At 48.7% G+C, this 72,089-nt stretch overlaps 1 protein-coding gene across 1 annotated transcript; it reads left to right on the top strand.

The window, feature by feature from the left end:
• Positions 1 to 35,298: 35,298 nt before the first annotated feature.
• On the top strand, positions 35,299 to 64,551 carry LOC105277747 (protein embryonic gonad). The gene is made up of 3 exons (XM_026974331.1): positions 35,299 to 35,352; positions 47,090 to 47,182; positions 63,117 to 64,551. The coding sequence occupies exons 1-3, from the start codon at positions 35,299 to 35,301 to the stop codon at positions 63,360 to 63,362; spliced, it is 393 nt and encodes a 130-aa protein (XP_026830132.1). The 3' UTR covers positions 63,363 to 64,551.
• Positions 64,552 to 72,089: the final 7,538 nt, after the last annotated feature.

The following is a 72,089-nucleotide window of genomic DNA, read 5'->3' as shown; positions in this document are numbered from 1 at the left end:
GCCTCGCTCGCGAGACGTCGCGCCGGTAATGGCAGAAAATTCCATCCGTCTATCCTCGCGGAAACACGCAGCGGGTTCCGAGAAGAATGATTCTTCCGGGAAACAGATTCCACGGGAGATCTAGGAATCGGCGAGCGGTCGCGCGGCCCGCGTGTCTAATTGTTCCTCCGCACGCGAGTGCGGAGTTTGCCAAGTTTGCGCAAGCCTTGTTCGCGCGCAATCGTGGAGCGGGCGCGGGTATGCGCAGAATTCGCGGCGCGGGTTCAGAAATCGCGACTCCCGGTGATCCCTCGGCGCAAACGAGGAAATGCTTAATTGGCGCGTAACGCGGATTACCCGAAGCTTTACGGGGATATCGATCGCGAGGGATGTCAATAAACCAGGAACGGAAGAGCGGGCTTCTCCAATGCTCTCGTTCCGGGACGATGACGTCGCCGTACAATCGGCATATCGCACCGGGTCACTGCCTGCCGGTGAACCCCTCGGCCCGCGGAATCGTGCGGGGAATGCCAATTACGGATGTTCCCTCTTGACCCCCGCGCGCGGAAGGCACATGCCTGGCATGTCGTCGGGCTGAAAAAAACGTTAATACGCTCGCGTCGCTGAGCGTCATGCCTTAAATCTCCGGGACTTGTGCCGCGCCGCGCGCGAGAGCGGAGGTCTAGCGGAAACGAATAAAGTCTGCTAGTTATGAGATATGTATCGCGATGTAGTGTTAATTTCAGGGGTATCGGATACTTGTATCATACATCAACGTCCGCGCGCGCGCGCGCGAGACATCGGCCAACGTTGCGTTACGAGTTTTAATTTCATTACGAGTATTGGATATCGACTATTCTGTCGCACATGTTGCGCAACCACATTCTACCCTATTCCTCTCCGCACGACTCACGTGATCTTGTCATCTTCGCTCTGAAAATTAATTAAAAGTCGTGCCGTACTCGCGAGCAGGACGGTCATCCGTCTCGCCACGTCGTAAACGTTTGTCGCACGAAATGTGCGCTCCCGGCGCCACGCGACCGGACATTCTCGCCGGAAATCGTGCGGCAAGGTAATTATTTCACGTGCAATTTTATTTAAACGAGATAATTCGATGAATCCCCCTTCGCGAGGAAAGTATAAGAGAATAATAGGCTCTAGGAGATCTCGTGCGTGATCTCAGCGCTCAGCAGTCGTATTGTACGGTCCAAAGCTGTGAATCCAGCCAATTACGCGTTTCTCTCTCCTGTGGGCGCGCCACGCTGCCGTGTACCGTCCGTTTTCGACGCGCCGCGCATCGACTTCCGCATCGATGGAAACGTAGTCATATCGATGCGCGGCCGCAGATACAGCCGGTGCCCCGTGTGTGGAGCGTTGTTCGCGATCAATAGATCGCTGTACCGGCGATCTGGTGGGATCTAGCAGCGGGAGATCGTGTAGCGATCGTTCGTTCCGCGATCGCGCACAATACGAATCGTACGTTCCGGGGTCGTACCGGGGCCGACCGTCTACGTACACACCACGTTGGATCCGTGAGAAGTGCTCGCTCACGGTACCGCGTGCACGGTACACCGGTATTGCGCCGCGTTGTAAAGGATACCTCTCCGTGATCGGCGCCATCGAAAATCCAGCTGCCCGGTATCGCCAAAGTACGATAATCTGTGTTTAATTCTTCTCTTTTTTTGTGTTTTTTTTAAGTAGTTCTTTGGACGCCAAGTCTCGGTTGACTTTGGTCGAATCAGCCGACAAACACTCGTTAGTTATAGTAATTGTTGTCGTTTTTGCCGAAAATTCTACAGATTATTCCTTCTCAGTACGTCAGAGTCGGGTGCGTTGTCATTTATTACTCTCAATTTTTACATTTTACATTTGGCACAGGAGATAGTCAAGGTCCATATTTTTCAATTTTTACGACTGGCAATATAATCTGTTTGATTTATGATCTTTATATAGAATCCGGGAATGTGGATGAAATAATTATTGATTTTGTGCGTAAAAATCATTGTTTATATAACAAACACGATGTGGATTTTAAAAATAGTATATAATAGTACATGTAACTGCGACTTGCAACTGATTGTAGAACAAGTCGGATCCTACATTCAACATACTAACGATTCGCGACATCCGACTTCGACATACGATTTGGTTGAACTGGCCTTATGTCATAAATTACAATGCGAAATACACATGGTACACATGGTTATTGTTGAGATAGCCCAGATTTTTGAAAAAAAATGGAAAAATGGCCTTTTGCTCTTTTGCCTTGAACAAATGTGATACAGAAAACACTACCTGTTTTTGCTTTTTTATGTAATACAATTGAGGAGTAATAAATCGAATAAATCGAATAGTTCCGTTACTTTTACAATTTCCGTTGGAACACAAATACATTCGAACATAAATGTGACTAGCGTTGGATCGGACGTATATCATATTATATTTTCTGCGGAAATGTTCTCTCATCACTATACCGTGGAAGAAACGCGCGGCGCATTGGTCGCACGCGAGAAGCGTAAAGTATCTCGCGGACGTTACATTACGCCAGACGTATCTGATGCTGGGTACGTGTATACAGGGTGTCTGACAACTCGCGCCTCGCCGGCGTTTTCCTGCATGGTGGTGGTCTTTCCATGGTAATTCAAGCGATGCGCAACCCCACGCTTCCGTGGCCCTCACCTCACCGCTTTTCCGAGACGAGCTTTCCTCGTCTCATGTCTCGAGCGATCGTAATGACGATAAATCGCGCGGGGACTGAAAGCCGATCTCGATTTTTATTTTCGCTGTACTGCATTCGTAACGGCGAATCAAATCGTCGCAGGCCGTGCGCGTAGTCGGACACCTCGTATACCTGCGTCAAGTACGAAATAATGTAAAGATCGGACAAACGGACGGACGGGCGGACGCCGGCAGCTGCCGCCGGTGTGTGTGACGTATCAAAGGATTTGCTGATTCAGACCCGTGGAACGAAAGGAAGTCTCGTTCCTCGACTGAGAATCGGAACATCGATCGATCATCGAGGGCGTAACGTCTTGCGCCGCGTGTATCTGGCGCAGACAGCCGGTCTTCGGAGACCGACGCCGGGAATTATATCGAGGATTTATTCCGCGCGACGGTGTTGCGTGGGAGCAAGCACGGATCTTTCCCATAAAACGCGTCTTGGAACGGCGTACGAGATCCGCGTAACGCTTCCAGCGTGAACGATCTTAATCCGAGAACGTAGCTCACAGATAACTCGATCCTTCGAGAAATCAGATTCTGCTGGTATCGCATGTTTCATCTCGCTCGGCTCTCGCGATCTCGCGAAATAATTTCCCGTACGCAGCGAAGGAGATGGATAGCGCTTTTACGTGCGTTTGCTCGCATCTCAAACGCGCATAATGGCAGTTTCCGTTCGGATCAATCGCAAACGAGACCATTAACAGCACAATGTGGCTCGACACCGACGATTATTCGTCAAACACGATTTTCTCTCGACTATCTCAAAGGAGAAATGCGACTATCTGCGCGTACCGATCGCGATCGCTATCCCGCAGTCTCGTTTTTCATGAAATCAGTTTTCCCTCGATCGCGCGGTATGACAATCCGTTTCCTGGCGGCGATGCGTGTCCTGAATGCGCTTGTTTCGCTCGATGCGATCTGCGGGGTGTCCCGTGCACGGTCGGGGACGTTTCGCAACGCGATTTATCGGTTGTTTAGTTATTTCGGTCGGTTCCCGTCAGACCCCGAGGTGGCGATACCGTGTGGTGCGATCGCTATCTTAATTTCGTATTGTGATCGGTCAAACAGGCCCGGTGTTGCGCGCCTCGTGTGTATATTATAATACCTACGCGCGATGTTTGGCCTCTGTACTCTTTGTACAATTCGGATTGTAAAGGGAGAGCCCTTTGAGCGAGGAGACATAATGCCGACGTGCCTCGACGTGGTTCACGTTCACGAAACGTCCCGTGAAACCGCGCGTACGTATCGCACCGTGCCGAGAATCGAGTAATCAGCGTGCCACAGGATACAAAACGATTCCGAGGATCACGACGCGCCGTCCCGCAGCATCGCGTTTCTTTCCTCCCGTGTCAGCCCCGAAGACGCTGCCAAGGTATCCGGGTTGCAACATGACCGGAATAGAAACTGGTACGAATACCGAAGTGTAAGAATACTCTTATACAAAATTATGGAGACGTTATTTTCATCAGTGCACGGACGTGAACGAGACAAATACGTGACGAATACGGCACGGGTATGTCTGAATCGACCTTAAACCCGAAAATAGAAGGAGAGCACGGCGTACCCATAAAGCTGATAATTTATGCATTCGGGGATATCTCGGCCGAGAGAGATCCGCGGTGCCTGCCCTGCCCGAAAATTCCCGAGATGACAGGCCCAGGTAGAGAGAAGACGGGGTGTGGGTCGCGGTGAGTGTCCACCGGTTCAGATGCGTCACGATTAAGGTCGTGTGGGCGGGTCCTGCGATCAGATTAATGACGTCATAAACCTAATAAAATATCACCGTGGACGGCAACAATGCGGGCGAATCCCCCGGGGAATCGGGAGCGTAGGTACCTCTCGACGTTCTGCTCTTATTTTACGCTTCTCGCCCGTCGTCTCCTCCTCTCTCTCGCTTTCCCTCCCTCATGACCTCCTTTTTTCATCTGATGGATGATGCAAATAACTACGCGAGCGAGCCGGTCACAGGACACTTTTCTCAGCAGGTGATTTCGGTGGCAGGTTCTCCAGGAGGGAAGAAACGTGGTCCGATGTAATAGGAGTCAGGATAAAGGAGGGAGAGAAAAATGCCTACCACATCTAAAAAGAAAATTTCAACCAGAATGCGCCGATCATTTCTTCACTCTCTTTCTCTTCTGCCACTCTTCTCTTCTCTTTATTTTTATCTTTCTTCCTTCTGTTCTTTGAGGCTAAAACCAGAGCGACAAAGATCAAAAATGTGTATCGCTCAAGGTATACCCTGCGAAATTCTTTTTTCTGGCATCCTTTTTTCCCCACCCATATCCAGAAATCATTTTGGCTCTCTCTGGTACCCGATAACCTGGTTTCTTCGTTCTTTTTTGTTGGAACTGTCTTCGGGAGACAATGTTTCACATGTTCTATAGATGCGTTCTATAGATTGAAGTCTATTCAAGATCAGACTTGCTCTTATTATCGGTGATATTTGTCGCGGTAATGTGTTTCTGGATTGGAAGAACTGTAAAGGGTCGAAATTTTAAATTTTCTGAACGTTCTATACATTATATTTTAAATTGGGAAACGAGAGAGCGAGTATATCCAATACACCATCACGAGTGTTATATTAACTTTGCGCAAATATCTAAAAGTAGTGTACACCAAGTTACAGCACTTCTCAGAACGATTTTTAAAATAAGCCACTCAAGGACGATAGAAACTCGGACATGAGGCCGATGAGTATAATGATCATTTTAATCAGACAAGATTTTTCGAAATATTACCTACCCTCGATAACCTAAGAGGCAAAACGAGCGCACATGAGTCCGGCGTTAATCACGATCTACGCGAGGTGAAATCAGATAGTGAATCCGATAATGAGCGAAAAAAAGCTAGTCGCGAGCAGCCCAAATAATACTGTGCCAGAGATTTGTTGATCACTTGCCATTTCGGCAACCGTTAACGTTAAAAACTATGCGCGATATGGTCGCGCCGTTAAACTTATGCACTGCAAACCGAAGAGAATTATTTCTGCATACTCTACAAGTGCGTTTCGGCCGAGCCACGTACGCGAAATTTCAGACACATACTCGAGATTCATTGGAATGCGTTTATTTGATATATCTACAACAAATGACGATCGCGCTTTGCGCAATCCTCGTGACGCGCGCCCGCAGAAATCGCGTACGTACGAAAGGCGCAAGAGCAAGGCGTTCCGAAAGCGTTCGCGATCGCGTCGTGTATGATCTTTATCCCAGCATGTCGCTTACACCCGTACGTACCGGATTCTGCGATCGAGCACGGTATTCAATCGCATCGACGTTTATCGCACGAGCGAGCAAACGATGCGGTCGTCGAGAGAACGAGAATCGATCGACATCCGACGTGGTGGTACCGCAACGCGGTACCGCGGGGCATGCAGGGCAGGGCGGGTGCAATCTCCTAGCTGCTCTGCACGAGGGGGTACACCGACAAATTCGTGTCCCGTGGCGAAGGGGGCGGATCTGTCACATCCGTGGAGGGCAATCAGAACTCGTAGCCTCGCCGTGCGTACGTTTCCCCCTCCTCGTGTGCTCCGTGCAAGAAGCACGACAGCCACGGCGAGCCGGGGTCATGTGGGGTCGAAGGATATCGATACCTCGAATCGATGGACGATGTCTCTCGTCGTGCTCATCAAGAAGCGACAGGATAGCGCGCAGGTTGCTGCGTCATTCGAGCCGGGGTACAGGATGCACGTCTGCCGTTCGGCTCGTAAATCGCCTTCGTCGTCATGCCCCTTTGTTTCCGGACCCCGCGCGCGGTATGGATATGAATGATGTTGGTAGACGCAATTTGTGTCATGTCGACGCTAATCTGATAACGGAAAAGCCATGAGCATCATCGCGTACGACGGACGATACTTTGGGGTCAATTGACGCAAACACGCTTCGTGGAAGTGAGAAAATGAATATGGATAGCCACGAAAATAGTCGTGTATTAACTGGCCTGGGTATACACAGGTCTGCGTTATGCGAAAAGTGTTATTTTTCGGTATTTCGACGCAAAGGAACATTCCGTGGGGGACAATGCTTTTCGGCGCCGTTTTAGAGATATTGTAAACTCGAGAAAAAGAAACTCTCAATCAACTTTCATTTTCATTTAATGTTATTACTGAAGATAGGATGTAATAAAGGGCTATGAGATACCCAAACACAACTGAATCTCTTTTAGCTCTTTTTAACAAGTGAAAGGAACTGTGTATATACAAAAAGCATTTAGAATAGAATAACAATGTTAGCATTCAACATTTTATAAGTTCTTGCGATTATTACCCCGGCGAACTAAGCAGCATATAAGATAATAAAAAAGAAAGCTCGGAATGGTTTTACAAGGGCGTTTTTACAAGGTTGTAACCGACACCGATGACATTATTATCCTTGAACCTAAGGCTGCATTCCTACGAGGCGTGAACCACGAGCGTGAATCTTGCTGTCTTGCACATTCTAATTATTGGAGTACAACATGATTCATGCTCGTGATTTACGCCCCGTGGGAACGACGGCCTAACGTTTAGGAAAGAAAAGAAAGATCGTAAAAGTAAAACATCATGTTTGATTATTGACGAAATTTGAGATATTTCAATCATACATTTATCCAAGTCCTGTATGAATGTATAATATAATTTTTCCAAACAATTGAACACCTCGCGCTACCCTATCCAGATGTTTCAGCGTACAGTTTCAGGATGATGACGACGAGCCGCGAAGAAATCTGCGGAGAAATCATTGCTTCGGACTGCAACTCGTGCAGTTCGTGCCACAAAAGTGGAATTATAAAGTGCATTCACGTTAACAGGAAACTTCTTCTGCGGTCCATGTATAATATATTGCTATATTATCATAATTATAATCATATTATAATGTATTCTTTTTCTTGGCATGTCTCTTGAACGTGTAAGATGTGTACATTGTCTTAAATATTGGTTTGTAGTCATCCTTCCCTTAATTCCGAACCTGGTCGAAACTTGTTTGCCAGCAATTCTTACCATTTGGTACGGTATCGTGCGAATTTATCTCTTTCTTCTATCTTTATCTGCTGTAAAAATAGAATCCTGAAGGTTGTTCAGCTTATTCAGGTTATTCGGTTCGGATATTTCAAAGGGACCTCATAAAGTTCTTTTTCCCAAAACATTCTGCTAGGAAATGTATATTGCTATAGTGAATAGTGAAATGTTTGACAAACTTTTGTATTTTTCGTCGGATCTGTTTTTTTTATGTATAGCAATGGCTAATATCCGTAAAAATCCCTTTTTCCTGTTCCTTTTTCAAGAAATGACGTCATGTTGCAGAGCGTTCAGCGGTTAAGAAAATTGTCACTACATTCTAACTAATGTATAATATATCAGGAATGTCATAAAAAAGAAGAACAGTTTTTCCTCTCAGTTTAGGACAGTAGTACGTTAATTCTCTTACTATTTCACGATCGCAGTTTTTCATGCTGCGATAAAATCCGAACTTTATGTCAAAGCTAAAGGCTTAAGCAGATTCCTGCCATTTTTCTGCATTTCCACTTAATTTCCATAATTTTCCGATCAAGGTAACGGAAGAGTTATCATCTTTGTTTATTCTCACTTTTCTGTTCGTCCATTTCTGCTCACAATCAGCTAAGAATAAGAATCATACAAGGATCGATCTATTGTCGCAGCAGAGAGTCATCGTTAATGTAAGGATTACCGCGTGTAATAAATGGCCAGATACACGAGAGATGGACTCGCGCTGGCGTCGCGCGTGTAAATTCGCCCGAATCACGACGGAAGAGAGGCCCCCTCGGAATTGGGGGCTAAAGTGGAGCGGCCGCTCTTCGTGGTAGTTCTCGGGGCGTATCGTTGCGTGAAACCCGACATCATCGTAGCACAACGAGGCCCTAACGACGGGCATTCACGATGCGCGCCCGTTTGCCCACGTGACATGCAAAAATCACCCTCTCGGCACGGTTGAGGGTCCCTGCGGCCGTGGATGACTTAGTCCGTGATTGGCTTCAAGGGTGGCAGAAAGGACAGAACGGCGGGAAGGAAGGGAGAAGGGCGAGAAAGAAAGAAAGAGACATCCTCCCTCTCTTCGCAGTCTCGTTCCCTGTCTGTTCGAGGGCCGAGGAACTTACGCCGGGCTAATTCAACCAACAAAACGGACGTTTACGCGCGTTTTGCATAAGCGCCGAGTCATGTCGGGTGTCCTTTCCCTTCCTCGCTCTCGTCCAGTTCCTTGCACCGTCTGCCTTACTCACGCCACGGGGAAAGAGAAGAGCCTCGACGAAAGGGGACCATGATCGTCAATGAGATCGGGGAGCGTCTTCCTCGAGGGTTCCCTGAGGAGGAACAGACACCATGCGTACGATAATATTATCCTTTTCCCGCCATAAAATACCTCGCGCCTAATGAGTTGTTTTCGGAGAGCTAATCGATAAGGAGAAATGTCCTCCGCATCGTGACGAGACGGAACGGGACTTTTAATCGAACGAGAAGGCGACGATCCTCCTCGCATTTCCGTCATCGACCGACGAATATGTGCGCGTGCACCACGATCGGGGGATCGACGTAATAGCGGCGAAGGGTAAAACCTGATCAGTTTCTCGCGTCCGCTATACGTAGCGGCAACGTCCAAAAGGAACACCGGCGCAGCCGGACGCAGATCGCAACGCAGAAACAGGAGTATGCAGAAGAAGAAGAAGAAGAAGAAGCGAGGCACGCGGGCTTGGGACGGGCTTCCCCGCGCTCGTCCCGCTTCGTTCTCGTCGGCAATCGCTCATTCGGGATCACGGTATATCACGCTTCATATAGAAACCCCGGGACCGATGAATTATTGACCAGACAGCACCGTCCCGGGCCGCGTGCCGGCTCGCACGAGCAATCGACCATACCAATCCCGTTCGCGGCAATGATGAATCCAATCATAATTTAGTTACATCTTATTAGACTCCTACCGCGCCGGCTCGCCGTGAGACCGCCAGGTATATAGCGTTCTTAATCCACGAAATGCATCTCGCTTGCTACCCCTTCGCCCGTCCGTCCGTCCGTCCGACCAGTCTCTGCATTGCCTGCCTCCCTCAATAATGCACGAACGGCAGCAAGAACAGCGGCTCGTATTCTGCCCCGTTCACTCCCAGAGACAGAGAGAGAGAGAGATAGTTGGTATTCGTGACTATACGAGGCCCGATCGCTTTTTGTCTCGTTCGCCGACTCGCTCATGAGCCCGCTCGACTTCATCGAGGAGTCGATTACGGTCGAAATCCGTGCCTCATCCACGTCGTACAAGGGGGAGGACGGAGGATGCAGTCGGTAGAGACCACCCGCTGCTTGTCCACGGAAAATGTCAGATCCCCGTGGACCATTTGCTTTGTTCCACCCGGGGGGAGGGGGATCTAATTGGACGCGGATGCGCGCTGATCCGAGTCGTTCCGAGCGACGTTTGCTGGCGTCCTCCTTGTGGACGCGATCGCGATCACTCAGATCACTGTTTGCGAGCGCACGCTAATCAGATGTCGATGCCCTTTCGGTAGATTTCTGAACGGTACACGCGTTGCAACAGCCTTCCACGTCGAAAGTTTCGATGTTGGTTGATGATTGCGAGACCAAAACATCTCGTTCTCCAGCGATTTCAGCTTCCGGCAGTCTCAACCATGAGTGGAAACGAAAACGGAATGGCTCGAATATTTCTGCAATAAAACCGATAATTAACTTTGAATATTCACGACGACAGGTATACGTCTCGAGCGTGTTATCACGAAATGGAAAGGTGCTCGGCGTAAAATGTGGTATTACAAGCCGCGCAAAGTTGCATCCGATTACGTAACATTTTCGCTGGCGCGTTGCCGCGTGTGTCGCCGGCCAATTAAACGCAATATTAATATTAACGAGGAGGTAATGGTTCGCCAATGTTGTGGCGCCAAGTCTCCTTCACGAGACTACAGAACGCTGTGCTTGTTGGCGAATGTCGCGAGATGTCTACACCGACAACTCGATTCCCTGCGAGCGCCGTGGTCGACCTGACCCGACGACCCCGCGTGGTTGCATTCTAATTTGCGGGATTTCGAAAACGGGTGAGGATCAAACGAGCCTACCATTGACGTGCGCCGCCGCCGACATCGCGGCGGAAAATATACACCCGCGCGCGCCTTCGTCTTCGAGCGGCGATAAACGCGGCGGGCGTTAAGGCCCGCTTTAAACCGCGCTCGATTACCGTGTGCTCGTATCCGACGGGTTTTCTCCCCCCCCCCCAGTATCGCACGCGGTAACAATCTGTGCGCCAAACTGCGCGCGCCGCCTGACTCACGGATTTTATGGGGCGCGACCCCACATTTCGCGGTTCTCACGCTGCCTCGCCGGCGTAGGAATGCTAAAAAGCCGTTCCTCATTAAACGAACTGGAACGGAATTCCGGAACGGTACTGCGAATACCGAACCCCAAACGAGCGTTAACTAGAAACGGGTACGGATCGTGTATCGCGTGCTCGCCTCCGTGCCTTTCTTCTCGCGTGTTGCTTCTCGGATGTTCGATGGTTCGACGAGGAGGAGTCGCCGTCGAGGAAGCCGGCTTGCTTCGCCTCCTCCTCGCGAATTCGCACTCGCGACTACGGGGATCCACTTCCGCGAGGGAGTCTGCGAGCAGAGCGAGAAACACGCGCGTCGCTTGTACTCGCGACGAAAAGCCTTTTGCAGAATGCATGTCGGAAAGGCTAAACAATGGGGACCACACTTATGCACGAGCACGTTTCCCTAATCTGCCGTGACTAACGATCTTGAGATCTTGAGAGACTAAAGATCCAACGAATGAAGACTACGCCGCAGAAAGTTCGAGGGAAATATTTTGACGCGGTTCATCGTTTGCATGTCGATGTGTTTCTCTCCCTCGATGTGCACCAATACATTATTGGCAAAAGCACGGCGCCACGATGTTATTATAATATCTGTAGATTTATCGACAACAGCCGATCATTTTGCAGACTCTTTTTCGTACGCGTGGCCCAAACTTGATGAAATATTCATGAACCTGAAACAATTATCTACAATGTAATATAAAGTAGCATGCAATCCGCGTAATGTAAAGATTGTTATTACAACAAGATCAACCTCGATAAAAAGAGATTAAAATGCTTGTTTTAAGCAATAAATTGTAAATTACCGACTTTCATTCTGTGACGTTCATCTTCGAGCTTTAGTCTTTCCAACATTTCACCCCACTTTTAGCTTGACGCCTGCTGGTTAATGGTTGTCCTTTCGGGCGGAGCAACCAGGAAACACGCCAGTGGTTGCCATTTAGTGTATCGGTCGGTGCTGCTCTGACATTTAAGAGAAACACGCCCTGGCCGTTGTCCAATCCGCCTGCGAAAAGGATCGGAATGGTCGGTGATTCAATTTCGAAGCCATCATGTGTGACGCGTGACGTTTGCTGTGTTTTGACGTCCTTGTACACGCAGGTATACCGCAATCGTAAAAGGACACTCGTTAAATCATAAATTGAAACGAAATGACAGATAATAATAGATATAGGGCACTCTTAAGCATTTTATTGTTGTGAGATGAAACATTGAGGCAGGCACACGCCTGTCGTTAGGGTAGTTAATAATGTCGTAAATGTTTTATTGAAGGAGCTACTTCTCCAACGTGTGATTCTTGAAAACTCTAAAGATCTGTCAGTCCTCGCTTGTACGTCCAATAACTTATAAACTGTCTGAACTGCGCAGTGACATTCTCCAATGCCTTTCCCTTCCGCTTTTGTCTCGCCAGAAAGAAGAAGACGCACGGTCGTCTATCGACCTATCCACCAGTCAATACTGTCAATAGACAACCTGCGAAGGAAAAGATGACCAGGGTTGTGTTTCGTACGTCAATGGTCATCTTTTCCTTTGACAAAATATTACGTTTTTCTAGAGGTGCAAGATCGGCGACGCTGCAATTTCGCAAACACCCATTAAATCGCTCGCGAGTACACATCAGTCGGTGGTAATGACAAGTTCATCCGGGAATCTCTTAGTGCACCAACGTTGACTAACGTGCAACACCTGTATTATCGAAGCAACCGCGTCTCGGTTAACCGGGGGGGCGTCGTGCTCGCGACGCGAAGGCAGGGAGGAGCAGGCCGCTCCAATTTCGTGACCTGCGACCCGGCCTTGCCGTTGATTTACGGTTTCAGCAATTCAGCTCGTCGATAGCGGTAAGACGGAGGAGGGGGGATGGCTCTTGCCCTGCGGGGCACGGGGGATGTCGAACGATGTCGAAACCGAAGCCGCTCCAGAATCGTGGTAGTCGTGCATCCGATAATGAGGCTCGCACGGCATTTTCGATCCCGTGCCGCAAATAATCCCTTTTCCACATGGGAGGCTCTCATTATCGTGTGGAGGCAGAAGAAACGTTGGAAGAAGAAGACAGAGAAGAGGAGGAGGATACGGAAGAGAAAGATGCAGAGAGTAGATGAGACGAGGGAGAGAACCGAAGGGAACAAGCCGTGGCGGGGAAGGGACGCTCGACGATGCCGTTTAATTTTTTTCGGAAGCTGATTGAGATCGCTCGGGATCATTTACCGGTCGACCTGTGCCGAGGCTTGGACTAATCAGATCAATCAGAGAGAATCGCGAAATGAGTTCGGGATCATTATCCGGTCGAGATCGCGAAGGGTCCGCCGCCGCTTGATGGGTCAGGTCTCCGCGGCCGCAAATCGAATCGCGGAATCGATTTCATACGCGCTATAATTCACTTAGATATCGGCGGCGGTCTGATAATCCTTTATTGTCTCGTATGTTATATATATGTATATAGAACGCCATTTTGCGCAATTAGACGTTGCTTTCCGCGATTACAAACCTGTTTCTTCATCTCGATGTTTGCAGAATTTTCCGAACGCTGATGTAGTCACTTTTGCTAATTTGTTTAACGCATTCGAGGTATTTAATGGTGTAATTTAACTGACTGTTTGTTCGCGTTAATTGAATTATTAAGATTCACTGTAATATGTATGTTCGTTATACCTTTCTATCATTATTAAAAATTATCGTCTCACAAATGAAAATAATTGTATATTATCACGTGTCTTAACACATTTATTGTCTGCCGGTCACCGGCGCTGAATATGTTAAATAAAAATACAGAAATTTACATGATGAAAAATTCTGACCCCTAACAAAAATTTTCATCTCTGGAGAATAAATGATTGCAAAATCACATGTGTTGTCTTCAATGCGCTTTGAATACAACGCGTGTTCTTTCGGCAAGAACTAATTTATTAGTTCCGTGATTTCAACGTATCGTGAACGAACGCCGTGACAGGATTCGCCGATACGTTCAATTACGTCCATCTGTTCAGGCGTTTTCTGCTTCCGTGACGTCGTCGCTCGCCTACCCATTATCGGAATCGCGTGATTTCACGCGCACGCCCCTGACACTTCAGCGTGTCTTGTCCCGTGACGAAGACGCGAACACGCCTACGAACCGTTCTACTCTATCCTGTCCAATCATTCGCTCATTACCACAACGGCTGCGGTAATGATTCGAGAAGGCCCTGCGCCGTTAATGTCTTTTTTAACGGACTTTCTGTCGGCTGCGCGATGTAACTTGCTCGTTATCTGTTGTTAATAAAACGTTGTACCGAGGATGTCACGTTCGGGCAGATGGATGAATATTATTAATTAAATTACGTGTTTGGTAGCTGAATGTTTTTCACTTGCTTCCCTTTGCGCGTAGAATAAGAAATATAATAAGAAAAGGCAAAGTGAGTAAAATTAAGTAGTTAAAGAAAAGATAAAATGAAAAATGAGAAACCATTTTCCTCAGTTTTAATGTTTTCTTTCTCACCTATTGTAGTATCAGTGACGTTTACACCCTGCAGTTAGGCCGCGGCCTATACCTCAAATTCGACCTAAATTATTTTGGCCACCTGTTGTGAAACTTGGTGGCAACCTGCCCTAGCTGCGGATGCCTTAGCTTTTGGATTCTGTACGCAGAGACTTTTGCCTTAGACTTTTGCGAAGCCTAAAGTTGCCATTCTACAATGGCAGTAAGCAGTAAGAAGTGACCAATCGAAATCGATTTCAAAAACTGACTAATGGGAACTCTTACTTCTTACTGCTTACTATCATTGTAGAATGAGCTATAAATTCTCTACGTGGAGCCTTAAATTCGAGCAAAAAATTAATAATAATTTTTCCGAAAATAACAGTTATCGGCGCTTTTTTTCCGCTATTCTAGTGTTAAGTCATCGATCTAATTTCAACAAAATGTCTTGCGCAATGTATATTTTGAGACAATTCGATGAACCTTGTAATTCGGTTTACGCGTGATCGCCCGATCCTGTTTCCAATCTGACATTCGACAATCTTTATCGACGAGCCCTGTCTCTTTTTTTTATAACGCGTGTGATTTTGTGAAGCGTATTTCGTTTGTCGGTCTGAATCCGCCTCATTCATATAATCTGCGGAAGCCTTCAATTTTCCCCGCGCTAACAGCAGTATCTGGTATAAAGCCAGAAACTGAAGACGGAATCGTCACATGAGAGCGTCTGTTGGAAAGCCGCGTTTAGGGTTGGAGAACCCTACATTATAAGCGAGAATTCAGGCCTGGTATCGCTCTTACGGGAGCGTCCAAAATTAGAAAGGCAATATTGGCTCTGGAATCCAGCGCAGGTTTGAACAGAGCCTACAATTATCCAGTGTCACGTGGCAAGGGTCCCTTTGATGAATGTTAAACCTGCACGGAATCTTTCGTGTAAAACCATTCCAAGAAAGTAAGGGAGAATGGATTGTTTATTACAAGTTCTGTGGCGTGTAAATGCTATGTATAGAATATAATCTAAATAATAATAAATAATACTTTGAAAAAGGTAGACAAGCTCTGTTGGTGACCGCTTTTGACATTTTTTAACTATGACTAATTGAAATTGAGGAAACATTCATTTATTTCCACGCTTCTTCAAGCTTCGTCTATCACTTTTTATTTTAACATGAGAATAATTCTCTTTTCAACAATTCTTTCTTATCCCACCCTTTGTCCATGTACATGTATGATACATGACTTCTGTGGATTTGTCACAAAGGAATCCAGCATAAGAATGAATCGTCGAATCTACACAATATGCCAAGCATCAATTAAAATGCCTTTTTGGGGAGACTTTCGCCTAACAATCCTGTTTCCACAGATGTGGTATTATAGATAAGTCTTCGATGCGTTAAAGATATCCAGTCAAACTTTAAGACGGATAATCTCCGCGCAAACTCTTTTGTGGAACTCTTTCGTCTTTTAACGATATAGTTCGAGTTCCCGGAACGATGCTTGGTCGTTTCTTCGCAAGTGAGGTAATTACGTGACGAGGTCGGGAAAGTCAAACGAAGTCAAAAGCGAGGGTAGGATAATTACTGCGTAACTGGCCGGTCGGGACTTTCTCCTCTAGCATTAACGCTCTGCCCGGCCGTTTACGCGCGCATAAACGCAAATGCGCACGAGCGATGCGCCGCGCCGCGCCGCGAAATTAATGTCATGCTAATAATACGCGCGGGATTTGCATCATGCGCATGATTCGCAATGCGCCGAGGCGCGATGACCAAGCTCATGCTTCCCGCGTTTTTCCGTCTTTGCCGCTGATAAACTACTCGTCATGCTTCAGTTCCTGGATGAGCAGAGAAATCGCTAAAGCTAATCATGTCCTTTTAGGAAAAGGAAAAGCACTGTTAATTCCTCAAAGAACCTAAAATTTGCATACATTAATTTTAACAGTTTTGAGGTATATTATAATCTTCGATTACGCTTTTTCTCGAGTTACTTTGATATCCAGAGATCGCGTCCGATCGCTCGCGATTTCCGCGTCGAAATCGCAGCCGGTAATCGAAAAATACATCGAGTTACGCGCGGACGAGCACTTGTCCTGAAGCAAGAAAGTCAGTAAACGATAAAAGTCACGGTGAAGTATCAGCCAGTGCAAGTGCGGCATAACGATTCGTTCGTGTTAAACGGCATCATGGAGCTTTTTCTCCCTTTCGTGGCGTCCTTGATTCCCGAAGGACGTAGTCGAGGATTTTCAGGCGGGCTTCCACCCGTTCGCTGGGAAAAGGCTTTCGGATCGGAACGCCGCCGAGAGCGCGGCAGTTGCCATACCGGGCTCATTTTGATTGATCGGGCAATATAGCTTGCTCGCCCCCCGCGGTTCGTGCATTACCCGGCGCGACGTGGAAAAATTGCCGGATTGAGATGCACTCATTAATAATCCCCGCGTGTTGTGTGCGCGCGAGCTGAGGGTCCCGCTCGAAGATGAGAGGCGAAGTTCTAAATGCCGTGACGTGCGCGAGTAGTTCTGTAAGAGACTGCTGAACGTGCCCTCTTCCCTCCCGCGTCCACCCGCGCTGACGCGTGTAATTGTTACGGAGCGCCGAAGGGCGTTTTCTTAGGAAGGCGAGGAAACCCGTGGAAAAGAGCACGCACGGACGCTCCCTTCGGATTCCTCCCCGCGGCGAGATCCGGACGTCTAACGGATAAGAAGGCTGCGGAATGCAAGATATGTAGCTTGAATGTTCGATCGCGATTTGCGACGATAACCAAGATATGGCGACCGTGTGATCGATGAAATTCACACGCGCGTTTACTTTGTCCGGTTTAATCGATCTTGCGATAAATTGCGAAGTGGGGAAGACTTCGCCAAGGTAGAAGGAGGCTTCCGATATCGCTGGTAGCAGTCTTCAGCACTTGCTGAGATATCGAGGCTCGACTTAAGCGGACTCCAAGTCTTACAATTCGCACACATTCGCTAGAGTGGGTAGACGACACGAATCGCATCTTAAATCCATGACTAAGAGCGGCGTGCGGTGTAAAGCAACGGTTTTCTGGCATCGAGTCGTCGGGACTAGAAATGACGATGGTGCGCGGATTCCCGCGAAACTCAATATTCGTTTATCAAGGATCCGCTCGGCTCCCCCGGATCCGGTGAATCGCTCGCTCCCGGTCTCTTGTCGCCGATCGGGACGTAAAGTAGGCAGGTACACGCGGCCTGCCCTCAGAACCACCAGATAGTTTTATGGCGGCCCTCTGCCTCTCCGGTAATGCATTCGGCTAAGAACTCGCCCCCTTCGAGTGCAAGCAGGAGGACCACGCGAGCGAAGGGGGAGGAACGATCTTAATATCCTTTGATTTATCTCGGCTGGGTCACGGGCGTCCTCCCTCTGCCTCCCTCGGTTCGCCACCAGCGCTGCCAACCTTCCCCCTTTCCTCCCCGCGTCCCGTTCCCCGCGTTGGCCTGCATTGGCGCATGGGCGGGCCAATAAGTTTTTAAATAACCATAACTCCTGGTTTTATGGCCGAAACGGCGCGCGATGGCCCACGGCCACTCTCCCTTCTTTTCTCTTTCTCTCTCTTTCGCTCTCTTCTGCTGCTCCTCTCTGTTCCGCGTAAAGTGTAGCGAAACAACTTGTTTGCTTTGTCCGCGAGCCGTCCGATCGGTTACGCGCGGATAATCGCCGAGCGATCCGGCCGGGGCTGTTTTGCGAGCGGAGATCCTCGCCGCGCGATTTCTCCCGCGCGAAGCTCCCTTGACCGGACCTCGGGGGCCCCATCGGGACGACACCAGAGGCATAAATAGCAGCGTGATAATATCTATCTGCCCATTTGCGTGTCACCCTCGCGACTCCACGCCGAAAACTCCCGGTGCACTCGCAGAAATAAGAGGGGTCTCGCCGTTTCTTGAGATAAAACCGATAAGCGGTTTTCTATAAGGAACTAGAAATGGCGGTGGTGCGCGGATTCCCGTGAAACTCAATATCTTGCGCTAGTTTAGCTTCAATTTTATATAATTTTATCTATTTATTAATATTTTATATCAATAATAATTTATCAATCAATTATTTTATCAATGTACAAACCTTTCTGCCTCACGTCAGGCTTACGAGACTCGAAAAAATGTGATCGACGAGCCCGAAATCGCGCTCGTGCATCAGGAGTCGTGTAGGGCATCACGGAATGGAAGCTAGAACAGCGAGGTGTTCGTTTATCTCATTTGCTAGACTTATCGGTCTGGCGTTGCAGTGTGCGAGTGGAGTACCGTGTACCGGACGTGCTCCTGCCACGCCGTCGTTCTGGTCGCCGTTTTGTGATGGACGACGCTCGTTTGTCGTACGATCGCTCGAGAGCACACGTCACGAGGATATCGGGGCTCTCCTCGCGAGCTCTCCCTCGCATCGCCCCGTCCCTCATTCTTTCCGTCGAAGAAATATCGGAGCGTTCCCGGTTCACGAGTAACGTCGTGAACGAGCGATACATTAATCTGTCCGGGACGAAGAACCGAGTCCTCGAGCTGCGGCGGATTAATCCCGATGTCCCGATTAAATGGATGGACTCGTTCCTAAAAGAATTATAAAATTCTTAATAGTGGAACATTAGTATCATAGTTGGTGAAGTCTTTCGTTTCTAACACCGATTATATCATCTATAAAATAGCCTCTGGACTAAATGCAAGTTTAAATAGATATTGGAATTATATCTTTGGAAAGTCGTTATATCTTTAACGCTTAGACTGATTGAAATTAATTATATTGAAATTAATTTCCCACTTAATTTCGAGCGATCCTATACATTGTCGTACTCCATGATCTGTTCGGCTGTTCGGCCGATGCTAAAAGAGTAAGGGCGTAAGGAAGGAGCTAATGCTGTCGATGGGCGATTACATATTCCACGTTACGCGATATGATCGTCAGTGCGTATACAGTGCTACTTTACACCGAACGATTGGGAGTGGAGTGGAAATAATCGCGCGCGAATTTTTGCTGATGCGACTCGCTGCTGGCAGGTTCAAGGTGGTCCCGGCGAGAGCGAGTGGGTGGTTGCAGCACTAGTCGTGAAGCAGGTTGCACGGCGATCGAGGGCGACCACCAACTACCACAAACGCTTTTCAGGCCGCGCGTATGCGTGGAGGTTGGAGCTAAATGTCGGAGCTAAACGCGCGCGACTGGACGTGACACCCAATGAGTTTAAATCACGCTGACTGCCGACGAGGCGCGTTACCGGAGCGGAACAGTCGAAGCGAGGCGCAAAGGCTGAGGCTGAGAAGAAGCACGAAGACAGCAGCGCGAAGGCAGCGAGCTGTGAATCTGATTTCTTGACGTTTCGGCAGGAGCGACTTTTGCTGGACTGTTTTGCTGGACAAGTGGACGCGTCGCAAAAGTCACGGAAGTTCCAAGTCGCGAAAGAAGAGAATGCTAAGGAGATACGAGCGGGCGAAGAATGCGAGCGTGGAGTTCAAAGGTGAAAGCTCGAGCTCTTTTTGATGCAGCCTTCGAACCGCGCTCATTTCTCTAATCTTCCGGCTTTCAATGAACGCCCGGTGACTCGCGCGCGACACTTCCGCACCGACGTCGCCCTTAATCCTAACAAATCGAATTTAACCGTCGCAACGACCGCCGCGCACAAGAGAGCCAAAGAGAGCCGAGCTAGACGGAAGAACGAGGAGGAGATTGATCGCGCGAGCGTTACCAAGATAGAAACGGAACAAGGCAGAGCGAGAGAGTTGCCGAGCGGCGGCAGGGGGTCAGGCGGGGAAGTAGGAGAAGAGAATAATAAGGCGAGTCAGTGCCAGGTGCCCCGTTGGCATAAGAAGGAGGCGTCCAAAAGCAGTGCGTGTCATTAGAGACCATGAAAAACGTGACAAATGACAGTCTGTCCGATCTTGAATGCGCATTGGCGCCCCCTATCGCTGCCATTCGTTTATTTGCGGTCGCATATTGTCGCGCTCCGAAGAAGAGGGCACGTCGGACCACGTCTTCCTCGTTCATCGTGGAACCTCCGCCGCTGGCCCTCGGCCCGAATGCGACGCGACTGCGTGTGAGAATATGATTCGCCATGGATCTTGATTCGCCATAGATCCTTGGGGATGTTTTGACGGCCGCTTGACGAGCGATTGTCCTTTCGATTTCTGCGGCCCTTCGAGTGCCCTCGCCGTGCCCTTTTCCTCCTTTTTTTATTTCTCTCCCATTTTTTGCCCCCGTTAGTCTTGCCAACCTTCCCTCGTGCGTGCGCGTCTCACTTCCGGAATAACGATAATTGGCGACGTCCCGTGCGCTCTCTCCCACCGATTCACCGTGCCTGCATTTCTGAGGGATACAAATCGTTCCACGTGATCGCGGCTTCTGCCAGTGTCAAAACTCTTCAAAATGTCTCCGTTATGCTTGGAATAAAGTATGAGAATACCGCGCTGACGAAACGGCAGTTGCTCTTTCAAAGAAAGCGTGCATCACCAAACAGGATTGTCTGACACGACCATAATCGTTACACCGACCCCTCCGAGACATTTCTCAAGACTCAAGACAAGTCGCTTTGGGTCCGATTTTCTCTAATTACCGGGATATCCGCGGATCATTCGGCCACGACGTACTCGAGATGCACATCGCTGGGCGTCGTTGGTGGCCGGCGATAATCGCGCGATACGCGCTCGTCCATGATCGGCGAAATTGATCGCGACCACCGCGGAGAGGAAGCGATTTTTACTGGAAACGCGCGGACATGCGTTCTTCGGGAGCCGATTGCAGCCTAGCCGATGGCGTGGTTCGAAACGATCCGTGTCGCGCACGGATCCGCGTGTTAACACAGATCGCCACTAATCGTTCACGTTTTCGCCATAACGCTTGATTCACTACTGGCCGTGCTTCTTTACGGCATTGTTCGACGCCGCGCTCGGATCGCTATCTTAACTAGCCGGGCCCCGCGGGCCCCCGTGGCAGCATCCGGTAGCTCTCGAGCGAGCTTCTCTAAGCTCATAGACACGACCGTTCTTTCTCTCATCCGTGTTCCGCGTCCCATGTGCGGGGCCTATACGTGACGGCAGTAAAGCAAACGGTTCAGTGCGGACCTCTATGGCCCAACAGTATCGCGACAGCGACAACGGGGACTCGGAAAACGTTCGAGATCGAGGCAAGATATGGTGCCGAGCTTGGCCGCCTTCCCGCCTTTCTTCGCAATCGACGATAGGAAACGCTATGAGAAATGGAGGAGCCTCCTGGAGAATCTCGCCGATCATTGTTTCGCTAGCTTTACGATTCGTGGTTATACAGCCTTGAATTTTTTAGACTTTGGTAACTCTTGGCGGGATGATTGCAGTTATTATAAATAAAAACTAGAATAAAATAAATAAAAATTATTTATCGATCGCTTTATTCAGTACTAATAAATACTGCAAATGTACATTCCATCCGTGCGATAGAATAGGTTTTGATTCTAGCCTTGGAGATTATGTTTCAAAATAGGAGAAAGAGAAGAGAAACAAGTTTTTACATACATATATATAATGTAGGTAGAAAAATAAATCTATTTCTCGATTTGGTGTTGTACCGGTGCTGAAAGAAGGGATCGCGCATCTTTCCTCTTTTTCGACGCAGCTATTGTTGCGACCCTCAAAGGTGCGAAGGGAAGCAAACTGATTGAGCGAACTCGGCGGCATCGCCATGAAATGAGCAATCCCTTGCGAGTAAAGTCCAAATTACGTCAAGAGCCTTCAGCATAGCCTGTGATGGAGGGTATCAAGGTCTTTTCTCGTCACGTCCTTCCTATGCGCGACGATTGGCAGCGGAGACTCGCGGCGGCCGAGCAGATACGAGCAGTTTCGTATTTTGTCCGTTACTCCGAGCAGTATTGCTCATGACTTTAAATGTATTAACGATCGTGGAAGTCTCTCTCATCCTTTACGACAGTTTCGGATCGTAAAGAGCACTCGGGGCTCGATTAGCAATCTAAATGATTGATTACTTAATCACATCACGTCCTGCGCTCCTAATTCCGTGGGAGATAACGAGTTTACGATATTTATTCCACCGATAAATCTGTAAAGTTCTCCGACAATCCCAGATTACGCCGTAAGCGACTTAAAACAACCTTTGAGAGGCCGCTTAAGGTCCCCGCGTGCTCGATCACTCGGAAATCGATCGGCGTGAGGCAAACATGCCGGCGACATGAGCGACGAATGGGCGACAGTTATCGATCTTAATAAATTGTCCATCGAGCGTCATCAGTCTTCGGCCGCTCTCAGTGTACGCAGCGGCCAGCGGGTATCGCTTGATTTTCAGCTAAAAGAGCGTCGTATAGAATCGTGCGGACTAACTGCAACGTACGACCACAGACAGGTAGACCCGCGACAATCTACGTTTGCAGAGAAGCAGACACAGACGGCCATTCGTCTCTTTCAGCGTCGCTGGGAGTGACACGCGAGTGACGTCGTATTAATGGCTACTTAGCGTCGAGATACACCGCTCAAGATCACGGCCGGTCATCACCACCGGTCGAGGCGTTTTGTCGTCGCGATCCGCTCCGCTCGATCTCGATCTCTCTCGTTCTGTGACCAAGAGATTCATCTCACACACGTCCTGTCCTGTCGCGATTATCGTCATAGGAATATAGGAACGAGTATCGGTTTTTCCGTGGCGGAAATTGCGCGCGTGTCATCAATAACGCACGCCACCGGATGAAGCCGCGACTCCAAGCGGTATTTCCAAACTCACTCTGCCCTTATATAATATCAGCAGCGGACAAAAAAGCGGCCGCGCCAAATATGGCACGAAAGGGCATATTGCCATGCACTCTGTATCTGCCACCATATGGCGTGGCAAGCAACGCGTGTGTCTATAGCCGCCATCAATCTCCCGCAACGGCGCAACCCCGCGAAACTCGCGGATCGCGTCGTCCTTTCTTACATCATATCCGCTCGCGATCTCCCCGGTACCGTTCCGCCTTGGAACGGTACAAGAAGAGACGCAGGATGGCTAAGTCAAGCCCGATTAGATCGAGGGACAATTACGCGGCCGAAGCTCTCGAGTTGCTGCTCGCTCAAAAACGCCGCGCTTGGTGATTAGCAGCCGGTTCACTTGAGAGAGCGAAATCAATTTGTGAGTGCGAGGTGGTGCGCCTAATGGAACGCGCGGATCGATTATTATTCATTAGAGTGAAATTCCCGACGGTCGCCTCTAATTGTCGAACGCGGAACTCCGCGCGCGCCGGGGAAAGTCGCTTCGACGAGATCCGCCGCCACAAAAACGTTAATGTTAAGAACGTGGCGGCAAGTGTGCGATACGACTAGCAAGCAGCTCCATTCTCGAAATGAGTGAGCCGTTTCTTAGTGGAAGAGAACTTGCCACTAGGTGGATCAAGCGAGGAATTAAGCTGTAATTAGCGTCCGTGTATCGTAATGAACGCTGCATCAGCTGTGATTGAAGACAACGCGCACTTACGAATTTTCAGCGATCGAGATTTCCTAGTTCGAGTTGCGGAGAATCAGAAAAGAGCCTTCCTCATAATAATAATAATTTTTGTAAATTTGTAAACCATTATGGAACACAATTTATTTAACAAATGCGTCAAACTTATCAGAAATTCAGTGGACCAGGAATTCAAATCAGCAACTGCACGCATTATGCGCGTTTACTCGTCGCGACGATTTCAGACGGAAGTATTCAAACGATATCAAAGCTAGCGGAAAGTCGTAATCACTAGACAAGAGGTCGCTGGTCAAGTAAAGAATCATGTAATTCCCGATATCGCAATCACCGCGCAGGAAACTAACGCGTCTGTAGACTAGACTGACTGCGGAAAAAGGTTTTTCCCAAATTGTTCCCACCAAATTGGACCTTTTTTAACAAGAGTGTAATGCTCTGCTTGCCATCTTTAGGATTCGACCATGATACCGTAACACCGTCAAGTTACGCTCTCTCTAAGAGATAATTGCTTTGTTATTCCGGCGTTCGTAACAGCTGTCAACTGAATGTTCTTTCTTAAATCTTAATACATAATATATTGTATAACATATATCGTGCAAGTGATTTATTCTAATTTCATTCAACATCTCCATGTTAATAAAATCGATCCTGCTTGAATTATTAAGATCGTCACCCATATATGGATGACGCAGCAGTTTAATTGTGAGTGCTAAACCGTCGTCGTCGAGATACGATCTCTCGAGGCCAGTTTGGATCTCGCTAGGGAATCCCGCGGTTCCATCGGTCGAAAATACGACGGCGGCGGATCGTGAACGGGATCATCATCACACGGCGAGATCCGACTCTCGCACACAAGCGCGCCCCATTAAAAGAGTCGCTTCCCCTTCCGACACCCCGAGAACTCCTCTTTTCTCCCGCGTCTTTTCTACCTCCCGGCGACGAGGAGACGTTCCGCTCTTCCTCGGTCTGTCGTAAGCTGGCCCAATTTCTATGGTGGCGCGCCTTATAAATCGCCGTGCCTTTTTTACGACCTTCGCATAAAGCGCCGGGACGAGTCCTCCTCCTCTCACGGGAGAGGTAACGAGTACCTCTTTTTTTCTTTTCTTCTCTCCTCTCCCCTCTCTCTCTCTCTCTCTCTCCTTCGTCTTTTACTCTCGTACTCTCGCGCGAACCCGTCGCGGAATTCGTTCGCTCCATGTCCGAGAATCAGACGCGTTCGCGGGTTTACAGTGCGGCCTTGCGAGGGAACCGTCATTAAAAACCGCGCACCGGTTCTTGTCACCGGCGAAAGACCAGAAAATAGAAAGAGAAAGAGCGAGGACACTCTCGTCCGTTTTATTATTTTCGACAGGCAGCGTCCGCGTCGCGGAGACCTCGCCCGAGAACGGAGACGGACGGGTTCGTGGCATCAGCTGACCCCGAGTTGGCCATAAAGCGCAAGCAAGTGGTCTCGGCTCGGTCTTCTTAATTGATGCAGCACGCTGGCGATTGACACGTTGGAAATCCGGCTCGCGAGGTGCGCGACCCGGTATTACCGGGGGATTGAAAAAGGGTAGAGTCGCGCGGATCAACCGCGATTATTTGACCGCGTGGAATCCCCAGCAGGTCGGCCGGCGCGCATTGTAAAAGGCGACGAGCTAATTTGTCGGGTAGGAATCCTATCTAAAGTTTGCCGGCTCGGCGATAGCAGCACGCTGAGCAATTTAAATGCTAATCTACGCATCGCGGAACAAAGCAGCAACCGAGAAAGTTTCGCCTCTCTCTCACCGCATTGTCTCACGTATTCGCGGTGCGTCATACGGCGACCATTAGCGAACCACGACACGATTTTCCGGCAGATTTGAATCAGATTTGCATCAGGGCCAACGTGCCGCACCGTTCGTTAGCTATCGCGTTACGCGATAGCTCTCGATGCTCAAAGCAGTCCGTGCAACGCGCATCGAATCTGTCTCTCTTTCTCTCTAGAGAAAGTCAAGTTAACATACATATCGTCGAGGTAAAATGCTGGAAATTAAATGAGATCTCGTGTGAGATCTCGTTGCATGCGCTTGCATGTCGCGTAGCTGCTGATTAATATTTCGTGCTAGAAAGTATCGGGTACAATCGATATTCCATCGTCATGTTTCAATACGATGCTACAAGATGAAATTCAGAGAAGAGGAAACACGAGTGCACACTGGACCAGAATCATCTCGATTGTCAAGATCGACCGAAATGTTCAGAGACAGATTATCGAATTCAACACAGTAGTCCGAAGTCGGAGAAAAATCCAGCCGAGCGATGACGTAAATCTTTGGACTGGAAGATCGCAGATACACGAGCTGAGCAGAGGCTGCTGGAACAATCGAATGAGAAAAGTATCGCGAGCGAGAAGAGAGATGCAGGCAGATGATACCATCGCTTGTCCACGAGTTCCCGAGTTCTTGGGTTCCCGAGGGTGCGCAAGCTCGTAAACGCCGCTCATTCGTCGTAGCTCGGCATGTTCGCCGGGCAATTCAGCGAGGAAATAAAAAGGGAAACGCGCTGGCGGAGATTCGACTCGGCACTCCCCCAATATTTTGACTACCGTGTCAACGAGCCGGTCTGGTCCAGGCATTCAGCATGTTCTTCGGCCCGTGAAGCCATTCATTCAACCTAGAACGTTAGCGCGCCGAGCAGATTTATCGAACGACATGTCGCCGGTTCAGCGCCGCACGGTTAAATTTGTGGCTGTTGCGGTTTTGTCCCGCGGGATAATAAAGGGGACCTCTCCCCGGCGAAAAAGCCCAGGCCAATCGCAACCAACTCCGCGTTCAGTCACCGTTTCACCCGAAACGCAATTGCAAACTGTCGAACTGAAGCATATGCTTTGCGCGTCGCCACTTCTCATCGATGAGAAATCACGCTGGTATCTTCACCGCACGGTCGGCGGATTTCTGGGAGTTTCTGGCTGCATGATGATGAACTATTCCTTCCTGGAAAATTTATGCATTGTAAGCGATGGAAAGATCGCGACAGTGCTTGTGCAATGCGTTGGATGCATGTAACAAAACGCGAGTAAGCCTTGATGATGTGCAACGAAAATGAGAGATTTTTGTAAATATGTACGTATAAAAATTGGAATATTTACGAATATTTCGGTTCCTATTATATGGAATGTGTTGCCTGCGTTACAAGGATGTATGCTGCTAGATAAGAGAACAATCTGAATTGTAATATTTTCTTCATTTTATAAGCGCGCAATTATTGTTAACAGATGACTATGATTATCTCTCTCTCTCTCTCTGTTTCTCTCTTCCTCTCTCTTTGAGGTGTGAATTAGAAATAAAGAATATACGATTTCAGAAAACATTTCGATTCGGGCAACTCGACAATACAACCTGAATTGTTAACAATCGGAACTTAGAAACTAAAGTCGCGCGATGTCTCGTCTTCTTTTCCATTCGTCGCATAGAGACGTTTCACCATTATTCTTCTTTTCTTTGATCAAACTCCAATTTTACTTTAACGGAGCAACATCCTTTCAGATACAATAATGTAGTGATAAATACGTGTCGTGTTCAGAGACATCGGTATGTCTTCCTTGTCGATCCATGCAAGAGGAAGCGGTTTCATACGGGTACATGATCAGGTCAGACGTACCTCTCACAAAGATTTATGGAATGTGCTTTCGAATTTAAATCACCGTGCACGAGCGAGCTGCCATCATCAGCGATCGGGACGCGCTGGGATACGAGAACGCGATGATGACGAGCTGGTGATCGAGGGTCCTGGTGATCCAGAAAGATCGAGTGCCACGTCCTCGAGGGAGAGAGGGAGGAGGGACCCGTTCAATCGTGCGGAACGACATTCGTCCCGTGGTTCCGGATGCGTTATGTGCCTGCGGTAGTTTATAGTTGTCATCCATTAAGCGCATTTAGACAGCGGGGTACCTCGTCACCGACGGGACGGATCGTTGCTTCTTGTCGTCGGCATTAAATCGGCAAACAGTCGCCGGCTATTACTGTCGCTAGGCATTTACACGCGCGTACAGGAAGAACCGCAAAGCGTGAAGCCCGCGGGAGATTTTCCAGAAATGCTCGAATCGGGCTCGAGTGCGGGCGGCCGATTGTTTTATCGTGAAAACTCAGAAAGGCGTATCAAGCTCGATGTATCAAATCCGATTTCATGATGGAAAGATATCGATAATTTTGTTCCCTTTCGTTGGAAACGAACTTTGACGTCCGTTGTCAAGATTGAGCACCAGCGATTAATTAAGAACACGCAAAACTGCTGATGTCGGAAAATTCCCCCGGTATTGGAAAGTCGGAAAGAGCGTTGGAAAGTATTCGGCGAGTACGCGCCGTACTCTGATCGACTTTTATAATTGAGATGGACGTCGGGTAGAGCGATCGCGGAAACTCTCAGTGTGTGGCCAGACTTTCACTCGATCCCCGAGCGCAAGAAAATGCGCGAACCACTGTCGGCGAATTATCCGAGGGTTGTCAGACGCGTTCTCTGTCTTCCGTTTCCAGGTGCGTCCCGCGCGAAAGTGTTTTCCGCCGCGCGATTCGACATGGTCTCGAGAGTGCGGCCGAATCCGCCACTAGACTCTCGTTAGCGGTATTCAGAAATTATTCACAGCGTTGGCTGGCTGGTCCGCCTCGAAACATCGCGCGGGAAAGAAACGCGTTCTATCGTGACAAATCGGCCAGATGTCGAAGTCTTGTTAGGTACCCCTATGGCATACCTGGCCGACACTCCAGTCACTCGACGCACGTTAATAATCGGCCGATTCCGATCGTTGTTGATTCGTCATCCGGGGTGATCGCTTGTCGATATCCCGGGCGTGCCCCGACAATTTTTTCTCCACGATTGGCACGGTGCACTCGTTAGTTTAGGCTTGTATTTAACAGTGGGGAGCACACGTGGAATCTATACAGATCTATACAGATAGACATACAGACTCTTGCTTTGTGAACAATTACTTACGGTCTCTACAAAGAGTTGCTTATGTACATGTGTACCCATGGGACCATGATAGTCACGTTACAGCTACAAAACGAATATCTACTTCGCAAATTATTATCTTGATAGTCCACATTCATGTAACTAGCGGTTTTGTTTCTCGTTATAAATCATAGTTTTACTTGCTCATGAAAATATTACGCACGTCGACATAGTCGCAGTCGGAGCGAATCTTTTCCTTCACAGCGGAAAACTTGACAAATTTGCCTGCGAAAGTTCGTGGACAAAGATTACTCGGAATTCGATTATTCTGCGCGAGTCTGTGAAATTTTGCGATCCTTCTGAGTCTCTTCTAGCTTGATTGCTCGCGATTGCTCGCGCTGTACACTACCGAAACATCCTCCAGATTGTTCATCATCTTTCTCTCTTTCTCTTGTTTCAGAGAGAACACAAAGCAGATTCTAAATACGGAATCGTGCTTCCAGTTCCCACCAGGTCGTGTGCCGAGAAGGGTCAACTTCCAGAGGCTCTCGTGATCAAAGATTCGCCTACGCCCTTCTCGCATAGGGAGAATATCTGGCCTCCCCTTTCTGAGGACGCGCGTACAAGAGATCCTGTTTCCTCCCGCGACTCGCTCGAGATGATCCCTTGGTCCTCGAGAAATCGATACGCCACCATGTGCAATCACGAGTCCTCTCTCTCTCTCCCCCTCTCTCTTCAAAGTATTGTCAATGACGTCCTGAGTCTCGCGAATCGATCTTAGATTTCAACTGCGTGCAAAACAAACGTGCCTCGCATGACTGTAATTGACGCGACGCTGCTTGGCGTGTCGATATGCGATGTACACAATTGTGGATATTATAAAATGCCGGATGGAAGGTGAAATAGCGTGATACCTTGGCGATATCTTGATCTGCGATGCATGGATAATGCAATTTATCAAGCCGACACTTGTATTAAAATGCTAATGGTCTCCATGCATGTCGTTATCCTATACTCCTAAGGTTTCATAAAAACTAATAGTCCGTCGATGCATAAACCGTCCGTGAATCAACCGCCGTCTCTTTCTAATCGCTCTCGCATCTTCGAGTTTCCGCGAAACACCGTACTCGGCGATCTTTCGCTGTCGAGTTTACGATTCAACCGTTCTCGCACTTTGAAATCATTAGGAATTCTTCTTAAATACTCCAGCGATAGCTATACAAGGTTTATGGTTGAAAACGGTCTTGGACAAGTAAATGCGCAGATGGGGACTATCTTACAGATTTTACAATTACACTTTCCTTCATTTTTAACCACTTTGTACTGTGTATCGTATTGTACGTGACAAAACGTGTTAAATTAAACAGTGAAATGTGTAAATTTATGTTTTATATGGCGAAGTGTGTAATTGTTTGTACTAGCAATCAAGTCACAAAATGTATAACTGTGTTCCACATTTGAATCCAGAAATATGTACTTGCTACACATTTCGATTTGCAGTATGTTTTAGTTTTCCAAAATTAATAATAATAACAACTTTTCTTTATGTGTGAAAACTAGACATTCTGATCAAAAATAGGATTTCCAAAAATCACATATAGTTTTACAGTAGGCATCAGCCTCTCCAAAATGGAGGTTCCTTTCAATATGAAAATGACAAAGGAACAAAAAATCCTTTTGCACTTATAACACCACATTGTAGCACAGAGGAATGCTACATGATTTGCAATATTCACCAGTCAACCGACGTTGCCACAAAAACGACAAGTTCAAACAATAGCTCAAGATTTGAGAAACTTTGAGATCAATTGTTTCTCAAAATAAAGGTTTCCTGAAAACCCAAACCCAAAATCTCTGTCCCATCCCTATCGCGTCGTTGATTTCTTCGTGGAGACCGCCGGAACCACTACAAGATGCGGCTAGCAAGATTCACGAGGATTTTCACGGGGCGCGCAGTCTGCGCCGCGGCTGTGTGTCCCTTTGACCCCGCGGTGTACGATGAGATTTCTTCGCTCGATGAGGCCGACTGCGTTTAATAATCTTCTCGTGGTAATCGATTACAGCAACGACGACGATTCGCACGCCGTCGCGTCGCTCGCTCGCTCGCTCTTACGACATTCCGCGTCGTGTTTTCGATTAATGGAACCAAGCGCGCCTTGGCAAACGCTTTTCAGCGCGCCGGCATCCTCGTCGCGTTCCTGAAATCCTCTGAATGCCGCGCCACTTTTTCGCCGGGGCCAGGCGCGACGTCGCAGGCTTCATTTCTTCCGAGATAGCATGGAGATCTCGCGCGTCCTCCGCGTCTCCTCCCTGACGAGTACATCATCCCGGAATCCAGGCTTAGATGTGAAACGACATTAGAGCCCGTGTCGCGCCTCTCTCCGCTCGAAGGGACCATACATCTTATCTCGAGAAATCACGCGTCGCACGATCGCGCGCTTTCGTAAAAGCCGTTAAAGCCATCCTTCTTTCCTCATGGACCTGCCTTATTTGGCGAGAATGCTTCCTCATTGCAAAAAACGCGTGAGATCCTCGTGATTCGTGCGTATATACGTACACGCTTGCGTATATATATGTGCAGCTGGCGGATTTGGGATTCGTACAAGATCGTAACACGCGTGTACATAAAATAGAGATGGAAATGAGTAAGAGAGTGGAATTCTCTCTGAATAGCATGATACTTCCTGACCATTTGCAAGGAAATTTTCGACAATTTTAAAATAATCCTCTCGACAGATAGATACGTCCTTCAGATAAACGGGTATCCTAAACAGCTTTACATTATAATCTCTTCGGAGAAAAAAGGTCAAGCATTCTCTTTGTTCTAACTGCTGCTCAACTGTTGCTGTCAAGCAGTTTGAACTCTTTCAAGAGTTTTCCATAAAAATGATCGTACTGCCTTTCAGTGTCTTGGACCGCCTTTTCATTAAGATGCATCAAAGCGAAGCAGCGACACTATCCAGCCAAATACGGCATTCCACGGAAGGGGACACGTAAAAGCATCCGTGAAATCTGGGACACGCGGAACGATCTGGATTTTACGCGCGGCTGTCCGCTCTTTCGTCCTCCGTCTCGGCTCGATCCTCGTGAATCGCGAGAATTATTGCGGCACCGCGGCCGTAACTCCCGCACTCTAATTTATTCGCGGGTCCCCCAGGCGTAATGTCCGATCGCGGATCGTATTTTTACGCGGCACGTTGACGGGAAATACGATCGCGCGGCGAAATTTCGTGGTGCCGCACGCGTGCAGAAAGGTTTACGAGTGTACCCGTTGTCCGCGATACGGCCGGTATCACTGTCAGCGTGGATTTTAGTGGGCCCTCGCGATCGCGAAAACACACGTTTGCACTTTATGTTTACGAGTGCGGAGGTGCCACTGTAGATTTATAGATATTCCGCGATCGGAAATAATCGGCGCGCCTCACGGAAAGCTTACCATGATGTCTTGAATCGTTTTCCAGATCGGCGCGATTTTCCTGGCCTTCGCGCTTCTCGAGAGGATACGCCAGAGGAGAAATGCATATTCATACGAGGTTTGATAAGTCCTTAGAAAATATATGAGATGGCAGCGCTAATATCAAACTGACAAAATCGTTAAGTTAAACGGACGTGTCATATTCTAATTATGCGTATCCCTTGTCAACACTCGCGAGCTGGGAACAGCGACTGCCGCGCAGGCTGACGCATCGCTTTCCTCGCTTTTTTTTGTTTCTTTGCATGCCGAGCGTCTTCGTGCGAGGCCGAAACTGTCGCAGGACACAGAATAAGAAAGAGAGAGACAGAGAAAGGAAGATCGTTTCTCGACGAGGGATTTCGGAGCACGGGACGATAAATCTCGTTTGTTTCCGAGTCGATGGGCAGCTCCGACACCTCCAGGAGAATGAGTTCATATCTTTGGGGGCAGAATCGAGTTCATATTAGACCCATCTGCCTCCTGCCGAAGGGCTTCTGCATGAGCGGGTAGACATACTAGGACGAGACTGTGACAGACAAAACGAAACGGACGGCCGAACGCGCCGGATACATCCGGATTATACGCGGCCAATTGATCACGAATCTGCCGGTGTCTGGCGTGCCTCTCTTGTTGCCATACATCGGATTTACACGAGTTCCTTTCACGTTCAGGAGCATCGGCTCACCGTTGTCGTCCTCTCCGTTGCCGTTGTCGTCATCGCGATGAATAATGACCAATGAAGCATCAACGAAACGGAGAAAAAAGAAAAAATCTTGTCATCGAAAATCCCGTTAATCCTCTTAAAGCTTTACTTAATTATCATTGTAAACTTGCTGCCGATTGATTGATTGGCTTTGAGAAAAATGAATAATTCGCTTCTCGTAAAGTGAAGGCACGGCGAAGGGTGCGAATGAAGAAAAGGGAACGAAGAGTGGTCACAAAAAGCGATGAGTAGCGGGGGAGAACTGAAACAGAGCGAGTACAACCGAGAGGAGGGGAGGGGGGAAGAAGGAGCACGAGAGGAGATGCGTTTTACGTTCGAAACCAGTTCCTATGGTTTAATTTCTACGGGTGGACATCTCCCTTAATTTATGGCGCCGTCCTACCCCTCCCCCCGTCCCGCCGTCCTCCCGTACGCCACTCGACATTTTATTGGGGCGGCTCGTCGTGACCCGCCAGGCTCCTAATACGCGTCGCGTCGCATCGTCGATGGCAAGAGAAGTGTGTTCCCGGCGCGCATTCCTGATAACTCGACGAGATTCTTGACGAGTTCGTCCTCGACTGGTATCTACGTTTGATTCGTCCCTTGCGTCTCGTGCGTTTAGAATCATCTCGCGATGAATTTTTCTCAATTTCAAAAATACGAACGACATGGCATGACCTGGACACGTAGACAAACGAAAAAGAAATTTTGAGAGAAAGAAAGAAGTTTCGACAATGATAGAAAGAGATTGAAGAAGACTGTAAATCGAAACGCGCGACTAATCGCCAATATTAATCGCGTTCACTTGTTAATGGAATGCTCGGGCGAGCGGGCAATAATCGTTATTAAGAACTTTTACTTCTTACAAATTAGCGGCGAGACTGAATCGTTGAGTTTACACCTAGAAAGAGTTCGGACTTGTGTATTTGGGCATTGTGTATTGGACACCTGCCATTTCGGGAAACGACTTGCTTTTCTTCGCACGTAATTACACAGAAAAAAGGACATTCTTGTTTTGAAAATATCTTTAATTTCAACGTGTAATCTTGAAATAAAGTTATTTTGCGTTAAACGAAGAAAACGTGCTTGAATAAAGCCATTTTATATAGTTAAACCAAGAGAAATATATTCTAATTATTTAAGAATAATGTTTTTGAATGGAAAAGAAATAATGTTAGATAGAAAACATATTTTCAAATCGAAGATTATAATGTTATAATTATATTCCATTCTTGACAATTATAATATTGAAATAAGATCATAATATAGTTGAAATTTAAGATTATTAAATTCTTCTATGAAAATTATAGATTGTTGCGTATATGCAAAACAATGGACGCGTTAATTTGAGTATACAAGTTGTGATTTGACAGTCACTTTTTTTCTGTGTAGGCAGAAAAGTTCAGACAACATAATGAGAACGCAAAGTCTGTTGCATGCATTGCACTGCATTATATTGCATTACATTGCACTGCACTGCACTGCACTGCACTGCACGACTTTTGTAGACGGAAGAACGGCAATAATTATTGAATCATATGTTATAAATGAAGATTTTAAACAGCAATCTACAATTTGCAGATTAATCTTCACGCTGACGACCAGTCGTCACCGAATGAGCATGGACATCCGAAGCAGTGCCACGTGCAGTCTGCATCGAAGGGAAAACTCGTAGCTGCGTTTCTCATATCACCGAATCGACAATCGACAAGAAGCCGGGATATCTACTACTGGGAAGCAACTTGGTCCAACCCGCTACGTCACCTCGTCTACCTCCACCACGTAGTTGTTTGCAGTGCGATTAGCAGCCGAGGCAACGTGAGGATCATGCACATGCACCACTTACGTACATAAATAAAACGTCGTATCGGCGCCGCGTATGTAGAATTCTCCAGATGCTCGTTAGAAAAGACTGGTCGGATTCTGAAGTGCTATAAGAGGAAGTCTTTCGAGTGTCTACGAGCAAAGCGGGGATTTAGATGTTAAAGGAAATTTTGCCAAACGCAAAAATGCTCAAGGAAGCTACGAATTTATATCCCTTCTCTGAGTTCATTTTCCTAAAGTTTCATGTCGCCGATATGTCTGAGCGAACAATGCTAGTCATCGATGTTGGTCATCAGATGCGGAATATATTAGAGAAAATCGCTATTGGCTCGAGGATTTGGCCTATAGGAATCGAACAATGCAGCATCTCCGGTTATAGCAGGCAGACGCTTTTTCCTTTCGCAGTCGGCGTGTACAGCGGCGGACTGGCGGTATTTGCGGCCGGCGAGGGTCGGTAGTTAGGGGCCAAGAGTGGTGGAGCGATACAAGTGGGGACGAATGGGTGGCACTTGGACAGCCTGGGTACCGGGTACCCGTGCACACCGATTGGTCGGCCGATGGAGTCCGGACTGGGACCGTCGCTGGGCCCGGGCACAGGCGTGAACCGATGGGTAAGAATCCCCCAGATGGCTCTTACTACACGGAGGAAAGTTCACTCGTTTGGCACGTACCGCTCCGATGCAGTCGAACAGACTTCAGCGATCGTGCCAGTCCTCTCGCGTCCATCGTCGCAGTCGCACCGTCACACGTGACACGCGAAAGAGAGATGGATAGACGAAGAGAGAGAGAGGGGGAGAGAGGGAAGGAGAGAGGGGATCCAAAAAAGGAGAGAGGGGGAGAGGAAAGAAGAAGGAGACAAGCGAGCAGGAGGATGGAAGGGGAAGATAGAGTCAGAGAAAGAGACAGAGAGATAGAAAGAGAGATAGAAAGATAGATAGAAAAATAAATAGAAAGATAGATAGAAAGAAATTTAATTACTAGAGATTGCGGACGAAAGAGGTATATAGTTCATGAATCGGGATCATTTTTTTCCGGCTGGTGTGTGATCGAGTACGACGTCATCGGAAGCGGTCTATGATGAGGCGAGATCGATGATTCGTTCTGAAAGAAGGGACAGTCTTAAGAAAACCGCCAGCCAGAACGGAAGTGAACCCGTTCGCGAAACAGGCAGCTTCCTATTGATTTCGGCATTAGATCACTGGACAGCGAGCGGCAGCGAGAAACAGACGGACAGTGGAGCACACACCTGACTAGCATATAGCGCGAGAGTATACAACGTGACGTAGACGAGCCGGATCAGATTGCTTCAGTAGAGATACCGGCTTCTTGTCGATTGTCGACTCGGTGAAGAGAAGCAGTTTCAGCTATCGTTCAGCTGAGGGTGAGTGCTCTGTTTCTAACACTTACTCCTCTGTTTGGCGAACATGAATCGTTGATTGACATGTTGCGATAATGTTATGAGAGATCGATATGATTTTACATGCTTCAAAAAATCGAAGACGTCATAGCATGGCACCCGTCATTATAGTAGATTGATGTTGTTTTTGTCGTTATTGCATGTACTGGATATTTTTGTTTAGAAAAATATTGAGCGACATTATGCTGATAGGTACAAGATATTGCTACGATGTCTGTTGCGGGCATTCAAATCTCTCTGCGGACATCCGCGTACCGCGCACTGAAATTACTATTCTGCATTCCGTGTTCACCGTAAAATCGTGCAGTATGGATGTACAATAAAATGTTTCAATGATGTACAAAACACAACGTTTCGACCTTTTATTTTGGTCCTTTTCAAGTGTCGTTGGCAATATAATACTTTATTTTCTAGATATAAAATAAAAATATAAATATAAAAAATAGAATTATTTACAATTATCTTATCACAAAACAACATTAAAAAGGTTATTTACTGACAGAAAATGACTCTTATTATGTCAATTAAGACTCTCAGAAAGTACGTCCGATAACTTGCCTGTTATTTACGACATCTTTCTGAACAACACATAAGTTCCCTCGGTTAGATATTTGTTTGGTGATCTTTGAAGGTTGCGGACGTGCTTTCTGAGAGTCTTAATTGACATAATAAGAATCATTTTCTGTCAGTAAGTAACCTTTTCAATCTTGTTTTGTGATAAGATCATTGTAAATAATTCTATTTTTTATATTTATATTTTTATTTTATATCTAGAAAATGTCTTTATGAAGTATTATATTGCCAACGACACTTAAAAAGAACCAAATTAATAAAATGTTTGATAGTTTACATTTTTTTTGTGTCGTTCCCATGAGCATTGTTTACCTGTCTTTCCGTATATGGAGAATTGTGTTTTATCGTAGGAAAAATAATTCTCGAATATCGCGAAAATAGGAGAAACATTAATTCATCTTTTTCAATCTCGTGTCGCTTTTTAATTTCTTCTTTGTCTTCTTTTTTTCTTGACTGCTCATATATATGTTTATGAGGATCGTTTGATAAGTCCTTAGAAAATATATGAGATGGCGGCACTGATATCAAACTGACATGATGACATATGTATATGTGCACACGTATATATTTTGTAAGGACTTATTAAACGATCCTCATACATGCTTGCTTATTACATGTATTACATATCCTTTTCTCATTCACCACACATTGCATTCTTAGTTTTTACTACAATATTTAGAATAAAAAAGTAAACATGAATTGCACGAATTAATTAAACTTTGTAGTAAACCGAATTTCACGTGGCAAGCTGAGCCCTCTCGGAGTCCGGAGTCTTTTACGATCCTCGATCCCTTTTGTGATCGCCTGAAAGTGGAAGGGCGCAGGCGGGGGCCCTTCGCCCCCCTCTGCAATGCACAATCCCGCGTGTGGTTGCTCGAGGTTAGTCGTCGTCGAATGAAAACATTATCGTCGCCCCTCGTCTCTTCCGCTTGTTGCTATAATATTTGCCTACCGGTGGCGAGTACCAGAGAGCCACCGTAATTCGGTAACATAAAGGGCCCAAAGGGCCGACGACGATGTTTTGCCCGCGCCCGTACCGTGCCACCGTACGTGAGCACGACAGAGACAGCCGTTACAATTATTATGCATAAGACCGTCGGCGAGGCTCTCCCATGTCAAAATATATTTATTGCTCTCCCCCTGCCCGCGCCTATTCCCTCGCCCCTCTCCCTCCTCCTCTCGCCCTGCGTGCTCTTTCTCTTCGCGTCGACCGCGGTGTGTCAGCCACCTTTGTTACCCTTTCATACGGTTATTACCCACTTGTATATACCCGGTAGATAGAGCTCTATGCTCCGAAGAGTGCTCCGAGAGGAGAATCGCGAGTCTTTATTCTCTTTCTCTCTCTCCCTTTTTCTCCCTTTATGTCTACCGCTTCTTGCTCCGATTCATCGCACGCGTACACTCGCGCGACGAGTTGTTTGCGCGCGTACGCTCAGGGACGCGTCTTCATTTCGAAGTTAGTAGGTTAAACGAGGAAGTCTACGACGACATCGAGACGTCTTCGTGAGACGAACGGAACTTTTAACTTGCGGCATCAAGCCTTCAGGCGATTCCGAAACGTTGGGTGCCACTTTATTCATCGCGCAACTCTTCTCGCGACCATTCGTCATCGCGGCCGTTCGTTTCAACGTAGACAAGAACGAGAGCAAACTCAAGTTAACTGTCTCCCATTTGAATCTCTGGTGACTAACTCAGCACGGAATTGGGAAACTAAAGAGTATCGTTCAACGTTTTAATTAGCGTTCCTGGCCATCAATATTTAATCGACTTCTCCATTTGCATTAATGAGACTTTCTTAATAGCGAGAACGTTTATCTTTTCCCGAGAGCGACTACGAAAAAGCCTGGCTAGTTTCTCAAGACACGTCAGCATCGAAATGCGTCCAAAATGCCCATGTTGCCTTCATCTATTCCAGATCATGCAGATTGACGTTTTTATGCTCGCATTACGAATACATGGAGCCGTAATTGCCGGAGTTTGTCCCGTCGCTTGATCTTCTGATCTCCCGATACGCACGGATGGGATTTGCATCACGGTATTTTCGTACAACGGGCGTCGCAGGCTTTTATGCGTGTCGACCTAAGCGTCGCGTCCATTTGCATATCAACCCCTTCCGGTACTGGTGGCGCGTCGTCGTCGTCACGGGGTCGTGATCTGACTTAACGCCTTTTTGCCGCCGTACGACCCTTTGTACAGTGATGCGGGAAGTACCGAGAATCGTGACAAATACGCGCATTATCTCTTTTTGTCCCGCTCCGAATGGAACCTAAGACCCTGACCTAACTGCGGCTGGCAAAATGTAGATGAAACACATTCGATTGAGGGTTCTGTATCCTCCAAGTCTAACCCTCTCATGCGGTGGTCACGTAGCGTCGATCCTGACGGAGGACCTGCCATAAATCTCTCGGTGGGATGCGAAAGTGGCTTGTGCTTACGATTCCATTATGCCTCGGACTAATTCTACGGATACGGATAAATATGGATAAAGGACAAACAAGACGAAATGAAAAAAAAAGCGAATGCATAAATGTGGAATGTGCCGGATTTCTTTTCCCAGAAAGGAGAATAGTCGAGCGAAACGTGCGAATGCGTGGAAACGTCTCTCTCACTTTATCTTATCCGGATCGTTGAAGAGGCGCGTTTAACGGTGCGCATGCAAATTGCCCGTTACTCTCGTAATCTAAACCGATGCTCTTTGTTCGGTGCGCACTCGTGGCGATAACTCGTGAATTACACCGATCCACACTCGGTCCCGCTTCCGTTGGCACGACGAGGACGTGCCTGCGAAAGGCGACTGCGTTGAGTGGACAATTGGATCGTCTTATCGCGTACACCGTGAAACTCGTCGCTGACGAGAGTGAAAGATAATCGCGAATATGTATTCTCCCAAGAACAGTGCCTGCAAAGTCCTGCATGGCCGACGCAGTTGCCTGAAACGAACGTCGGATTACAGAGCGAGAGCACTCGCTAACGGTTACTCTCTCGCGGACGCTGAATGAAGCTGCGATTATGCAGCGACGAGATAATTATGTGTCAATGAGGCCTTTTAATTTCTTATATGAGAAGGCAGGTATAATTAACGTACGCTTGCATATAATGCTAAATATTTTAGGTGTATGCAAAAGTTTTAGTCTTTTTGTCAACGTGTTCTGGTATTATTATTTAAACTATGAATAAATTCTCGCTCTTTTACGGCTTTGAAGAGTTGGCATCAAAGTTTGTAAAACGTGTCATGTGTCATGATTTAACGATGAATATAACTTTGAAAAACAATAGTAAACATGATAAGCAATGAAAAGCTATACGTGCTTTTCGTATTCAGCAAAGTATTTGACTTGAGCTGGAAAGTTTTTCTCACACGCGGCGTATTGACCCAACTTGGCGCCTTCGAATTACTTGTTTTAATCGATGCAGTACTTTTTAACGGGATAATACTTTCGAGACGTGACGTGAAATACAAAGAAACTTTTTTCACAAAAGAATTCGAAATTTACCTGAGAGGCGGCAAAAAGTCGTAAAAAACGGGAGCGAATATTTTCATGACTGAATTGTATTGCATATATTAGGTAGCTAAAGCGAAAACATGCAAAACATGATTAAATCTTTCGCATACACCTAATAAATAAAATCGTGCTCCAATTCACGAAATTCAATGTAAAAATTGGACGATTATCTGATCAACGTCATCGCGTGAATCGAATTAACAATCCGGGAACTTCTGAGATTTATTCAACGAGATCACGTAAAATCCGAAATGTTGCTTTCGTAGAAATCGTATTTGTATCACGAGCGCATATACACAACACTATACATGTGTGAGAGTCTCCCGATGCCGTTTCAGTTCGCGATATTGCCGGCGTCGTTACAGAACCGTGCCTTCAGCCTTTTATGAGATTATAAATCAATGGTGGCGCGCTTAATCGCCAAATAAAGGGAGATTAAATTGCGGCGGCGAGGCATGCCGGCTCGCATCTTGGGGTAAGCATAAGGCAGATATAAAACTTTTTATTCGAGAGAACGGCTGATTTTTATATAACGCTTGTTTCACCAAGTCCGGACGATTGTTTCCTCCTCACGAAAAATGTGTACGCGCGAACAATATCTTTCATATAATTTTTAATTTTTTAAATTTAAATTTAATTAAAACTAGTTTAATTTTTTTTCGTTCCGTTTCGATGACTCGCTCATCCAGCTCATCGTGATGTTACGCTTGTGTCGTCTAAATGCTCTAATGGCACGGTAATATGACGTGTCTTTGGCTTGCAAAAAAATCCTGAATAAGTAAATCATCACACGTATCATGGCTTGGATGACCGTGCACGATCACGCGAGCGGCGAGACGCAGATCGTCGTCGCAATCGCGTGCGAGTGCATGCGTGCACGCTACTCCAGCGTGCATAAATTATCCGCGAACGCGGATTCCCGACGGTGTTCCTCGTGTTTTACGAAACCGCGTTTACCGGTAAATTCGCACGCTCAGTTCGATGTAAATCGATGACGCGACCGACTGGTTTTCCTGTCGAAGCCTGTCGAGTGAATATTCTTTCTGCTTCGAGCCGGCTACCGTATTCGTCCGCGTTACCGTATCCATTCGGAGCTCTGCGGAACGTGCCGCTCGCAGCAGCAGCTGTTCTGGAGGATGAAGCACGTCGTGCATTCACATGCACGTGGACGTGTGTAACGCGGGCATAACGAATCACGAGGCACTTCCGAGCGAAGAGCATCCGCCGCGAAGAGATTCCCACAAGTGCGAGAGGGTCGCGCGTTCCCGATTGACTCTCGTCGAGTGGCGGACGAAGCAAAATCGCTGTTAAAAATCGGATCGGTCACGGCTCGAGGAGACAGACAATGTCGTCGTCTGCGACGCGGCTACCTGCGCCACGGCGTTTATGCGCTCCGCGCGCCAGCGAGCTGCTCTTCTAACGCGAGGCTAAACTGTCGCGATAAATGATCCTCCGGAAGGTTATTAATTGTCTTTGGCTCCCGGCCGGGCGCATTGTGGATCGCGAAAACATATTAACTGAAAAGGAACTCCGTCGTCTACCCTGCCATATGTTCGCGGACGGTGTATACCGGGTGTGATGGGACGTCGCGTATCGTCAGCTGCGAATCCTGACGCTTTCTCGTCCGGAAACTCGCGGGCGAATTCTTCAATGATGTTTCGTTGACGTTGAGTTTGCTTGAATTTGTTTTATCGTTGTTTGGATTTTTATCCATTTATTATTGCAGAATTTTATTCAGATTTATATCGGACGTTGAGGATGAAGCTAATCGTTTTAGAGATCTTGAGACGGTGTTTGCGGCTTCTAATACGAAACAAACAGTTGCCTGCTATCGCGCGATTAGTAGTTTCGAAAAGGCACCGTTTGCCTCGTAATCCAGTGTTATAACAGCGTGCTTCTTGATACACCCTATATATCGGTGCATCGCTACGTCTATATACTCCCGCTGAGATGTGTGCGCACCGATGCGCAGGATCATTTTTCAGGGATTCGATCGACGCATCCGTGAATGAATGGCCACCATCCATCAAACAGATCGTTAAAAACGCATCGACGCCAATACAAATTGCGCCGACCGCGCGTTGCATTCTGCTACGTTTTTGGGGCGTTTCTGGGATTTTCGTGGATCGATGCTCTCGCAAGTCGCAAGTCGCAGGGTTTCACCCCACTTCATCCCCACAAAACGGCGCTCTCGTATTTTGCTACTCGCACTTGCTTGCTCGAGAAATTTTCATCGACTCAAATGCAATCATTTAAATCGAAACAGACTTCCGCTACACATTCCGATGTTCCGCCACACGGAGAACCAGTTTCGGTTACGACGTTGCGCCAAAGATTTCTTCTGCGCGCCCGGCGAATCATCGTGAGACTTTTGCGCTTCAGCACTCGCACACAGGATCCTGTTTACTTGACGTAATATTCGATTATATACGGGCGTATGCATTTATTTGCGCGTAATCCTTCCACGCATAATTGAGCGCCGATAAGCATCGGCAAGTTTGACGCGCGGAACTTTTGTGCGCAAACATGCTCGCGCGCGCAATCGAGCGGCTGAAATATCGACTTCTTCTTTCGAGTAGATTCATTGACTCATTAAAGCACCGAGAAAAATCGCTGGCCGTATATCACAGCGCGGACAGTAATCAAGTGCTCATTCTTAACGCGGTGTGTAATAAATATGCGAATTAATACACCTCCGATTAATTATATCGCGCGAATTGCGTTTCTAATGTGTACTCTCGTTGCCGCGGAGAATTATAACTGTGAACGTGCGTGGAAACTGATTATACCCCGTTGCGCAACGCGCCCTGTAAAGCGAGATTCTTTCTGGTATCAAAGTTCGATCGTCGAAATTGTCGAAATGTTTCAAAAATCCCTCCTCATAAACGTAAATTGTTGGTATTATTAGGTGTTTGCAAAAGTTTTAGTCTTTTCTTCCAGCGCTCTGCTATTATTACTTAAACTTTACATAAATTCTCACTTTCTTACGTTTTTGAAGAGTTGACAAATATCATGATTTAACAATAAACATAACTGTGAAAAACAATAGCGAACACGATGAGCAATAAAAAGCTATATATGCTTTTCATATTTCAACCATTTTGGATTTGAGCTGGAAAACTTTTTCGCACGCGACGGTATTCGTCCAACTTGGCGTCTTCGGATTACTTGTTCCAATCGCTTTTTATCTGGATAATACTTTCGAGATGTGGCTGAAATACGAAGAAACTTTTTCCGCAAAAGAATTCGAATTGACTCGAGAAATGACAGAAAATCGATAGCAAATGTTTTAATGACTGAATTTTTTTGCATACATTATGCACCTAAAGCGAAAACATGCAAAAAATGACTAAAACTTTTGCATATATCTACTAGAAGTGGATCACGAGGAGCAAACGAAGAAAATCAGTGATCTAATTCGACGCATACATATCTCGCCTCGCCAGAATAAATTCTTCTTCTTATTTCGTAATCTTTCTCTTTTTTCGTTCCACTTGCATCCACGTGTTCTACCTCGCGCGCTCGTGACCCTTATAAATCACAGGCGCTTTTTACAAGCATCCAACCATCGTAAATATTATTCCAACGCGTGCACTTTGAACTGATTATAAACTAGATCGAGGTTCAAGAAGATTATTTGTCGCAATATAAACCGCGTTACGTAATCAGTCGGCTTTGTTCGCCAACGTCAATCTGTGTTTCTTGCGTCAGAAAGATCTCTTCGATCAATTTCATACATGAATGAGCCACATTAAGCTGCATTGCGTATAATAACTTTTTACGCATAAATTCGGTCTTTGGATATTTTTCTTTTTAACCGCGTGGCGTAAAACGGAAAGAATTCCACCGTCAATCGCCGAAACGATTACGAAGAAGATGATCGAGCGACGCGCAAAATCGACGCGGAGAAAGGGGTTGAGACGACGGGTAGCGTAAGGGATAAGGGCGACAAAGGGAGTGCTGCCGACTCCTCGGTCGGTCGGTCGGTGAAAAAAGGCCTCATAAAGGGATAAACGTCACACGGGACTCGTGTTTAATGGCGCGTAAACTGCGATATGCCCCCGTGTGCAGGTATACAGGTCGCACGCATGTGTATATATGAGCGTGTGTGAGAGCGGACACATATGCACAGGCTACTAGTACACGAATCGCCGTGATGAGGGCTCGAAGGGTCGCGCGTGACCCTTCCGCTCTCGTCGGTACTCGTCGTCGTCGTCGTCCAGACCTCCTCGTGAGCTGGTATTTGGAGCAGGTACGGCGAACCGATCAACTTCATTAACGCACCGGTGCCAGGCAAATATTGACTCTATCCACGGAAACTGGGGTACGGGGTACCGCGTGTTTACACTGCCGACTGCCCTGTGGCAGCCTTTCTCTCCCCGATCTCTTCTCTCGTTTCACCTGTTGCGTGTGCTGCGGTCCAGCGGAGTCAGTGACATCGACAGCCAAATTGGGAGGAGTCGTGTTTTCCTTTCTGCGTCTGCCTGAAACGATCATATCGGACCACTCCGTATGCGAAATGCGTTGTCCACAAAATTTCGAAAAGCATTTAAGACATGACGACGTAGATCAATCTTGATCTGCGTGGATCCGTCGGACTATCATCGATATACGATCCATCGCGATCACTTTCGCGGATCAGCAGACTCGCGGGTTAGCTAGGCTACGTAAATGATGAAGTTTGCGAGGCAAAGGCCTGACTTGTGCGATCTCCGTGATTTATCGCGGATCATGGCATGCACGCCTCGAGACGATCTATTTCCTTTCGGTTATTAGGAGACTTTGCGGACCGGTCGCTTGCGATCGACTCCACCTCGCATCTTGATCTTTCCTTCTCGACGTGCCGACCTTTACGCGTTTATTTCCTCCGAATCGCGAGATGTATGTGCCGATGTATCGTGATTTCTGCGTCTGTTTCTGCGTCTCTGGGCGATCCGCAGTGGCTCCGTTATACGTGTACACCGCTTTGTTTGCTCTCGCGTTAGAGATCTCTTCTTGCCCGAGCTTCTTAGACTCACTTAGAACGACTTAGACCGAGTCTCCGGTGATCTTCTGGCACGTTAGAAATATCGGAAAACAATCGACCGGGATCCGTGTTGACGCACCGGCAATTTCAAAGACGGTACTACGAAAGTGTTCCTGCAAACGTGACTCGGAGAACGATGTGGATCAAGAGAAGACTCGGAGAGAAACTTCGTAACTCGTGTAGATGACGTGCTTCAACCCGTCCTCTTCTCGACTAGTCGAACTACTGTTGGCACCTGTATTGACTTGACTGAACTCTGTTGATCTAGTCTTGCAAATTTTCCGTGACCTACATCAACGTGGAATCTCTTGGTTCATGTAGTAAAGTTGGATGCTACGGTTAGCGTTGATTGGTATTGGCGCAGATGTGCGCAATAAAATCGCAGACTGATTAGTCAGTCGTTCCGACGATACATCATGAAGTAGTCGATTCTTTGCAGTGCGCTCGTGAAGAAAATGTACTGCCATAAAACGAAAGAAGAATGAGCCAGAAAGAAAGAGAGAGAGAAAGAGAGAGGAAGAGTCGATCCGTAGGTTCGTTTTCTTCACGAGCGCACTGCAAAGAATCGACTACTTCATGATGTATCAGAGTTTACATTAATAATAAAAAGAAAAAAGAGCATCCTTTCGAGGCACTTCATCTCCAGATCGACGCATCGGCCTCGCCGGCTACCAATCGCGTGGTTGTATTTTCAAACCAATCAATATTCACAGGTGGTCTTTCGCTTTGAATTGTTTTGCGTGCATTCCTAACGTATCTCTGGAGGCGCGCAGCTTGTAATCATTCACGAGAGACATGGACCAAGTGTTAAAAGTGCCTGCGTTCCACGACGACCACTTTGAATGAAACTCCCTCTCTCTCTCTCTTTTTCTCCCTCGAGCGTAAACCGTAAAATCGCGTCTACATCCATTACCATAGGGGAAATGGATGCATAGCGGTCCCAATTCAGCCGATCATTACGACTGCCAACGGAGGTTTCTCGCACGTGAAATACAATCCCATAAAAGACTGTTCGTAAATTCTCGGTATCGACCGCGAATCGGCGCAGCTTCGATGCCGCCGATGATCGAAAAAATAGGCGCGAGCAACGACATAGGTGACTTCCTTATCGGGTCATCTGTGTGGTCTAATTTTATTCCAGTTTACTCGAAAAATAGGTTCCATGCTCTCCCGACACCGAGTTCTCGAAGCAGATGGTACCGTTCGCCGAGATAGCGCTGATTTATGACACGCCGGTGGGCTAAAACGGGTTTCGATTCGAGCGCGTTACGAGAGGGTGGGGAAACATAGATTTGGTAAAGAAAGGAACCTAATGATTCTCCGGATATCCATTTCGTGCCCACGGGCGAAGATCTAATCGTCCCCATGGCCGAAAACTCGACCGAGTCCACCGAAAAGATACACACGACACTCTCGTACGGACGATATATCATCGCGAGTTTACTAACGTTCACCAACGAGTTTACGTAGAGTCGCGTAAAATGTGGAGACACGCTCGGTCGACTTTCAAAAAGAAGAAAAGGGATCGCGCAGGGTGGCGAGGGGCCCGCGAGGTCGCCCGACAATAAAACGGACGTACTCGCGTAATCCGAGTATCGCTAAGTATCTCTCCAATGATTCCCCATCGCGTACTCCAAATCCTGCTCCAGCATCCGTATCGTGGGAGGAATAAAAATTGAAGCGAATGGAGAACCGGTTCGCCGCCCCACCACACACACATCCAAGTATCCAACTCACTGTCGCGCTTCATTCTTCCAAGGATGAACCGAGGCGACTGATTCTCTCTTTCAAAACTGACGTCTTATTACGCGTTATTTCTGAAATTGCAGATGGAATATAAAAAGAAACCTGAAATATGCAAAATATGTAATGAACCTGCAATTGGCTTTTATTTTGGAGTGTTCACGTGTGGGGGATGCAAGGTAAGAGTTTTGTAGTTTGGTCGATTGGCCGGGAGAATTCTGCGAGAGTAATCCCGAGATGAATTTCGGACCTTGGTCTGCGACGTAATTCGTCGATGCCGAGGATTCGCACGTTTGACGATGTCTCGACGAGACACGCTCTGCTCATCGTTACGTAACACTTGTAATGCAAATTCTGCACGCGCGAAAGAGCGACACAGAGCGCGAGGGACTGCAAAGTCGAGCGTAACGATCGCGTCGTGTTTTTCAGTAACAGCTGAGCGCTCCGTTTTAGCGAGTGTTATGAGCGTGTGCATTATGCGATACCTGCAATTTGCAGAGAGCTGATGCGATCGTAAAATGGATTTCCAAGCACAAGAAATATTGAACGAGAACCTTTCACGCAATTCACATTTTCATCATTCATTTACGCTGTAAATGCACAGCAATTTTTCTGCTACGTCTTCAAGATGTAAGCTATTAATAAATCGATCGATTAACGATTTTTTAATTCGCACCATCGGTGGGAGAGATACACGTGTTGGACAAGTTTCCAGAACAACGGAAACTTATACGCCGACTCCCGACGAAAATTCATGCGTAATTTTACCGGCGAGAGGGTAAAATTACACTTGCGGAGCAAAGCGGGACAGTGATTTATTGGCGTGTCGTCTCCGGGGAGACACTCTTCGGCAAGAAGTGAACGGAAGCGGTCTCTGCCAGTATTAACCCGTCGCGAGGTCGTAAAAGTCGATACGCGGTGCGTGCACGCGCGTCTCGTACTCCAGTTTAAAGAAGAGACGGCTTAATAAGCCGTGACCGATGCGAGGCGAAAGGAAGAAGAGGCATGCCGGTAGAGAACCTACCACCTCCGTCGTGGTAATCACGGTCGTCGCGCGAGAGGTGGTGAGAAAGTCCGGCGCGGAAAAGGCGAGCAGCGCGCGCGAGAAACGGCCAAAAAAACGATCTTCAGCCCGGCTCGAATCCGTAAGTGGACGAGAGACCAGAGCTCGACTAATCGATTGTCTCGGATCGTCCTCGTTCGCCGAGTCCGCGGCGAATCGCCGCGAATGTCCTGAAAATAATGACGTATCGATGGGGCGGATAGCGTACGGCGAGTTGTGACGGGCCGTTGCTTCCTTTACCGTAGACTCGTGAAAATCGTAATGTGGAATAGCATGACTCTTCGGCTTGTTCCGTCATTAATTCATCACGTCATTTCTCTGCTCTTGCGAAAGAAATTTATGTTTTTCTTTTTTTTCTGATGAAGGGACCAAAGTATCCTCGTTAACGCTCGTCACGTTGATCGCAAGGCGAATCAGTCGCCTGATTCAAAGTTTTCATGATCGTTGAAAGTGCTCCTCGAGAGAGTATTGCCTGGAGGGGAGCGTTTCTCGACACAAACGCGGGATTCGCGCTGGTTCGGGAGGCCATCTAGCAAGAGGGATGTCTCGCCTCGATCAAAGTTCGCTTCCGTGTGTTGCTCGGCGCAGTAGCAATATTCAACAGGTGGATTCCCGTGGCAGCGCACGTGCGCCGGAATGCGTACGCTGGTGCAGCATATCGTACCGACAAACGAGGACGACGACGACGATGAGGACGATCGCGAGGATCTCGTTAAGGTCTCCGAGAGGAGTTGACCCCTCGCTCGCGTCCTCCTGTCCTCAGCACGGTGTGTTACACCGGTGGAATATCGGTACCCGAGTACTAAGTGACCCATCCGATAGTAATTGGACCTCATTAAGGCCGCAACACGGCCGCACTGCCTCCGGTCGCCTTTACAGCGCGCGCGTTCAGTTTCCCGGAGACGGAGTAGCAGATAACGCCTTTTAGGTCAATTAGGTCCTCCTAGAGGAGTCTCGTGAACTAGAATGAGCCTCCGAGAGTGAGAAGGAGGCGCTCGAGGGAGAAAGAGAAAGCAGAGAATACCGTCGCGCGGGGATCTAGATCTGGGAGCGCAGAGATCTCAGCGGAGCGGTTGCGCATCTCAATCCAATTTGTACTCTTGCAGTATTCTTAAATAACGGTATAGCGATTGATTATGCACGTTTCGCGCACCGCGCGCGTCGTAGGAAATTTTATTATCGGTAGCGAGGTGACCGATTGGAAATTTTCGGCTGACGAACCTCTCTTGCGGCTTTTGTCCACGTCTCGTGCGCAATTACGGTAATCCCGATCCGCGAATATAGTTATTATTACCCGCGCGTAAGTAGAATTAATTGACGACACCACGGCTCGCGCGTTTAATTAACGAGCATGGACGAGCCGATACGATCGCGATACCGAAACGCGATACCAGTCTGGGAAATTAATATCGCCGTTGTATCGCGCGTACGTCACTGCCGGTTGTATAACTATATACTTGACGCGGGAGGGAGGAAGGGAGGCAGGGGACGCTGCCGCTCTCACGGGGTTTTGATGTTATCGCGAGATATATAACGGCGCCATCAACGGGGTTCCTGATATCGAGGGGCGCGGGACGGAAGGGAGCACGAAAGTGCAGCGGCGAGGATTAAAAGTGCTCGCTCGGGCGACCGATTTTTCACGCACACACGCGCAGGTCGCCATGCTGTGCTCGGCGATCTCTAACCTTCGGCCCGATCCGCTCTCCTCGACGGACGTTTGGAAATATTTGAGATAATTTAGCGGTCGGTCAACGGCGAGCCACGGACGAAGAAACCAGGGACACTCATTAGCATACTAACGACTGCCTCGAATTCCCCGCGTAACATCGATTCGAGCGAGTTCTCGTGTCTCCCCGTGACCCCCCTCGCGTGAGCAACGGCGACAACGATGTGGCCCCTTTTGCTCGGCGCTCCGAATCTTTCTTCAACGGCTCTTTTCCATTTTTGGTGCGAGGAGGGACGCGCGCGTGCCTTCTACGAACGTGAAAGATTGAAAGCACGATGTTACATCGGGCGCGCGGGATCAGAAGCGGGCGATCATGTAACGACATGACCGACGATCGTCTTCACGATTGCATCGATCCAGAAATGCAATCGCGGTGATCGGTGATCTCCTCGCCGATAAAGTCGAAACGGATCTCGAGGGAAGCTGGCGCGAGTCTAAGTTTGATGAGGGAATTAGGCGAGGAAAGAAGGCGCCAGACCGAGTCGAAATGTCAGCTTCTGCTTCTTCTTTCAGAGCGACTGCTCGTCCACGTGCTCACACGTGATACGCGTGATCCGAGCCGACGAAAGTGGCGCGGCTAATTGCACCGTGATCATCGGTGCTTCTTTGTCCGAAACGCGTTGATCTTTGACGTTCCGAATTCCACGTTGGTCGTCCCGAATGCGTTTAAATGAAGGAAAGCCGAGCTGCTCGAAGGTCGAGCATGAAACGACAGCCGGAGGCAGGACCGCCAAAAGGCAGCGAAATGCGGCGCGTCGCGTATGAATATTAACGCGAGCGACCTGGGGCTCATGGTGCTCCCCTTGGTGCCCCCCATGCTTCTCCTCTCATTTCGCTTCGCAGTTCAGGCGACCCCGATGCACTAATTTGCCGAATCTCGCTCGCTCGTTAAGAGAAACGCTCGCGGGGGGAGGCAGTCGCGGGGAGGCCGAGATTCGGGTCAGACCGGTCGCGTTCGCTTATGATGCAAATGCCATTGTTTTTCGGGGCCTCAACGGTCCGCATTATGTGCGACCGACATTGCAGAAATTTTTCGGCGCCTTCCGCCTCGGTCGAAAGAAGAGGCACGTGATTCAGGGGACGCGGTTATTCATCGTTCGACAATGAGGCCTCGTTCGAGAAGTCGAAGCCTCAACCTGCCCGCGATCGAGAACACGGTCGGCACAAAAGCATGGCTCCCCAGCTAAAGTAACCCGAATTACTTTCCGCTTTCTCGCGTCGACTCTGATTTTCTTTTTATCACCTTCCTCGACTGGGAATCTGTCCAGCTTCCGGTGACGACGACGACACGGAAAAACACTTGGCCGAGTAACGACGACTTCCGGCGTACGGTACACACGATCGGTCGGCGGAACAGAATAGAACGCTTACACAAATATATGCAAATCGCTCTACGCTCGCTACGACAAAGTTGGATATTTTTTAATACTTTTTTTGCATTCTTTTGGATTCTTTTGGACACTTTATGACTGATTTTACTCTTTGCTTCTGCCAAATTGGCGGAGCAACTTGTCGAGATAAAGTCACGCACGTGCAGGCGAGAGTGAAATGGAATTTGGGAAATCAAGTAGATATAAAGAAAAAGAAAATATCATCGCTACACGCTACGCCAAAGATTAAAACATGAACAGGTGGGCAGCGATTGAGCGCACGTTTAAGGAAAATCAGGGAGCACATTTGGAGACTTTTACGTGCGTGCGGAATGAAAGCGGCAGTCCGGCGAAGGAGGTAACACTCTGGGAACAGCGTGGTAAAAATTGCTCAGCTTCCTCGAGCGCCGACGATTTCTCGAATCGCGCTGGATTGTCGGAGTCACGTCACGAACGACAGATTAAGCGACCAGTTTGGATTTTCCCTTTTTCGTGCCGGCTCCGCCAGTCCTCTTTCGATAGGTATGTATCGCGACGCCCTTTAGACACCGCCACCAGGTTTCAGAGATCCGCGTCTCACACGTGTCAACCGTCGAAAATAGCGAGCTGCGTTCCGCTCTTGTCGCAATCGGTTCGCCTCGTGAATCACGGCGACTTTGCAAAAGTTGGGATAGTCTCGGTCGTGTTCTCTTATTTCCGCAATAAGAAAAGTAGACACGAGTACATATGCGTGTGGAGCGTTTGGCAGTAGCGAGAGAAAAAGAAACTGAAATGCACGAAATGTAGGAGGAGGCAGAGAAGCGGATTTAAAGCGGCGAGAGAGACGCGTCCACCGTGGAGCGTACTCGCATTTAAGAGCGCCGTAAAGAGCCGATTATGGACCCAATCTCCACGCGATATCTCTCCCGCGTACAATTAGCTCTCTCGTAAAGCGACATTAGGGCGGGCATATAAGACGGCGCGCGTGTTAACACACGACAAGAATCCGCGAGCGGTGCTCGAGCGGGTTCCTTCTAGCTCGCGTCGTACGCGCGAGGCGGATCCACCGGCTTCGGCTTCGTGGAAGCATGACCGCAAAGCACTTCTTAACTGCGGCTATTACGTCGCCTAATTACCGGCCATTTAAATACCGTCCAGATACCGGGAGATACCAGGAGATACCAAGAACCGCGCGAGAGTCCGGCTTAGCTAGCGCCGTTCGCGCGAGACGAAGCGGCCAACTCGCGAGCGCGCTCGCGATAATTGCATCGGGTAAATTGCACCTGGACGAGGAGGTTTCGGGTCACGGTGCCGCCGCAAGCGAGCTGAAACGCGCGTGGACAAACTCTTGAATTCTCTATTCTGGATCTCGTATCGATAATGTCGCGTTGTGGGAGCGGAGTTACTTTCGCCGCGCGACCCGTAGGAGACCGACGAAAAAATCGTCGGACCGATTTGGTCCGGCAGCCGATCGGCTCGACGATACACCGACTTTATTCTGCTCGCGTCCTCGCACGACGCCCGTTTGCACGATGGAACGCACCGCTGAAACGCGCTCCGGGAAGGAAACCGCGAACCGCACCGCGCCGATCGGCTCGAGCGTATAAAGCGGCGATTTACGATCGGCATGGGCGGTACGATGGAAGGGAAGAACCGCGCGCGTATGTGGGCCAAACCGCACGGCGACTGTCGGCTTTACGCTCGGTTTACGAGCCAATAAATTGCGATCTATGAAAGGAAATGTCGATCCGACGACGCTCCAAGGTGCTGCCGGGGCACCCTTGCGGGCACTCGGCGCTCCGAATTGTCGCTGAATCTAGTCGCAATCTCCAGATTTGTATTCTTGTCCGCCGTAAACTGCCATTTTCTCCTGACGCAGGAGATTATCGAATGTCGCTTGTATCATTTGCGAACGTCACGTAGACTCAATTCTTCAATTTCTAGATAATCAGATATCAATAAAAAGAACTTGAGATTTAATTGTTAGCTAATTAATAATTAGCTATATAATTTATAGTATATAATTATATATATCTTTGTATAAATTTAGGTAATTATATGAATTAGATAAGTTACAAAAAATTAGTATAGTATAGTATATCATAGTACAATAAAATATATATTGTAAAATGTTGTAAAATAATTAGTCCCTTTAGGATATAAATCCCTTTCTTGGCGAAATAAATTGATTGATTGAACTAAGCAATCCTGTTTACTTGATTCATTCGACGCGACCCGGATTACTTAGTTAATGATCTAATAAAAATACTCTTGCAATTGTAACAAGTTGCAATCAACTGTAACACATCCCGTTGCTTCATTTATTGCTGAAGCATTCTCACGCAGCCACGAGCTGCATACTGAGACCTCAAGCGCTCGGGGGGAGCATCCATTGAAACGTTGAAGATTCGAATGGTACCGGCGCGCGCGGCACCGTAAGAAACCGGCATCGGCATCGGTGCAAAGGGTCGATACGATCACGCGAGTTAAATAGCAAAGTCGCAGAGGCGGTTAGACGCCGACGTCGCCGTTCTCGCATGTGGCCCAGTTCACGCCCGAGCGATCGCATCGCGCTCTTGCCACACGGATGGCGCGCCCTTGGGGAACGACATTTAGCATTCAGCGCAGCTTCGCGGGTCGTCTTCGTGGTCGTCGCCGTCGTCTTTCTGCGCAACCGGCGCGACGCGACGCCGACCTCACGTCCGCGAATGCGGTCGATCTTTTCAGAACGATCGTGCATTACGCAAACGGAAAGAGACCAACCGATTCACGCAACCGACGCGCGAATTCGTCGCGACTAACCGCACGACGAGGAAAGCGAGACGCGTCGCGACGACCGTGTCCCAGATGCACACGCACGCGTAATTCACACATCGCGCTCGTGCTGTTCGAGGCATACGATGGACACAGATACGGAAAGGGCTGCGCGGGTACCGGCTACCGTTACCGCGCGGTCAATGAGGATTAACGAGCGTGCCCGGCGAGAGCCGGACGTTCTCCAGATGTCTACCGTCTTTCCTGGCTGTCGCGGCTGTGCGCGACGTGCCACAGGACTAAATTACTCGAGTGCTTCTGTTTTCGATTCGGCGATTTTTATTGTCGAGTGTCGGCCAGAGGCTTGAGCCCAGCGCGATCGTTCTCCATGGAATACGCTCGACTGGGTAAAGAGCGAGTAAAGAGCGCGTTTGTCTATCACAGCGCGCGGTTTGTCGTAAACGGATACCATTATGGCATCGTTTGCTTGAAACTTAACAGTACACGTTCCATTACTCTCGCGTTACCGCGGCGGACAGCGCAATAAAGGACTACCGTTTCCGTCCGCTGTGCACGCCGCGTCGCCTTTGGATGTTGGATTACATAATTGCGTTTTACGCGCTGGAGCCGGCGCGAGCCGCGGCGGTGCCTGTGTTACTGTAGAATAATCCAACGAGGTGTAACGCGCGAGGCGAGCTGGAAAATCCGCAATGTCTCTTCCATTAATTCCGCCTATTAATAGTCCTGATCTGCGATGGCGCGCGGGAAACGGTTCCGCGAAAAATCCCGATTTTCATTATTCCCCCGTATCCGCGGGATTCGCAATTAAACGTAATCGTTCCCACGTCCGGCGTTAATAGGAACCGAGTTAACGGCCGAGCGGAGTACCGTTCAAATGATTGGCGGCGCGTTATGGCACATGGGATGATTCGAGAGACCCGAGAGACCACTCGAGCAACCAGAACGCTCGCGCATGCACACTCCGAGATGCAACAGCCGGCAGGAATATAATTCCCGAGTCCGCGGCGATTCGTTTTGTCGAGTTTTCAGCTGTCTCCGCGAGTCGTAGCTCTTCTCGCGCGTTCCTCTCCGCCGAGAGGAGAGCTTATCTGCTCTCCTGGGAAGCAGATCCGGCCAAGCATAATCGTCGTCCCTCTTCCCTCTCGGAGAGCGCACGCGGACCGTCCCCGTGCATCAATCCGTTCTCGTCCGGAGAACGGAGAGCCTCGAAGAGCGAGCACGTTCTCTCTCGGGTACGCTTCCTCTTTCCCCCCTGAATCCAGGCGGATTCTAATGTAAGCAAATAGCTCCCGAGGACAAATCCCCGCGACCATATCGGCGCACCGTAAAAGTTTCTAACATACGATCCTGCCGTTCGCGAGGCTGACCATAAAGCGTGGGTAAGGCGAATGCAGGACGACCACCGCGACCGCCGCAACCGATTCACCGCAGTGATTAACATCGTATTACGAGTCATTTTTTAAGCGCCGCTCTGGGAATTGCCTCGTGCGATGTTTGAAGCTTATTCGAACATTCGGGTATATTAGCTACTTATTAACTAAGTAATTTCGGTCTATAATAGGCGATGAATTAAATTTTAATCATATTCTACTTATGACAGCACAACGTAGTCGTATTTATGTCGTTAATTTTATAGCAAAATAGGCAGTTGGAAAACAATAAAATTTTCCAAAACATCGCTGCAGTATTGGAATCACCATATAGACACGATTACTTAATTAATGACTTAATATTAAAAACTCTCAAAAAAATCTTCACGAACGAGCATTCTCCAATTCTTATTCCAGTTTCAATTCTTCCAGTCTCTTGACAAATCTCTTAACACTAACTAGTGACTCTTGAAGATATTTAATCGATCTGAAGATCGTTTGCTATTACATCGATTCGGATAAATCATTTCATATGAACGGGGTGATTCGACGTACTTTATCGACGCTATGAATGAATTTCCATTCCTCCACGTTTTCCCACGACTTACCCGCGACACCGATGGAAAAACCCAAACTCCGTAGCAGAGAAGGAAGCATATGTGCATACGTGCTGCAGCATGCGTGCTCGAGAGCGGTCCGCGTGATGCTCGCGGCCTGCGGCGGCATCAAATATCGTAATTGTTATGTCAAGCCCGGCGTGTCAGCGGTGAAAAGCACTGCCACGGAGCACACTTGGTACACCGGATACCGGTTTATTAAACTTTATTGCGGCGCGTGTGCTTACACTTCGGAGAAACGGACTTTCAAAATCCGCGCAAGAGAATCAGCATACAATAAACCGACGCCCATTGTTTCTGTAGTTAGGAACTGTCGCTTGCGCGGCTATCTGCAATTCAATCGGCGCGATACCGTAGGACGTGGAAGCGTTCCGTGTCACGCGTGATAAACTCAACTGCGTGTAACGCCTCGCCGAATCGTGTCGGAAACGCGCTTTCCTCCGAGTGATCGCGAAACACGTCCATAAAATTCGCCGCAATTTGTTACAAACTCGTTGCAATTTAACTGAACGCTTATCAGTCTCCTGATGTTTGGTACGTGCAATTTTTAGATACTTTAGTTTTTCTGTAAACATTGCTATTCATCATGAATCTGTCTCCATTGCTTCGTTAGACGAGTAAAAGTGGCGCAGAGACGGTGCTTTTTCATTCACCACCGTGACGGTCATCGGTGACCGGCACTGAACCTTCTATTTGCATCACAACGGTCACCAATAACCAGCAGGCAACAAATATGTTGGAATTGGACACGTGAATAATATTACAACACGCAATACAAATTTGCATAATTTCGTTATTTATATAAATTGTACATATATATAATTAAATCATTTATTATTATTATTATGTTATTCATATAATTTATATAAGTTATATAATTCACATAATTTGCAACATTTGTTTAATAACAGCAGAAAAGCATAACGGATAAAATGCATTTGCAATAAACAATTGGCTTTTACTTTATAAAAGTTATGGAAAGGATTGGTTGCACGGGCGTATCACGCCATCAAATTACGCTTGTCAGTGATTGTATTAATGGAAGACAGAAGCGAGAGTTTCGACGTGCCATTCGCGGTAGAGCTGTCTTTTAGCTCATTGTTCCTGCGTTAAGGCGCCATGCAAATGATCGCGCGGACGTTACTTGCTCGACGGAAGGCGGGACCGATCATCAACGTGCATTTGCATCGTTGATTTCGATTCGCGGGGAAATACCCGCACCACTCGAGTCCGATCGTTCATCAGCGTCGACGCTGCTGACTCGTTCGGATCAGAGATCGCTCGGGAACGAAAACGAGAGTGCTGCCTGCTCGGATTAAGTATGCAGAGCACACTCGAGAGGCTCAAGGTCCGTGGCACCGGGTGACGTCAGTCTGTCTCCGTCCGTCAATCCTCGTCTCGTTCACGGTTTCCACGATCTCGTTTCGCTGGATCCGTTGGAGCGCCGCCAAAAATCCGGAGCGACTGCCGACAGCCTCGCGGCAGTCCGCACGAGTACTCATGAATATCACATATTCGGTTGGAACGCAATTCCATGCGGAACGCGAGAGAGAATAATAATCGTCTGTAATGCCGTCGTCCTCATCAGTTACGAGCACTTATCGCGATAAAAAAGAAAAAAAGGGGAATGGTAATCTGGATAGACGCACGCAACGTAAGGTGCTCAACGATAACAAGAGAGAGAGAGAGATGATAATGATCGTGCCTCTAGGAGTAGCTCTGCGGTTTCAGGTTTTAATCGGCAAGAGAGAGAAAGAATAGGCACGTCGATTATTCAATTATTCCGCGAATAGCGTTGCGGGCGGAGCGAACGTTCGCCGCGCTACGCGCTGTGCAGGTGCATTTCATTAGCGGATACGAACAAATTGGGCTTGTCCCGCGCGCCGCGGACGTGTAATGAAGCGAATCGCGATTCACGCCTACGTAATCGCGGCCGGATGAATGCGGATCTGCCGTGAACGAACGACTAAAAATAACCAGACGGATCTGGATGCGTTTGATACGCGGAACGCGTGATCACCCCCCATTCCTCGAGTCGCGGAAAGCTCCATCCGGAATCTCGGAGCGAGCAAATCGCTCGAGATGATCGCGATTCAGGGAAAACCAGGAAAGACAGACGCCGCGGCGCATCACGCCGGCTGTGTGTAATCGATTATTATTAGCACGACCGTGGCCGTGCTCGGCGCGTTAGCGTGTACACGCAGCTTAGTGCCACGTAGTGCCACGATGCGAAATCCAGATCGTCACGTCATCCTCATCTAGGAAAGTCGCCGAGGAAGGAGCATGTAGAATTCTGCGCGAGTTCTGCGCCGCTGATGTATCAGGGTTACTCGCCAATCCGCGCATTCATGTGCTAATGTCGCACTCGCTCGACGTTAACAACGAGTCGCCTGGAATGCCCAAAATTACTCATTCTTCGCAGGTTTCTCAAATTTTCAGAGGAATCAGAAATTTTCGTGCTGGAATCTATTAACTCCCTCAAAAAAAATGTTTGGACCTTGCATTTCCCAAGCGTTACGTACGGGATTACGGTTTAGGATGTATACGGATTCAGTCAATTAATTCAATTAATCTATTACATCGCGATTGTCACGTGGTCGGCGACATAATTGCTCGCGATTACAAGTAACTACGCTGGCGTGCGCGGATCACTCGTGGCGCAATCTCGCGAAGACGCGACCACCGTCGAAGCTGGCGACTCTGCTGGACCAGCCGCGCTTTTTCTCTCTTTCTCTTACTTTCTCGCTTCAGAGAGAAAGAGGAGCACGTCCCAGAGAGGCACCTGTGTGCCTTTCTTCCTTTCTCGCATCCGGCGCGCGGCGTAACGCAACCGCGCGGCCGCTCCTCGTCGCACTCGCCGTCACAGCATCCACAAGCCTCTCTCGGTCCATTTCTTCCCGTCCGCCGGTCGACTCCGTTCTCCACCGCCGCGATGACCCTGCGAACGCGCGTCTGTCCTTCTTCCTCCGCCGCCCGCCGCCTCCGTCTCCGTCGCCCCTTCGTGCCATTATGTAGATTCCCGCTCGTCCCGTCTCGCTCGTTCGCTCGCGCCTATCAACAATCTATATTAAGGACGTGGGAATGTGAAATGGCCTGTCCGGCTATGCCAGCGATGCTATTGGAGTCGCGGTGTGGCCGTGTCGACTGTCTCGACTCTCCTCTTCGGTTCTCCTCTCCGCGCATCCTCTTCTCTCCTCATCACCTTCACACGTACACACGTATAGCGTTCCTTCTCCACGCACGCCTAAGCTACCCTCCACCACGTCCATTCCCTCCTTCCTGGCCGTGTCACGCGTTCGTGTGCCGTGACCTCGGATTCGTGCACAACGGATGCTGCACGCCGAATCCCATACGGGATTCGCACCGCGGACTTTCTCGCGAAGCGTTTACGAGAAATCCGGTAATGCCGCGTAAGGTCTTCGTACCTTCCGCCAAAAGTAATTTTCGCCTCTTACCCCGCGGCAGCCTCACGTTCGCGGGGGATAATCGTCCCTTAAGGAAATAGCGTGACCAAGGCGCGTTTTCGTGTGCCGCGTAGCGTGGGACCGAGTGTTTGTTTAACGATATCTCGTGTGACAAGAGCGACAGATACGTGTTTCGTGAAATTGCCCGTGAATTATTATTAAAGCGGCACGAAGTTCTTGGTATCCAGGCGCTGGCACATTGAATATCTCGGCGGGCATTAGTGTACCACGATTCTAATTATGTCTGATATCTAACATTGATAAAGTACCAACATCTTGTGGAATTTATCATAAATGTCTATCAATGCAGAAGATGCCTATAGTTGTAATATAGTTGTAAAATCATAAAGACCTCGTTAATGTCTAGCCAACTTTGCAACCATGAAATCAGCAAAGTTGATAAAGCAAAACCTAGCATCATCGAATCAACATAAAAACTGATCGCTCAGGGAGAACGATGTCGTGAAAATCAGCGCGGCATCTCGCAGCAGAGAGATCTCGGTCGATCGCGATCGCGAATGTGTGCATCGATCGGCGGCGCGATGCGAATTGCCGGAGCGAAAATTGCCTGTTCGTCGCGTCACTTAGAGCTCGTCGCGCAGAAATCCGCGCGAATAATGGTCGCGCTAAACGCGCGTGTAATTCGTTCGCGGAATCGTCGAGACGGTGAGACGGTGAGAGATCGCGAGGCCGAGGGACCAGGCCGATTTCTCGTCTTCGGGCAGGCGATTTCCCGGGACCGATCGTGCGGATCGCCGCTGAAATCGCGCGCGATCGATTCTCCCCTGGGGAGAATTATCGTCGCGATCACCGCGATCGACTTGCTCGAGTGTCATACCGATGACATTCTCATCATCGCGCCGGGAAAACATTGCCTTGTTCGCCTGGTTCTCACCGCTCGAGTCGCTCTCTCCGTTCCGAGCGCGATCTCCTCGAGCTGAATCTCCAATCGTTGTAATTATCGCGCAATTTTGGACATTACGAGCTCCACGTTCTTATGTAACCGCTTGCGAGGATGATTTGTCGTTGCAAGCGTCGATTGATCATTTCAGGGATTTCAGGATGCGTTCGCTTTCCATCAGCCATTCTCTCTCTTTATCTGTTGCTCGTTGTTTCCGTCTCTTTTCATGATCACGGACGGTTCCGATTTCTCCGCGTAACGCTTTAAGGTGTTACAAATCGCTTCGGGATTCCGGGCATGCCGGCTGATTTGAGATAATCGCAGCTTCCCTCGACGAATTTGTAGCGCGCGCCCCTAAATGGCGCGCGTTCCAGTCGCCGCTGTGTGTTCTCCGCGACCAACCGGTTGTCTCGCTGTTGCAGTTGCCGTTGTTGTTGTTGCCGCCGCTGTATCGCCGGTCGTGTTGCGGTCCGTTCGCTGATCCTGACCGGTACCGCGCAAAAACTTGAAAAGCCAAGCGAACACGCGCTCGCACGCACGCGGTGCGTTATGCAACCCGCGAATCCCGTTGTTCCGCTTCTTCCATGGGGACGAAGGGGGCAAGCAGAGGAGAGACTGTCCGAGCACACAGCTAACCGAGTGAGCGCATGGTCAGCCGACGACGACGACGCAATTGCAGCCCGCGAGAAACAAAGTCATTCGCGGCGCTTCAAGAATGTCACCACTTTTCTCAATCGCGATACGACGTCCTGGAAGCCTTGATATGGCAGAAGTAGAGGTTGCCTGGATCAATTATGAACGCGCGGACGAGCGCAAGCTTAGGCATCGCTATATATAAATCGCGTCGACCCCCCTGACGCAGCCGACGTGTCGTAAACCACCCCGGAGATCTGCTGATTTACGCGTACCGGTAATTATGACGTTTACGAGCCGATATTCGAGCGCAGCCGAGCGATAAACTCGCTCGCCGGCGATGCTGTGTGAACAAGTGCGCGAGTTCCCGCACTTGAGCAGCTGCCACCGTGTAATTCCGGGTGATTCACATCGATCTGACGATCATCCGGAAGTCGCAGGAGTCATCGAGCGACGTGGCCCGCAAATTAGTGGAGCGTCTCGTATCATCGTTGCTTACCGATCAAAAGATGTATACCGCTAGCGAGCTTTTGGTATTTTGGATCGTTTAACTTGTCCACGCGGCGATACTCTTGCGTGATCAGGTGGAGATTGGAATCGGTGTCCTTGCACGACAATAATTCTCGCACGACGACGGCACTTCAGCTCGATGACGCCTTCCGCTTCCAGCGAGCGCGTTACGCGCTAATCGATCGTGACGCAATATCGTAACGACGGCGGAAGCGTGAGAACGCGGATACGCGGATCTCGTAATCTCGTAACACCACCTAACGCAGTGATCGTGTCGCGCGAATGAGGTATGCGATGACTAGATTTCAACTAGGGCACGATCCAAGTGCTCGATCTTGAAGCGGAATACTAGTTGAGCAGTATTACGCAGCGCGAGTGAATATCTTCATCTATTTCTTGCTAATTGAAAAGCATCGCGTGTAAAACATCGCGAGCAATATTCTTCAATAATCTCGGACAGGTTAATGATTGAACAACGATTGAACAAAGATTGCTGTACAGATTAGTCCTTCAGAATGAGGACAGAAGCAGACTCCTGGACAGCTCAGGAAGAACAAGACGAAAAGCAAATTCCTTTGAAGAAGCCTTTGAACAGCCTGCAAAGAACTCTCTTCGAGAAGCAGAGAGCAGCATCGCAGCTTTCCGGAACGGGGAATTCCATTTATTATCGCGTCGATCAAGAATTTCCCTGGACGCGGAAGCCTGATGAAGCTGGCTGGCGTTGCGTCCCTCGAAATTTCCGGAGGGTGCGAGCAGCGAAAAGACTGCAAAGCTGCGTCGTAAATTAGTGCTCGATGACCGTGCGAGCGAGACCGCGCGCGCCTTTCGAAGCAGCGGGTCTTCTCGAGGCAGTTTTATCGTCGGCCGACAGGCGTTTAACTTTACGAGCGACCACGCCACGTATATACTCTATCTCCTCCTCTACCTCCTTCTTCTTCTCCTCCTCCTCCTTTTCCAGCTCCATCTCCTTCACCCTTTGCCCTCTTTCTCTTCTTCGCGCTCTCGCTCCTCGCCACCCTCTTCTTCTCTCTCGCGCCTCTCTTCTAGGCGCAGGCATGCTAATTCACGTGACGCGCGTAACATTAAACCCTGACGTTTAATCCGGTAGAAACGCGCGTGGCTTACACACGGGCACCGACCGTCGACCCTTTATGTGGTCCGCTTGTACGGAGGTTTCTCCGTGGTCGTGGACGTATCTGGTAATATCCGGCGCGAAAGTACAGCGCGGGCCTCTATCGTGATAATGCTTCGTTTGCCTCGATAATCCGATCAATTTATATGGATGAGCCGCGGGGCCGCGGCGCGCCGCGATTCTTTGCCGTGTCGAAGGTCGGAGGTCGGATCGGCGAGAGAGCTCGCGCGCGCGCGCGCGCCTGCGGAAATTCATGGCCGTCTAGGGATCGTAACCGCGAGACCACTGGACGCTACACACCGGCGTGCGTTTGTAGATCAATTTAACGAGCGACGGACACACATTAATTTCTACGAATGCGTCAGCGAAATGTCCCGTTCCTTAATCTCGCCGCGCGATTCCCATTGACGTGGATCAGCGGGCGCTTTCGAATCACCAACAATAACGCTTTTTGCCCCGCCTGTGCGATCCTCCTGATCCTCTTCCAATTCACGAACAACGAAACCGAGGCATACTCCGAATCTCGTTGTCACGCAAGCTATTAATTAATACGAACGCCACTTTTTGTTACAGTCGTTCTTTGGTCGTACGCTTTACAATAGAGCCTACATACCGGAATGCAGGAATGGTGGTAACTGCAAGATCAACAAGGAAAATCGGACGTCTTGCAAATCATGTCGGTTACAAAAGTGTCAGGCAGTTGGTATGAACAAGAGGGCCTCGCGCTTTGGCCGACCACCTCATTGCACCTCGTTCAAGAAACTGTACAATATTGACCAGCAAAAAAGGCAAAGAGACAAGAATACAACACAACGTTAACAACATGTCGGCGAGGATGTCCTACATGAGTCCCATGTTCCATGGGATACCTTCGAACGTGTTTGGAACATTATCCGCGCAATGGGCCTCCTTCCCGTCAATGAGTACTTCTGTGGGAGTAGCACAGGAAGTGCTACATCCATTGGTAGACCAGCCGATAGATCTTAGCATACGAAACCAAGTGAGTGACGATATGGATGTCTCGACAATCTCGATCGACCTGTCGCTGTCAGACTCAAATCAAAACTAAATCGAAGCTCGCGATTTGATTCTCGGCAATCTTCAGTTTCATCTGTGAAGGTCACGCTGGTTCTACTCCAATCACATATGGATAATATCATGACGAAAAGGTGTTTATTTTGTAATGTGGAATCGATGATAGTGGGCACAGAGAATATTGAAGAATATCTCGCATTGATGATGATAAACATGACGAAACGACGATTCACTAGAAGTTTCAGGGATTTCTTATCGATCTAAAACATTTTTAAAAGTTTGCAACTATTGTTTCGTGTCTGATGGCATGTAAAAAAATCTCTAGATTTTCAGATGCGTTTCGTCATATTTACATATCAGAAGACAGCATTGCATTAAGTATATTCTTTTGTGACTCCTTTTGATCAGTATGAGTACCTGAAAATGCCATTTGGGCTGAAGAATTAGCAGTAGCACGTTTTTAGTGAATGAGATATTTAGCGATTTAATTAAAAGCGAAAACGTTATAGTTAGTATGCATGGATGGACTTTTGGATAGTGACGGATAGTTTGAAAAAACTTTTTGAGGTGCTTGATCAGGTATGTTAATTCTTCGTACAAAACATACTCGAGTTACGTTTGGAATGTCAATTTGAAATGTCAATTCAATTCAATTCAATCAAATACAATTCTTTCTATTTCTAGAATTTCTAGGATACGATATTAGGTGCCTTTACCTTATGTCTGTGAATCTGTAGTTTGTAAAATTTAAATTGTTAACGTTGCGTTCCGAGAGCGGCCTTTTGTCAGGTTGGCTGAAATTGCAGTAGAATAATAGTAAGAGACTGTCATGGTAACATGACGGAATGATGATCCGCTTGTGATGGAGTCGTTTTCGATTCGGCACATTTTATAAGACGAAGTGTGGTTACTGAACATGTGAGCTTTATAATTTTACGATAACTAATAAATGAATAAAATAATAACTCAAGGTGATTCTGTGATTTATTCAGAAGCGAATCCAAAAACTATTCATCTCCTTCAATATATTAAACTTTTATTCGAGCACGAGATTCACGGGGAACACCAAATGATTGCGGTTTGGGCTTTAGGGGAAGCGCTTTCATTTTTCAGCACGATTCGCGGAAGATGCGTCCTCCGCATGGCGGTGACAACAAGAGAAAAACGTATAATACACATAAGCATGCACGTGAGCATAATGCAGCACACGGAATGCCAACAGCTCTCTTGGAACTCGATAGACAAGCCAAGCCAAAGCAGGCCAAGTCAAGTCAAACGAACCGGTGACGATTGGCTCTCGCTCCAGACAGACGGTTAAGAAGTCGTCGTCGATCCCTCGTTCCCTTTCCGCTTGTTCGTTTCCTGATCGAGCAAATTAATAACTCTAGGAGACAACCGTAATGACGTCTAATTGATCGCGCGAAACCACGGCGTTCGCGTAAAACCACCACAGCGGCCGCGCGCGGTCGTGAGTAATGAGCCGTGTCGCCGCGTAATTATTAATTCCCGGAGCCGTTGACGCGTTTACAAAGTGGCTCTATCCATTTCGTTCGCAAAAGTCTGCCTGAGAAGGACAGGCCGGCGACAAGCGCATCCCGAGCGCGCTAAAAAAATCGATTTCGCTCACGGAATCGCGGTGCCTCTCGGTCTTTCCGGTATTTTTACCCCCGACGCACGAGCATATATCATAATCCTGATGGCTTCCGTACGTCGAATTAATTTTCGCAGCCGCCGCGGCGGCCGAGGCTGGAAACGGCACACGTATTTCACGTACGTTCTACTTAGACTGACCCCCGAGGCCATCGGGAGATATTATCATCGCTGTTATCCCAGGTATGCCCATTACAATAAAAAGTAACAGCACGAATAGCCGCGCGTAACTGTAATAATGAGCCGCGCTCGATTAACTTCAGAAACAAACGCGTTGATGATTACGTCCGCGCCGTCAGCGTCAGCGTGAATTAGATTTACGATCGCGAACGAGCGAGCGCGCACACTTGCGCAGCGTGTTTCGTAAGCCGCGGATGGGATTACCAGTAATACGCACTTGCCGATGAATCCAGGAACGATCTTTCCTGTGAGAAAACACGATATAATTCCACCGCGATCCTCCTATTTTCACACATGTGTTATGTCATTAGATATAATAACCGAACGACGTGCAAACGCAGTAAATAAGGCAACTCGGGAGGGAACTTGCATCCTGAGTCGCGACTTGTTCCGGCATAATTATTGAAATAGGATACATTTTGCTAATCTTCTCTATATTTTGGTTGCCCATTTATTTTGCACATTTACTGTTATCACATCTTGTTGAAATTCTAACCTCGATAATTAACGAAGTACGATTTAGGTGGCGCGTTTGATACGCATTTGGCAAATCTTCCCCATATAAGGGCTGCCGCGGCATCGTAGGACGAAAGGGCCGAGAGCCATCTCCGGTACCATAGAACACACCTTGAAGAACAAGCGCACCGGCCTGTACGGATCCCTAGCGTGCACGGAGAGCGTTAGGGGTTAACGAGGGCCGATCGTGCGATCGGTCGATCTTTCCCAAGAGCCGAGGCGGCCCAATTAGAAGGCACATAAAAGCCGGGCGCATAATCAGCAATTTGTATTGTCGAGGAGGATAAGGGAGTCTGTGGCCGCTCGCTCGCGGAAAGCGAGCCAGTCTCTCTTGCAACCTCTCTCTCTCTTTCTCTCTCTCTCTCTCCCTCTATATCTCGTCCTACGTCCTCGTTTCGTTTCCCTCTCGCTCATTGTTCCCTGCACGCCCACCCTTTTCTGCTCGCGAAGCCACTTTGCAAAATAACTTCATACACAAGGCGAACACTGCATCGGAGGCTGCGCGCTGCGTCTGTCGATGGTACCAGGGCTCACCGAGTGGCGTTCGAGGGAGGAGGGTGCGGCGAGAGCCGGGGAATGGCACCCGATTAAGCTATGCAATCGCCAATTATCGGCAATTTGATCCGGTTATAACTCAATTTAAAGTAATTGGGCCGCGTCGAGCGAGCGCTCACTCCTCGTGAGTCGCTCGTATGTATTAAGACGCCTCGCGCACGCACACGTACGTGCTACGTGCACTCGTCGGTGTGTGTACACACGAGCAAAGTACGTGCAACGAACGACAGGTACGAGACGAAGAAGACGTGGAAAGCAAAGGGAGAAAGGGAGAGACCGCGGGCAGGGTAGGGAGCGAGAAAGAGGGATAGATGTCTCGAGCAGAAACGTTGTAACGGCTCGCATTTAAGAGACTCGACCTGCTGGATGCTTTTAGCGCCCTTCGATGATCGTAAATTGCTGATCGGCCGCGCGAGCCTGCACGTCCACGCGGAGCGACGATCCTGAAATCCTTCCTGCGGCCTGGACTTGATGGATGCACGTACGCGCGACCGGACGAATAGGGCGGGATAGGGGAAACGTGACTTCCTGAATTCCGTTGCCCGTCGTTGCACACTCCTGAATCTACCTGAATCTACCAAAGAGATCCACACGAGGCGGTTGCACTTCAGTCTAATTAATTTGATCGCACCAACAGCTGCACTTGGGGAGTATCTACTGCTTATGGACTGACACACGCGGATTCACGACGATTCCGACGAAAGAGGAGCAAGATCGGAGCACAAATTAATCGGTAGCAATGATAAGAAAGTGCCATTTACTTCCGCCGAGTGTTTCTTCGCAGATCCGGCAGATCCGTCGTAATCAGCAAGGTCCCGACTTGCCATTCGACTGCGCTTCTTGCCAGGCGCTTTTTATCCGCGCCAGTCCTTCACTCATGTCACAGACAAGCGTGGCAATTTGTAACGTCCTTGTCGTATCATGCGTTTAATCGCCACTTTATTCCCTTTCCTCTTCCCGCTCCATCGGGGTTCTTCGTTTTCAATCTTCGCTGTTCGTTCCTGCACTCGCCGAATCTCGAAGCAACGACCAGTTTCACAAGATAATCCGCGACTCCGTTGCAACGTGAGATCGTTACGGCGGTAGCTGGTTCGCGCCCGCTTGACAAATTTGACGAGACACGCAGCCAATCGCTCTCGAGCGTTAATCGATACAGCGATCGGTTCATTAGCCGAATTGGGCCCTCGTTTCTTCCTCGCAGCCAAGTACGAGCGAGCGTGTATCGACATATTGGCTTTTCGATCACGTTCAGTCCGCTGGAAATCTGCGCAGCGATCGGCGAAGCTTTCTTTCTCTCTTCCTCGCCGGTCTCGCGCTTTGATCAGAATATTCGATCGATGACTTCTCATATTTCCGTGATCTTGAAAGCACATAATATTCTTCGTCGAGGAATATTTTTCAACGACGCGGACACTTGGAGGGAACAATTTCCGTATACCTGATTCGAGAATTGGCAATTTTTCAGGGAACGTAATTTCGAGGAAGAGAAACGTATTACCGAAGCGTACAAATAGACAATTCTCATTCGGGATTCTCGCGGCTCGTAAAGCAGCCGTGTAAGTGCACAATTCTGTTGAACTCTCAACTCGGATCATCAGTCCGCGAGAAAGACGCTCAGATTGACGAACTTCACGTTCCTCGGCATTATAACGGCTCCTCCTCTTGCTGAAGCTCGCTCGTCGCAACTCATCGTATTGTTCCTGATGAGAACCTCGTTTCGCGGCGGATTTCGCGTGCGGTTTCTATCCGTCGCTAGGCGCGAAGCAATTTCCGCGAAACCCCATTAACCCTTCGTAGATGAACGACGGGGAAGTGGAGGAGGCGGCGCGAGGGTCTCAGAGGAGGATAAAGAGACCCGTGCGGGCAAGGGGAAGAAGAGGATGAGGAGGACGAGGGGGATCGCACTTGTCGCTTGGCACGCCGGTGTGTTGCACGAGGATATCGGGGTCCTGGCTGTGCACCGGCCGCAGCGCAGCGCGGCACGATGTTTCACCATGAAACAGAAGGGAGGCGGAGTAGGATGAGGAGGTGGAAGAACAGAGGAGAAAGAAGAAGAAGAAGAAGAAGAAGTAGCCCTCGCGAGGCGAGGGGTCACAGTCGCTTATGTAAACCATATAGAAGCGCGCACTATCTAGCGGTGCGCCGTTTATCTAATAATATTATGGTGCGGCCCATAAGAGAAGGCGCCCTCGAGATGCACACGTGCACACGCGCGCGCGGATATTCGTGCGAAACGCACGTATACGGCGGGGGAGGGGACAGAGAGGAGAGAGACGGGAGGAATCCGACGCGGAGGGTAAATCCTCCTCGCGTCTTCACGCGAAGTGTGCGAGGTCTTTGCGTTTACGGGGGTGTGCGAGCACTTGTTCCGATGCTATCGGCTGATATTCAGCGCGATAACCCGTACGCGCGCGAAGCCACGATATTATCATTGCGGAACCACACGTTTTTCCACGGCGCGCTGGGAACGCGCGGAAAGCGGGTACTCGAAGGAGAGGAGGATGAGAGCGAGTATCTCGCGAGAGCGTAGGCGATACGTTTAATTTCAGCGACGGGGAGGTCTCGCGCAGCATGATAATAATTAATTACGATAATCGATTATCGCGTTCGCTCGCTTCTCGCAATGTGCATTTAGCGCGGAAATCAGCCTCGGCGAATACCGTGGCGAGCTTCGTCGAATACATTACCGTTAAGAGGATGCTGGAGTGCCTCCCAAACTTCGACGTGAAAACATCATCGTTTAGAATATTAAAAATATCCATCACAATGTACTCTGAAATTCGCAGAAAGTGGCAAGATCGCGAGTATAAAGCATTAACTCCTCATCATTGTTCCTATTTTTTTTCATCCTTCAGTCTGCTATCCAGTGGATTCACGAACTCACCGCTTCCAAGCTACAAGGGAAACGTTAACATCAGCAAAAACGAGCCGCACAAGCGCTCATCGAAAGTCTCGCGAGTGCTCGATGGTAGCCGCGAGGTGCGTCGGCGATCATTAGATGCTCGGAGTTACTCTTTCTCCGCGAGGAGCGCAGTCATTTCTTTTTTCCTCTGGCGGACCCGCGTCGCCAGGAATGGTCATCCAGCACGCGAGCAGCAGCACACGCGACGCATTAATTCCAGCATTTTTCCGGCGTGCCGGCATTAACCTTTAAAGCAGGCGCGTGATTGCGACCGATCACGCGTGCTGTCCGTTAAATCGCCCAACGTTCCACTTTGCCTGCGCGCGGCGAGCGAAGCGCGAGCTCGCAAACATTTTTGCCTCCTTAATTCGACGCGGTCGTGCCGGAATACAGCGCGATCGTATCCGCCGCTAACGATCTACACGCGGCCGGCATCTCTCGGCATCTCCCGACCTCCGCCGTGTAATGACGGTCGATCACGCGTGCCCGATCTTAAATCGTACCGCGCCGCTTCTCTTCTCGCGGGGCCCGCCACCATCTCCAATTTCTTGTCCCGCATTAATACGGATTGTCTCGTCACGATCAAAGAGCTGCGCCATAAGAGTTGCTCCACGATCGCTAGCGACGCTCCAGCCTCCGCATCGCGCGTTCCGCAATCTCGCGATTCGCGAGATCATCTTCTCCCCTCGTTTCAGTATACGCTGACAAAAACGGATCGCACGGCGGCGCAATCACCCGAAAGTCATTGGATCCGCTATTTTTCTTTTTTTTCTTACAGGCCGGCGGGTTTTTCGAGGCAGACGCTTTTTCGTGCCTCGCGTCGAGCGATCGAACGCGAGGGCAAAGCCAAGCGGAGGAAAGCTCGATCGCTCGTCCAGGCTGGATCCACGAGGCGTGATGCTCCGTCGAATTGATGGACGACTTCTCCCGATGCGGGAGAAATAAAAGAATACGAACGCCAGATGTATTTAGCGAGGTATGCTGCAGCGCATGCCGTTTCCTCGCGAGGGAGACTCGATTGTCGTACGGTACCGAGATAATTGCGCGCGAGGCGGCAGGAAAGGTCGTAAAGATCGATGGTCCCTCGATGAAGTCCCTGGCCGGGCATCTTCACGCATCAGACCCGTGGACGATGCGTCCGAGACGAGATTAACGCGCGGCGAGGCGAGGCGCGGCGCGATCAACCGATGGATGCATGCGCGCCGAGAAAGAAAAGCGAGAGCTATCCATCCATCCGCGACGAAGACGAGCGAGCCGCGACGACGTTCGCGTGTAATTCAAACGGGCAAACTTAATTACGCCGAGTGGTCGTCGGAGGATCGCCGAGGACCACGATCGGGCGAGCGACGCGTTTCTACTCGCCCGCGCCGAGCAGCTCGTCGTCGCAGCGTAATTAACGGCGCGTCCGCTGCCTCAACGCGCTCGAAATCGGCCAATATTGCGTATCGGGCGAGAATCTCACGGCGGAATCGTAATCGCGAGTATCATCGCGGCGCGATTAAGTGCGCGGCCGCATCGCCGAGCCGGCATTATCGATTCTGAAATCTCGCGTCGCCGCTTCCGGTCGACCGAGAGTTCAGGCTGCCGATCGGCCGACCGGCGACACGATTGCGGCGCGCGTATAATGGCCACTTTGTAGAAAGTCGCGCGCGCTACGGAGTAGGGGCAGTTTAAATATTTATCGAGAGGTCGTTTCTCTTTGCGGACAATTAGCGAGGCAAAATCCAGCCAGGCTCTCGGCGAGTGCGTTTATGCCGGATCCCGCGGTGAGAAGCCGCATGTTAGCCGACGGCGATGTTATCGAGGTGCCATTCGGCGTTCACGTGTACGTAACTGCACCCATATGCTGAATAGAGGACATCCGCGAATTGGGGATTCACCTGGCGGAATTTGCGCTCTCGAGTCTCTCGTCACTCGGTCCGCCATCGATAAGAATGAGAGGTACGCCTCGTAATATCGGCTTGAGCGGATCAGGATGCCACAAAGAGTCCACCGATGCCTAATGGGAACGCGCTGTAAGATGCGAGCATCCTCGTGGCGACCACCAGACTTAGGATCGAGGGACAAGAAATGGAGAAAGAGAGAGCAGAAGATTGAAGGAACGGGATAGACTAACGATAAGGAGAGCGAGCTGCCCCATGAATATTTAGGGCCCCGTACGCCCGCAATGGAGTATTTATTCGCGGATGCCGGTTTTATATCACTCAACGAGAGAGAGGAGTGAGCGAGTGCAGGAGTCTACGCTTACGCCCAGGAGAACTGCCGGCTTGCTCAAAGGGGCTTTCCCGATGGGGGATCCGCGAGGCCGGGTCCCCGGCAGCGCGTTTCACCGCGCTCGCTTAAAATTATTGCGACGATCCGCTGACATTGCAAGGCGGCATTAAACGTCCGGATGTTGAGAACTTTGCGCTGCCGATTACCGTTGCAAAGCTCGAGTTGCCGCTCGAGCGTAAGAGCTCTTCACTTATTGTTAGTGCCATAAAATTCTTAAAATTTTTAAGACCTATGACTGATCAGGCTGGCTGATGGAGAAGCACTTTGTGGATTCTCGATAGCGACGAGTGCAACATTTATTCACGGTCATCGCGGAAGAGAAAGATATCTTTCGAAGGAGTCATTAATTTGAACAGCCACGCGGTTTGAAATGTAATCTATCTTGGGCATGAATGGGACGAGCGTCAAGAGTAATTAATCCGGAGGAGCGCCCG

The sequence above is a fragment of the Ooceraea biroi genome, chromosome 12 (assembly GCF_003672135.1).
Source record: "Ooceraea biroi isolate clonal line C1 chromosome 12, Obir_v5.4, whole genome shotgun sequence".
Lineage (NCBI taxonomy): Eukaryota > Metazoa > Arthropoda > Insecta > Hymenoptera > Formicidae > Ooceraea > Ooceraea biroi.
This window is presented reverse-complemented; position numbering and strand designations above follow the sequence as displayed.

Excerpts from the sequence above, each read along its gene's own strand:
- LOC105277747 (XM_026974331.1), top strand. The coding sequence starts at position 35,299 with ATGGAGTCCGGACTGGGACCGTCGCTGGGCCCGGGCACAGGCGTGAAC. Across the intron at positions 35,353-47,089 it reads GCACAGGCGTGAACCGATGG|ATGGAATATAAAAAGAAACC; the intron begins GTAAGAATCCCC and ends CTGAAATTGCAG. Across the intron at positions 47,183-63,116 it reads TCACGTGTGGGGGATGCAAG|TCGTTCTTTGGTCGTACGCT; the intron begins GTAAGAGTTTTG and ends TTTTTGTTACAG.